The 60,948-nt window shown below is 39.2% G+C and overlaps 2 protein-coding genes across 4 annotated transcripts; one reads left to right on the forward strand and one right to left on the reverse strand.

The window, feature by feature from the left end:
* Positions 1-16,030: 16,030 nt before the first annotated feature.
* Positions 16,031-32,800, reverse strand: MZT1 (mitotic spindle organizing protein 1). 3 transcript variants are annotated; one of them, XM_081215148.1, is made up of 4 exons: positions 32,630-32,800; positions 23,506-23,651; positions 18,864-18,905; positions 16,031-16,222 (listed from the first exon to the last, which is right to left on the reverse strand). In XM_081215148.1, exons 1-3 carry the CDS (start codon positions 32,691-32,693, stop codon positions 18,882-18,884), a joined length of 234 nt encoding a protein of 77 aa, XP_081071274.1. In that variant the 5' UTR covers positions 32,694-32,800; the 3' UTR covers positions 16,031-16,222; positions 18,864-18,881. The 3 variants fall into 3 exon arrangements, with proteins under 3 accessions (XP_081071274.1, XP_081071273.1, XP_081071272.1); XM_081215147.1 differs by having other exon boundaries at positions 16,031-16,227; XM_081215146.1 differs by having other exon boundaries at positions 16,031-18,905; positions 32,630-32,789.
* A 205-nt stretch (positions 32,801-33,005) lies between these two features.
* On the forward strand, positions 33,006-60,311 carry BORA (BORA aurora kinase A activator). The gene is made up of 12 exons (XM_081215145.1): positions 33,006-33,104; positions 34,025-34,192; positions 35,912-36,018; positions 39,101-39,146; positions 42,088-42,169; positions 46,920-46,985; positions 47,754-47,810; positions 48,233-48,459; positions 49,359-49,491; positions 51,320-51,930; positions 58,577-58,708; positions 59,992-60,311. The coding sequence occupies exons 2-12, from the start codon at positions 34,040-34,042 to the stop codon at positions 60,055-60,057; spliced, it is 1,680 nt and encodes a 559-aa protein (XP_081071271.1). The 5' UTR covers positions 33,006-33,104; positions 34,025-34,039; the 3' UTR covers positions 60,058-60,311.
* The last annotated feature ends 637 nt before the right edge of the window (positions 60,312-60,948 follow it).

Below are 60,948 nucleotides of genomic sequence, written 5' to 3' on the forward strand. Positions count from 1 at the left end.
TTGGTCTTCTCATTGCGGTGGCTTCTCTTGTTGCAGAGCACGGGCTCTAGGCATGAGGGCTTCAGTAGCTGCAGCACACGGGCTCAGAAGTTGTGGCTCACAGGCTCTAGAGCGCAGGCTCAGTAGTTGTGGCACACGAGCTTAGTTGCTCCGCAGCATGTGGGATCTTCCCGGACTAGGGATCGAACCTGTGTCCCCTGCATTGGCAGGCTGATTCCTAACCAGTGCATCACCAGGGAAGTCCTACAAGTACTTGTTGAATTAATGAAATTTAATACATAGGCTGGGTGGGTATTTCTGGGCTTTGCACAGTCTTTTAGAAGACCTCGTGAAAGCTTGAGTGGTCGTGAGAAATGGTTGAACAACCATAATATGAAATGCCAAAGGACCCAGAATGAGACTCGAAGTTATGAGGTTTTAGAGCACCAATCTTCACACACCCAGTTGGCTAAGAGGGAAATCTCGGATGATGAACAGGAGGGTGCACAAAAAATGTGGAATCCAAAGCAATGGGCAGTTTTCCACATCATTATAGCAGTATTTTGTAACAATTTCTTTGGCAACTGACAGCAGGCGTTTAAATCAGCTATTTCCTCCTCAGAATTCCTCTCCAAAGAATAATAATGACCTCTGCAACTCTGAAGGAAATGTAGCCCCTACTCGGATACAATCTTATCTGGGAAATTGCCATGGTATTCGTCACAGCTGTCATTGCGTGGAGCCCATTAGAGATGTGCTGAGTGTAGATCTACAGGGTTGTAAGCTCTGAGCTCTCCACAATCTCCCCTGGTTTCAGCAGGAAAACAAAACCACTCAGTGTTTTGGGGACAGAGTCTCCTCAGAGCGGGCTCAGCGTGAGAGAGCCATTCATACAGCTCTAAGCCCATAGAAGTTAGTCTATGGCTTGGGTTGTAGATTTATAGGGACATTTGCAGTGATACCATTGGGAAGGGCAGAACACAGAGTTTATAGAGAAAGCCCAGATTCCTATTTCTTTAATTGGAGAGCACGAGGGGAGCTTAAGACCTAAAAAGCTGGGCTAGCTGTGGTAAGAGGTTGGCACTGGGACCTTGGACCAGAATTCTTTTTGGTTTGTTTCAATGAAACAGTGAGCTGTTACAGTTCTTTTTCTTCTCATGCAGAGAGTGTTAGAGATGAAAGTCTAATGCTGGATGATATATAATTTAAGAAACTGGGGCCCAGATTTCTGTCCAGTGACTGGGCAGAGGCCCACATGCAGGAGGTGGCAGGACCCAGGGTGCCTGGACTTGGACCAGTGGGACTTATTAAAATTTGATTCTGTGAGGGAATTCTCCTGAAAATCTAATGTAAGTTTTCTTCATTAATAACTAAGTACCCCAAATCCAATTCCCTTTTATTTTCAAATAAATTTTGTTTTTAACCCACAGTTGCCTTTACGAAGAAACAGACATAAAAATAGTCTTCTACGCAATAGGATTTAGAAACAATTTATTTTAAAATTACAGGAGAGTTCCCTGGTGGCCTTGTGGTTAGGATTCCGGGCTTTCACTGCCGTGGCCTTGGGTTCAATCCCTGGTCGGGGGACTGAGATCCTGCAAGCCATGCAGCATGGTCAAAAAAAAGTTTTTTTTAATTAAAAAAAATTTTTTTAATAAAATAAAATTACATTGTCCTAGAAACTAACTTACTGCACCATGCAAGTTGCTTATTTCCAGAAAGTTGTTTACCCACCTTGACTCAAAACAAGATCTTTGCCCACACACAACACAGCACAGGGCTTTCTAAACTAGAGACTCTAAAACTGGGTATCACTTACTCTGCACAAATAACATTGAAGATGTGGTTCCTACCTCCACTCCCCTCGTGCCACCAGAAGACCATCCCTAGGTTCCTGAAGATTGTAGGCATTACCAGCATGCCCCAGAGTTTCTCTTTTGTTGTTTTGTTTTTAATTTATTTTACTTATTTTATTTTATTTTTTATTTTTGGCTGTGTTGGGTCTCCATTGATGTGCGCCGGCTTTCTCTAGTTGCAGTGAGCCGGGGCTACTCTTCGTTGTGGTGTGCGGGCTTCTCATTGTCATGGCTTCTCTTGTTGCAGAGCATGGGCTCTAGGTACACGGACTTCAGTAGTTGTGGCACGTGGGCTCAGTAGTTGTGGCTTGCAGGCCCTAGAGCTCAGGCTCAGTAGTTGTGGAGCATGGGCTTAGTTGCTCTGCGGCATGTGGGATCATCCCTGTCCAGGGCTCGAACCCGTGTCCCTTGCATTGGCAGGTGGATTCTTAACCACTGTGCCACCAGGGAAGCCCCTCCCTTTTGTTTTTGTTTGGTTGGGGAAGAGGCAGTCAGCAAATGCTGGGAGAGAGAGCTGAGGTAACTCAACAACACCATGGCAACTCTTATGTAATCTCATCAATTTTTTTTCTTCCCATTTGCTCACCTAACATCTCCCCTCCTCTCTCTATTACTTGCTCTCATTTTGAAAGAAGAAGCCATGTTTCCATCCCCACCCCAGCGCCTGACCGAGAACAAGAACTTCTCAGATGCTCGTGGACCACACCAGTGATTGGACTTCACTCCTTTCCATTACCTCCCATTTTCCATCCTTTCTTGTTTTCTGCTCTTTTTTGACAGTCTAGTCTTCAACTTTTTGAAAACCAGTTGTAAGAAAAACAGTAGTGAAAACAATGACTGAAATAGGGACAAAAGTTTCTTTGAACTAGTTTGCATCTTATAATTTGATATTACATTATCAAATTATGTCTGTATTTCCCAACACATTCTTTTGTGTAACTCGCTTATTTTTGCTCTTTGTAGGTCCATAAAATAATTTTCTCTTTGACGGTAAATGAACCAGAGCAAGGGTACAGCTCTTTGTGAAGCTATTCTCAAGTGCCTAGTAAAGTGCTCTAATGACAAATACCCCTAAATAATTATTGTTGATAAATGTAACATGACACACGAAATCGGGGTAAAAAAATAAAAGCCGCGTTAAAGTTATTAGCATAGAAAGAAAACGATATACCACGTTTAACTTTTGAACTGTATTTACCTAGCTAACATAGTTTTTATTCTCTCTTTGTTAAAAAAAAGTATTTTTAATTTTTTTTTTTTTTTTTTTTTTTTTTTTTTTGAGGTACGCGGGCCTCTCACTGCTGTGGCCTCTCCCGTTGCGGAGCACAGGCTCCGGACGCACAGGCTCAGCGGCCATGGCTCACGGGCCCAGCCGCTCCGTGGCATGTGGGATCTTCCCGGACCGGGGCACGAACCCGTGTCCCCTGCAGCGGCAGGCGGATTCCCAACCACTGCGCCACCAAGGAAGCCCCAGTATTTTGAATTTATAACCATGAATGTAGCATCAATCTTTGTAATAATATTATTATTATCTTCAATATATCATAATTAAGTATAGTTCAATTGTACACCTAATTATATCCATGTGTAACATTTTTAAAGTTTCTGTATAAATTTAAAAGTGTATTTAAATACTACCTTTTATTTTTTAATTTGTATTAAAAGAGAGCATGGCAGTATTCTAAAGTCAATGAAATTCCATCACGTATATATCAAATGAGATGGGTGCATACATATGTACATATATAAACATAAACTAATTCAAAGTTTTCTCCTTAATTTTAAGCTTAATATGATTAACTTAGTTATAAAATAATCAGTTGTCTTATAATCAGATTCTACTGTTCAAACTAAAATGAAATATACCTCCCTTTATTAAAAAAAAAAGTCTGGGGAACTGATTAAAGAGATGACACTGTAATTTCCATTACAAGTGCTTTTTCTGCCATCTAGTGGAAAAATGAAATCTATGAGGATTCATAATTTACATTTTTAATTCTATTGTCTCAAATTACTTAGCAAGGGCTTATTTGAAATATCAAGAAAAGAAAACAAATAATGTGTTCTCTCCCTGGTTCTGGTTTGATCTGCAGGTGGACCAAATTGGGGTAAGCCTGAACATTCCCCATGTTGCCAAAGGGACTACAAACAGAATAATGCAGGGGATGCTTCAGGCTTTCTATAATAATCACAGAGGCCGTCGACTCCAAACAAGGTACTAGCGCCCACTGTTTTATGTAACGACAGTGATCGTCGTTCACTGTCAAAGTGATGAAAGATGCCTCTTTCCCCTACATCCCTTTTTGTTCCTGTTTCACTGCTGCAATCCTATAAACTGGAGGAGAGGGTTTAGACTAGAGAGATGTTTTGTTGAGCACTGTCTAGATCAATGGCTTTCAAACTTTTTAAACTGCAACTCACACTAAGACGTGTATTTGACATTGCGACCCAGTGTATGTACATAAAACAGAAGACAAATTTCCACAAGTAGCAACCTTTATATAAGTGATCACTACGATATTTCACATTCTGTTCTGCTTTATTCTATTTCAATTTTTGGTATTATTTTATAACTTTTAAATTGATTTCATGATCCACTAATAGTCCTGAAGATTGAAAAATCACTGGTAAGAGTTTCCTGAGAAGTCCTAAGTGTTTACTTCCTCTGCTTTAAAAATAAAAATGACAAAAAGTTAAATGAAAAAAGATGATAGAGATTGGTTAGTTAGTACAAAGACCTTTGAGATCTTCTCAAAGATTTTTTATTTGGTGAATGTTCACTATTATATATCACTAACATCATCTTCTCTGTCGCCAAGAATAGAAGGCTTGGATTCATCTTCATAGCCACCTCTCTCATTGAATCAATCATCAAATTCTGTGGATTCTATCATCACAACGTGTCTCATATCTTTGTTCCTCTTTTCATCTGGTTTAGACCCTTCCCATTTCTCCCTGGATGGTCACAGAAGCTTCCACACTGCTCTCCCCACCTCCATCTTTCAACCCTCTGGGCCAACCTTCAAACAGCTGCCAAGACTTTCCCTCCTCCTCACGGGTCAATGACATCATTCACTGCATCCCGTGACTAATGAAGAACACCCAAGCACCTTAGGGTGGCATTCAAAACCCTCCCTGCTCAGCGCTTTGTTGGCATTTAATAGTTTAGATTAGATTATTGCTCTCCCCACTAGATTGTGAGCTAGGACTATACCTTTGTCTCTCTTTGAGCATATTATATTTGCCCCAGTAGATGCTTAATAAGTGTCTGTAAAAGTCACTGAACAAAAAACAAAACAAAAGAACCAAAAAACAAAAAGTATCAAAAAAAGGCACTGAACAAAATTTCCTTTCTGACTTTCAATTCTCTCTATAGTCCTGTGTACACCCGCCATTCCAGTTGCTATCTCACAAACAATTCCCTGAACTCTCGTTTATTAGTTAGTTTTTTAAAATTTAATTTTCTTTTTTTAATTGAAGTATTGTTGATGTAAAGTAGTATTATGTTATATGTGTACAATATAGTGATTCACAATTTTTAAAGGTTATACTCCATTTATAGTTATTATAGAATATTGGCTATAGTCCCCGTGTTTTACTATATACCTTTGTAGCTTATTTTATACATAATAGTTTGTACCTCTTAACTCCCTACCCCAATATCGCCCCTCCCCCTTCCCTCTCCCCACTGGTAACCAGTAGTTTGTTCTGTATATCTGTGAGTCTACTTTTTTGTTATATTCAGTAGTTTGTTGTAATTTTTAGATTCCACATGTAAGTGATATCATACAGTATTTGTCTTTCTCTGTCTGACTTCTTTAATTTAGCATAATGTCCTCTAAGTCCATCTATGTTGCTGCAAATGGCAAAATTTCATTCTTTTTTATGACTGCATATGTAGTATACCACATCTTCTTTTCTTTTTATTGATGTATAGTTGATTTACAATGTTTCAGATGTACAGCAAAGTGATTCTGTTTATATATATATATATATATATATATATATATATATATATATATATATATATATATATAACTGAAAACTGAATATATATATATATATATATTCTTTTTCAGATTCTTTTCCATTATAGGTTATTACAAGATATTGAATATAGTTCCCTGTGCTATACAGTAGGTCTTTGTTGTTTGCCAATTTTAGATATAGGAGTATGTAACTGTTAATCCCAAATTCCCAATTCATCCCTCTCCCCTTTCCCCTTTGGTAACCATATGTTTGTTTTCTATGTCTGTGAGTCTATTTCTGTTTTATAAGTTCATTGTATCATTTTTTTAGATTCCACATATAAGTAATATCACATGATACTTGTCTTTGTCTGACCTCCTTCACTTAGTATGATAATTTCTAGGTCCATCCATGTTGCTGCAAATGGCTTTATTTCATTCTTTTTTATGGCTGAGTAGTATTCCATTGTGTATATATACCACATCTTCTTTATCCATTCATCTGGCAATGGACATTTAGGTTGCTTCCATGTCTTGGATATTGTAAATAGTGCTGCTATGAACATTAGGATGCATGTATCTTTTCAACTTAGAGTTTTCAACTTTTCTGGATATATGCCCAGGAGTGGGATTTGCTGGATCTTATGGTAACTCTATTTTTAGTTTTTAAGGAACCTCTATACTGTTCTCCATAGTGGCCACACCAATTTACATTCCTACCAACAGTGTAGGAGGGTTTCCTTTTCTCCACACCCTCTCCAGCATTTATTAGTTGTAGACTTTTTGATGTTGTTTATTTTAAAGAATGTGCCTATGTTCAAGTTTTTTCCTGGCTGCCTTACTTTCTGTTTCCTGCCTGTGGAAATCCTTTTCCCCTTTAAATTCCAGCTCAGATGCCATCCCTTGCAAGAAAGTCTCTTGGTCCCCAGCAGACTGAATCCCCACAGTCTAATAGTAACTTCAGTATCTATTCAGTGCTTACGCCATTGTGCCCAGTTTAAGATCATGTTTCTCTGTGTCTGTCTCACTTGACTGTGACCATCTCGAGGGCAGGGAACATGCCTTGTGCATTTTTCTAGCCTTTGGGGCTATTCCAGGTGTTGAATGTATGTTCATTTACTTGAACACACTGGTTACATGTATCTTTTTAAATACATAATGATGTATTATCATCTGATAATGATGTTATCAGATGTGTAGGCCAGCCACATCTTAGATGAGCTATTTTAAGTTTTAAGTTTCAGAGCAGGTATTTGATAAAGATTTTCAGTTTGAATTATCAGTCCACACTCCAACAATTTATTTTAGTATTTCTCAAGCACTATATCCTTCTGAAAATACCGGAAGGTAGAAAAGCTATCAACAAACAGCCCATTGCCATGTTCCCATAATGATCTGTACTTTCCTCTCTCACTGGACTTCCTCCTTGTACTGCATGATCTGGTTCCATGAGATCCTTGAAGGTAGGGAGTCTCTCATTCATTTGTATACTCAGCAACGAACGTACCACCTGCACCTAGCAGATGGTCAATAAATGTCGAATGAGAGAACAAGAGACACAGAGAATTATAATGGATAAAAAAGAAGTATTCAGTACTATGTCCATGATGTCCTACACTTAATAGACATTCAGTCCATTTTAATGAATTACTATTAATGAAATGAGAGCCAATTTCTATGTGCAGGAAAAATGCTAAACACTCCTCAAGAAGTGCAAGTGCTGTCTCTGTCCTCTAGGAGAGCACGATCAAGTGTGAGATAATAAAAAATGTTCACAACACACTACCCAGCAGGTTGGTTTCCTGCCAAATGTGTTTTGGAGATATCACTGTAAGCTGTAATGGTTAGATAAGACTTCCCCAAGGAAGAAGGCCTTTGTCAAGAACTGTGGAAAGTTTGAGATTTTACACTATTTACAAGCTGAAAAGTTAGTCTGCCGCATTTTCATAGATGCTGGCAGAGGTCACAAAACTCCTGGCTCTGAAGCGACGGACTCTATTGCTCTGAGAACAGCAGGCAGCAGGAGCTTTGTGTCCACATTGGCCCCCTTTGTCCTCCACAGCCCACGGGGGCAATAAAGGAGGATGCTGCACACTCTGTGGGTTTGCATAACAGCTGAGGGACACTGAGCTAAGGAAACCCCAGTCCTCTGAAGAGGCGGCTAGCAAACCTGTCCAATCTTTGTCCTGGAGGGAGACATCATCCTTATTATCCTGGTCAGAAAACAAATCTGTTCTCTCCCAAAGGGAGATCCTGTCTGTGTTCCAAGGCTTTCTGCTGTACAAACATCCTTGACAAAATGGCCCATAACAAAAGCTGTCAAGGTCTTTCCTCAGAAGATAGACAGAAACACAAGAGCCCCATGGAGGACGTGTTTTCAACATTTTAAACTTGGTTCTTGAAGGTCGGGTGTGATTTGATCACGTAATAGGAAGAGAAAGAATATTCTAGGAGAAAGAAGAATTTCGTGTGCACATACTTATTTGATGGCAGACCTCTCCAAGCCTCAGTTTCTTTACCTCTGTGATTGAAATAATACCTACTTCACAAGGTTGCTGTAAAAAGTGACATAAGGTAATGTATGTATGGCATCCAGCCTGGTTTTTGACACATAGGAGGTGCCAAACTGTTAGTTCTTTTCCCCAGAATGTATAGATTGAGATTCTGTACACTGCCCTGGCATTAAGAAAGGGAGAAAGAAAGGCCTTTAGTAGTAAATTTGCAAAAATTTTTATTGAGCATCTACTATGTTTCAGGCACCAGGCTAGACATGGTGTCCGTCCTTTTTTTTTTTAAAGAATGTTTTCTGTTGTTGTAGGGTGTGGTATTTTTTATTTAATTTATTATTATTATTATTTTAAATTTATTTATTTTAATTTATTTATTTTTGGCCGTATTGGGTCTTCGTTGCTGTGTGCAGCCTTTCTCTAGTTGTGGTGAGCGGGAGCTACTCTTTGTTGTGGTGCGTGGGCTTCTCATTGCAGTGGCTTCTCTTGTTGAGGATCACGGGCTCTAGGTGTGTGGGCTTCAGTAGTTGTGGCATGTGGGCTTCAGTAGTTGTGGCACAAGGGCTTAGTTGCTCCGCGGCATGTGGGTCTTCCCAGACCAGGGCTCGAACCCATGTCCCCTGCATTGGCAGGCAGATTCTTAATCACTGCACCACCAGGGAAGCCCCCATGCCTGTCCTCTTAAAGCTTACATTCTGCTTCATGGGGAAACTAGAGAATAGAATTATGTTGCTTCCATCAACTAAACTTGTTGAAGGTATACTTTCAACAAGGTTTTATGGCTATGCCATCTGACCAGGAAGCCAGGGAATTATTGAGACAGAGAAGGAGCATAAACCTAAAATAAGAACAGAGAAATGTCAGAGTTCAGTGACAACATACACCAGTCAACAATGGCTTTTCAGGATTATGTTGAAAGAAGGATACTAATAATCACAGAATGAAGATTTCATGTGAACTTTATCAACAACTACGTATGATTGTTAAATCATTAATTTGATAAATATTTATTGAACATTCACTCCATGTTACGTTTTGTAATAGGTGCTAGAATTCCAGGACCAAGAGCAGCAATTCCACTGAGGGTGAGATGGCCCCCAGGAAACAAGGGATTAATGTTTCACAAGCTGGTATCAATGTTCATCTACATATGGATGGAGAGAGAAGTGTGAGAATCTTGGAGATACTATGATAATGTATTTCATGCAAGGATGATTAGATTATTGAATCATTGGACAATCTTAAATTAGAACTTGAATTAGGAGAAAAGGGAGCTGTTAACATTTCTGTCTTTATCTATGGAAAGGGCAAAAAATTATTTGTCATATCATAGACCATATTTATGCCTGAAAGATTTAATAGTAATAAAACAATAATTTTTGAGAGAAAAGAGAGTGTTATAAAGACCATCCCTATTTGGGGGTGGAATGGGTCTTGATAATTTAGCCACTATGTTAAGTCTGCTTGGTGCATTAGAATAGTATATGAAAAAGCATCTCCAGCTGGTTTTTCTGGAAGAATAATGTTAACAGTACTTTCTTCCTATCTTGCTTCCAGTACAATGCAGACTAGATTTCAGTTATTTGTCAAGAAGCTACCCAAGGGGCTAGATTGTGAGAAATGGCACATGATGTTTGACAGCTGAGTGATGGGGGCTACCTAGGAGAAGTGAATTACATTTGAAATGAGAAGCTGAGATCAAGGGTATGCAAGCAAAGCCAGAGGGAGCAGCACCCCATCTTTAGCTTCCATTACTCATGGATCATGAGATGGGCTTCAGCTGATGCTGAGTTGGTCTTCCATTGGATGCCTTCAGGTAGTGTTGTGTCCAGCAGTCAAATGATTCAAAAGACCTTGAAAACTCTCCACCCTCCAATCTCATCCCCTCCCCTACTGCCCTGTGCTTCTAGCTGGCTGCATTCCTTCAAGTTGAGTGGTGCTTCTAGGACTTGGCTTTCCCCAGAAAGGGGAGATGCATTAACAGTAAATCCTAGTTTGGATTCCTTTGCTCCGATCTGAGTTTGTGAGGAAAAACAAGAAATCTTGGCACAAAATGCTGAAAGGGAGAACAGAAAGGAGCTGAGAAATCCCAGGGGTGAAAGCATCTTCTCTCTTCCACACGTCATTTTCCCCAGGGGCTCCCTTGTTAACCAGATTTAGAGCTACATCCCAACATACGGTCCAAAACCTCTCCTAACTGATGAAAGTGACAGTGCAGGAGTCATAATAATCCATCACAACGGCTCTCTTCCTTTCTAAGTCATGCTGGTGGCTGCTACCTTGAAAGGTCAAGTCCACACGTTTTTCCTAAGACCACAGGGCCCCCAAGGTCTTTGTGCAGTAGCATTTCAATGTAAGAACAGCTCAGGATACAGAGTGCCATTTCTGTGAAATTGAAGCACTTCTGTCTTTGTTCCACACAAAATGCTTTTGTGTCTTTCTTTCTCTCTGAACTTGGCCCTTTACATTTCTATTAGGTAAAGATGGGTAAAAGCAGGAATGGTGTTTATCCAGGGCTAAAATGAAACCTTACAGATCTCTCTCTCCCAGGCTACCCCTTCTCTCCCACAATTTTCTATTAGTAGATTTCCAAGGAAGCTCCTGTTTAGCCAGCTATTTGCTCCTATTTTACATGACGATTTTCAGTGTTCAACAGGAACAAAGATCACTGATATTCCCACTGGGCTTATCAGAAGCAACTGAACAACAAGCTCTTTTATGTTGAAAATAGAGATTTAAACATTATTCATAATCCTTACTTCTCCCAACACATGCTCATCCTCACGGGCTCCTTTCACTAATTAGCTATGCAAGGCTTTACACTAAATTTTAGCTACATATTAATCTTTTGGTTTTATTGCTAGTATGTCTTGATTTTCCTTGCTATACAAACACAGTATATGCTTACGTTTAAATACATTTTGTCTATGTTTCCAAAAAGAGTATAAAAGCAGGAGTTTATGAAAACATCAGGTCTGATTCCACTGGTGAGAAGAGTGTATTTTGAATTTGTGTAATCAGAACCATTGAACCACTGTAATACAGAGGAACAAATCTGACTCCATATTAGATCCGTTTATTTTACTTTAACCTTTGTATTCTATTGCTTTTGATTAGAGTTATGAATGTTGCCTGTAGCCTGAAATATACAGGATAGCCCATTTTCAAGGCTCTGACCTTTAAGTGTATAACACTTTTCTATTCATATAGAGATAAAAAGTTGCAGAAGAGAATAACATGTGTCTTGTTGGAGGTTTGCAGGGACATCATGACCTCAGACCAAGAAGTTTGCAACAAACAGCCACACCCCCTCCCCTTTGAGTATAAAAGAAGCCTAAATTCTACCTCGGGTAAGATGGTTCTCTAGGACCTTAGTCCACCATCTTCTCAATCTGCTGGCTTTTTGAATAAAGTCACTATTCCTTGCCCCAATATCTCATCTCTCGATTTATTGGCCTGTCGTGTGGCAAGTAGGCCTTGGTAACAGCTCCTGAAATTAGGTTGCTAGATAAGTCCAATTAATGTAAAATATAAAATGAAAATTAATATTTATGAAGCCTCTACTATGTGCCAGGTGGTAAGTTATGGATTTTACATATCTCCACTTAATCTTTGTAACACTGTGAACTATATATTATTATCCTCATCCTACAGATAAAGAAATTGAGGCTTGGATAGGGCATATGGAATCCATGCCCAAAGCTTGAGCTTTCTGCTAAACTATATGATTAGAGCCAAAATGAATCTTGGGGATTACCTAGGGTAGTGGCTTTCCAAAATGTAGGATGGGTGTCAAAGGGGGTGGTACATGGGACAGTACATTTCAAATGCAATAAATGCCATAGTGAAGAAGTTCATTCTTTTCAACTCTTTTCATCTTTTTGATAACTCAATTCTCTCTAAAAGTTGTTCATCTTCTTTTCTATCACAGAAAGAGCCAGTCTCAGTATCACAGCTTCTGAAGACAATACCTAACTAAGATGTAAGTCTATGTTTATTTTTCATTGTAATTATTTTTATAGCTACTTTCTAGCTAGGGCAAATGATGCTGGTTTTCCTTTTTAGTAGTCATGCAAATTTTTATTTTAAAAATCAACATATTTAGATTATTTTAAGCTGGCCTATTTAAAGAAAAATGGTTATAAATAATAGTTCAGTGGTATACACACATGGTAAAAATCATGAAGACGCCCTAAGAAATCTAGACTTTGGGGGCAAGGCTTTGGAGAGTCTAGGCTAAAACTCACATGAAACAATTGAAGAAGCTCACATGATACAACTGAAGAAATTCAGGAGGCCTAGAGAGATGTAATTAAATGTCCATGACATATATTTTACTGAATTGCTGAAACATGATTTACCTTTTTTTTTAAATTGAAGTATAGTTAATTTACAATATTTCAGGAACAGCAAAGTGGTTCAGTTACATATATATATTTTTTCACATTCGTTTCCATTATAGGTTATTACAAGATATTGAATATAGTTCCCTGTGCTATACAGTTGGTCCTTGTTGGATCATTTACCTTTTAAAACATACAGTGATCGCCCCACAAGCAGGTCAGTTTCCACTGCTGTTTTCCTGGTGGGGCTTCAGACATCTTTTGACTACACATACAAACTAGAATGAGAGAAAACAAAAATTCTGTCTCCTTCTGGAGCAGTCACATAGTTTCAGTTTTCTCCAGTGCTAAAAGGCGTGAAATTGAAGTGGGTGGTATGTTAGATTAGTTTGACAGACTGGGACTTTCAGCTTAAGTCAGAAGTAGATATTTTATATTTGTTTTTATAAAATTTACATTATTTAGATACCTCAACATATAGCAATAAGCACATTCAAGTATAAGCTGTAGCTGTTACAGTAAAAAGACCCTTTACTTGTAGGAGAGCAGGTAGACTGTCTAAAAAATTCAACATGTGACATAATTTTCCAAAATTACCTCTTGAAAGTAAAATTATCAGAACCACCTCTTCAAAGGCTTTTGATGTAACTTTTCAAGTGTGCATCTGGCAATCTACTGCTTTCCGTAGCTAGAGGTGAAAATGTGGACTGCTTCTGATATAACATGCCTGCATTTCCATTCAGCTCCTGGGGACCCACAAGATACCCCAGTATTCTGCTCTATTCTAATGGGCAAAGAAGCATTATCACTTAAGAGGTAGAATTCCTGAGGCTATTTAGGGCTGTCAGATGTACCACCGTTTTTTTTTTTACAACACTTAAAATACCTGGTGTATATGAGTTCAATAGTGAATTTCATAAAACAAGAGATTTTTGTTGTTGTTGTTAAAACTGGGCTCACCAAGTACAGTACTTCTGGAGAATGAATGGTTTTAACCTGTTATTAAAATGCGATAATATAGATCCACAGAGACGTCACAAAAATTCACAAGCCCACCAACATCAGCAATAGCATTCTGGTTAGGAAAAGCACCCTGGAGAAGCCAAGCATCTATCATTAGTCTTTTGTTATATTCTCAGCTTCTGCTTCCAGTTTCAGCTACTACGGTTGGGAATCTGATTCCCAGTCTCTTTCAGCCCCTCCCATCTTGCCTCTTCACCCCATGAGATTGTGACATAAAGTGAGAGGCACATGATGTGTGTGGGCTCTAGAGTCAGTTCACCTGGGTTGGAATCCTGCCTCTGCCACTTTCGTGATTAAGCCATTTCTTTACCACTCTGTGCCTCAGTTTAAAGCACCAAACAATGCCTTGCATGGAACAAGTTCTCAATATGTGTTAGTTATTATTTTTCAACTGCATGGTGGATATTGTTTCTTGGGTGCTGAGTTTACCCATGCTTTCAGCTAACATATCTATTGAGCACTTATTACATGCCAGTTCAACATGCTTGAGACACACCAATGAACAAAACCCCCCAAAATCCCTGCCCTTGTGGAGCTTCTTCAGGTAGAAGGAGACAGACAATAGTCAGCAAATATCACAACTAAGTAAACTGTATTAGAGAGTGATAAATCCTACAGGAAAAAAGAATAGATTTGGGTAAGGGGACCGGGAGGTAGGCAAGGGTGAGATTTCATATATATGTTCAATATGATATTCCTAAGATGCATTTTTCCAGAAAAATTAGATTCCCTTGATTTCCATTTACTGATAAATCATTCTCTTTGCTACCCAGGTTAAAAACTCAAGTCACTTTAGTTTTTCTATTTTCCCCCTAACGTGCCATTAAATCTCATGCGTTTTTCTTTACTGCTCCTTGAATCTACCGATTTGAACCTTAGGCCTGTGTTACCGTCTCCTGTCACAGCCTCCTAACCAGTCCCTGCTTCTGGTCTCATCCTGCACTTCACTTGCAAAGCAAATTCCATAACAGGGTTTACCCCATCTCTTCCTTTCTCTGATGCCTGTGAAATTAAAGTTGAACTCATTCAGGGATGTTGATAATCTGGCTTCATCCTGTCTTTTCAGCCCTCTCCTACCTCCCCCTAAATATAACTTCACATTTCAGCCAGAATAATCTACTTCTATGGATTCCCCCTCTGTACCTACACAACACACTAGGTTCTTTTCTAACACTCTATTGCTTAGTGTTTGCTTTCTTTGCACAAGTGTTAGAAATTTCATTAAATTTAATATTCCATATGGAATTTTGTATAATTTGACTTATTAAAGTATCCCAGGTAACACATCCTCATGAGGGAAGTGGTGTGGACCTGATCTCAGCAAGGTGGACATGCTGATGGAAGGGCCCACTGTTTTCTGGAGAATTCGCAAACATCTAAAACTGTTTTGATGCCTTTACTCAGTTTACTCAAGGACAGATTACCAGCTAACTAGTTTACCGCCAAAACTGTGCAAACAAGATCTACTTTTTCTAGACTGTTTGCCTTCTCCCCTAACATATAAATCCTGTTCTCTCCTGTTACCTCAATGATTTCCCTCTGAGAGCAATTTCTGTAAAAATAACTTAATATCTGCTTTAGAAATAGACATAGAAACATTTGTTGTTTACACTGAAAAATGTTTCAATGATTCAAGTGATTAAGTCTTCAGAAAAGCAAACCCATCTTCTATTTTTGTTATGTAAAAAACTCCAACCGTTCATTTAATGTAGTTTGTGTAAAAACACCCTTGCCACTGGTGAATATCAAAGCACTTTTATATTAATCTGCTTTCTTCTGTGACATCCTAATCCACAGTGGGCTACCATCTTGATTTCTCAGCAATACCATCCACTTGAGACTCTTCAGGCTGCTTGAATGTAAGTGATTCAACCGATTTCTATTACTTTATATAGGTTTCAATACTAGTGAAATACACATTTCTGCCACATAAAATGCAGACTTTCCCAAAGATTCTTTTTAATTTAAATGGTAACCTTCAATTGTGCCAGTCTTCAAAACTACAGGGATCTTGTACCTCGAAAATAAGAAATCTATTATTTCAGAACTATCACCAGCCAAAATTATTCTTATTTCAGATTCAGGTTTCCCAAGTGGCTGGCTGGTCTCTGGGCTATTTTCAGCTGAGTTCTTAAGTAGGACTAAACACAGGGTGCCTCTTCACCAACATGGGGTAAGGCAGCCATCAAGGCTGTGTTACAAAAAAAGCCTATTTCATCTTCCCAATTTGTTTATTAGCTTTTGCTTACTATCCAGAGTAGACCGACTACAATGGTTTGCTGATAATAGGCACTTTATAAATATTTGTTCCTTTATTAGTTTGTTACAGTTGCCATCACAAACTACAGACTGGGTGGCTTAAACAACAGACATTTATTTTCTCACAGTTCTGGAGGCTGAAGTCCCAGATCAGGTTCCTGGGCAGCTTGTTTTCTTCTGAAGCCCCTCTCCTCGGGTTGTAGATGGCCGTCTTCTTGATGTGTCCTCACATGGTTTCTTCTGGGTGCATGCACTCCCCCCTTGTGTCTCTCTGTGTGTCCAATTTCCTGTTCTTGTAAGGGTTGTAGTCAGCTTGGATTAGTTCTCACCCTAAAAACCTATTTTTAACCTAATCACCTCTTTAAAGGCCCTACCTCCAAATACGTCACACTCTGAAGTATGGAGGTTAGGGTTTCAACGTACAGATTTGGGGAAACAATTCAGCCCAAAGTTTCCTAACAGAGATCCCAACTGTCACTTAAACCATGTCTAAAAAGATTTTGGCTCTATTGTTGAGGAAGGTGTTAAAGTGAATGTTCTTAATGTCACTGAACTGTACAATTTAAAATGGTCAAAATGGAAAAATTTATGTTGTGTATATTGTACTACAATAAAAAAGTGGTTAGTGTGAGAAACTAAACTTTTAATTTTAATTAATTTAAATAGAAGTTTAAAAATATATAGCATGTTTGAAACATGTATGTAAATTTCATAATGTCCACTATGTAAAGTTCTTATTTGAAATATAGAAAAATATAATCTCACATATTTGAAATGCCAACTTTGTTTTCAAGTCTGGGGAAATGTTATAGCTATATGCTTTCATTACCAGGGGAAAAGTACTCCATTTTACCACCTCAAGTCTAATTTTAAATTATAAATTATAAAGCCTACCTTTAAACAGTCTTCAATCACACATAACAAATAAGCATCTAAATATTTACCAAATACCTATAGAAACACAAGTTGAATTCATAGAAGCGTATTTTAAATCAGAAGTACATGCCGATACCACCAAAATGGTTTTATTTCTGACACTGCCAACATGGACAACAATGCATTACTTTGGTTTCCTTAAACATTACTTAAGTACGCATTAGAAATATATGTTTACATTTAAGAAATGTAACACATTAAGAAAGTCCTCTAGAAACATAACTCCTTCTCAATATATTTTCCTGCTTTGTTTCACACATAAATAACATAATCTACAAAGTCATAAATAAAACTATTAACTCTTATGACCTAAAAGTATATACAAATTTTGGAACTTGACAAGAATGTCCCTTTCCTGATTGCATATAAATAACAACATGCAGTATTGGCAATGCTTTTTAATTAAATGAATGACTTACAATCAAAACTTTTATTGTCTCCCAACCAGTTCTCCCTATAATAGACCTTCAGTGCACTTGGTAAAGATGTCATGTATTTAAAAAGTCAAAGTGGTCAAAAGACTAGATTTTTAAAATAGAACAGAAGGTTGCCATTAAATATTATTAAGCCTTATTAAAATCACTTTGGTTTGCCTGAAGAACAAAAAATGCTACCAAAGAGTATATGCTTGTACTATCATTTTTAAAAAAAAAATTTTGGCTGCACCCCGTAGCATGTATCGGGATCTTAGTTCCCTGACCAGGGATCAAACTCGCACCCCCTACATTGGAAGGTGGAGTCTTAACCACTGGACCGGATTTCCAGGGAAGACCCTATACTATCATTTAAATGGAAGCTAACAAAGTCTTAAAAAATCAGATTAAATCTGTATTAGTCTTGGGAAAAACATTCCACTGAGATTCTGTTATAGGAACAGAATCCATGCTATCCTAAGTTTTCTAAAATTTATTTTGAACCATCACTTCAATTAGTTAAAACTTTCAGGGTAAAAATAATGACACATAAAAATGATCTTAGAAAGGCATATTTAGAATTCCTGATACAGAACACTTGATTATTTAGTTTTTGTTTAATGACTAGAAACCTTTATTCCTTCAGAAAATAATTAACACTATTTGTTGAGTGACACCATCTATTTAGTGATTAACTAGATAACCACTCAAGGTATATTAAGTAAGCACTCAAATTATTTTTATGTAACCAAAGTAAAAAAGACTTTTCATGTCGGAATTGTTTCATTATGCATTATTATTTTTAAGGCTGTGATTTACAGAGTATAAAAATTAGAAAGAAAAACATTCTCTATTAATATTCTCACTAAATTTAATTGATTCAAATGATAATAGTAAGCTAAGCACTGTCAGTACTTTTAAAATCTAAGTTTCTAAGTTTCATTTTTGAATCAATACAAATATGATCTGCTTCACAATATTAACTGCCAGTCAAACTTTATGTTTTAAAAAACTAAATATTCTTTGTTAAAGAGCAGTTTACAACAAATGTTTTTCCACGCTCTTATAAAAAACAAGATTCTGATATGCATAATGAATCTAAGTCAAAATCCACAACTGGTAGCCGAAATTGTCAACTTCCAGCCTAATACAACATAAATCCAGTTATTTTGCATAAACAATTCAAAATTAAAGTTTATAATGGAAATGTCAACAAGTCGTAACTACAACATTACTACTGAAGGGTTCCACTATACTTCAACCAGGCACAGCAGATGTGCACATCTGATAGACAGACTGCTTAGAAAATTAAAGCTATCAGAGCTATAAATAAGGAATACATAAATATGAACACAGTGGTGCCAAAGCATTAGAACTGTTAAAAAAAAAAAAAAAGATGTGGTGTAAACACAACTGATAGTTTTCTCCGTAAGCCACTTTCCACTGATTTATAAAGCTATGGTTTTATAATTCTTTTAAAAAGGACAATGTTTCCACATTGCTACATGCAGTGATTTCATTCTGCATTCTTAACTACAATGCAATCTTCAATCCTCTTGCAGAGCTTGACATATCTCACTAGGATTTCTTCAGAAAGTCAGCTTGTCATATTTTCAGCAGCCTAGAACAACAAAGTATGATTCATTATAATAAAACCATGGAAAAAGAGACACCATGGAAATAAATCTGTCAATACTGCACTGTTATTAACAAACAACTCCTCCCCCACATATACCAAAGAACTTTTATCAGGATAATGCATTGGTTTTCACTTTTTGCAGTACATTCTTAGAACTACCTTTTGAACTGATTGCTAGGCTAACAGTAGCATTCAAATTGCATTACATACAAAAATCTCTTCCTGGGCTTCCCTGGTGGCACAGTGGTTGAGAGTCCACCTGCCTATGCAGGGGACGCGGGTTCGTGCCCTGGCCCGGGAGGATCCCACATGCCGCGGAGCGGCTGGGCCCGTGAGCCATGGCCGCTGGGCCTGCATGTCCAGAGCCTGTACTCCGCAACAGGAGAGGCTACAACAGTGAGAGGCCCGCATACCGCAAAAAAAAAAAACAAAAAACAAAAAAAAACAACTCTTCCTATGCTGCCTCCTTATTCTCTTTCAAACTCCAGCATAGGTGAACAAAAATTCTTATAGTTGTGGAAGATGTATATTAAATAAATCCTCTTCCACTGGAATTTCAGAAATGTACTGATGAAAGGGTATGATACCTTTTATTTTTATCAACTGGCTTATGAGACAACACTAAGCCAGGGAATGTTCCCAGGCTATAGTCCACTGACCCAGTTCTAATCACCATTTTCATCCTTTCTTAAATAGCAGGCTCAGATATTTTTTAGAACTTACTGTAGGGAGAAACTTAACAGGTAACAACTCTCATGTCAGAGTGTCTGAGTTCAACTCCCAACTCAACCACTTGTAAGTCCTGAGAGAAGTAAGTTAGTCACCATAGCTTCAGGTTCCTTAGCAGTAAACTACTACTAGCTGTAATACACATCCCTGTTGTCATTATAGAGGAAACAATGCAAGGAAAGCCTTTAGTGCACTGAGTTTGGCAAAAGAAAAAGTACTCATAAATATTAGCTATTCTTATTGTATTATTCAGTTATTCTTTTGTCATATGAAAGCAACAGTTGTGAATTAAAAAACAGAAAATCTGAATAGCTTTTATAATTATTTAAAATTTTCGATTAAAAAACCAGAAACCTGACATGTATATCTGACAAAAGGTATATTTCCAAAATATTTAAAGAAAGACTACCCACAAAGAAAAGGACAGACAACCCAGAAAAATGGGCAAGCTACACAAAAAGATATCTCACAAAAGAAAATGGCCAAAAAACATGTGAAAACGCATTCAATCTCACTGGTACTCAGAGAAATGCCAATAAAATGACAAATTCATAAACACCTACCAGAACAACTAAAATTAAAAAGACTCACAATAATAAGTGTTGGCAAAGTGAAGCAAGGGAAATTCATATGCTGCTGGTGGGGATATAAATTCATACAACTACTTTAGTAAAGTCTGACATTACCTCTTCAAGTGGAAGATACACATAAGCTATGATCCAGCAATTTTACTTCTAGATACTCACCCAACAGAAATGCTCACATACATGCATTAGGAGACATGGAGAACTAAGCTAACAGCAGCACATTTGTAATGGTTCCTGACTGGAAGCAACCTAATATCCATTCATAGTAGGAAGGATAAATAAGTTATAGTATATTTGTACAATGAAACATGGTTCTTACAGTGAAAAGGAATGCACTCCAGCTATACTCAACAGAAATGAACCTCATAAACATAATGTCAAATGAAATAGCCCAGTAAAAAAACTGTGCTGGCGTTGTTTATAATAGCCAAAAAGTGGGAACAACCCAAATGCCAATCAACTGATGAATGCATAAAATGTGGTATATCCATACAATGGAATATTATTTGACAATAAAAAGAAATAAAGTACTGATACATGCTATGACATGGAGGGATCTTGAAAACATTATGCTAAGTGAGAGAAGCCAGAGACAAAAGGTCACAAGTTATATGAAATGTGTGGAACAAAACCATAGAGACAAAGTGGATTAATGCTTCCTAGGGGCTGAGAGAAAGGGAGAATGGAGATGACTGCTAATGGGTGTAAGGTTTCTTTTGGGGGTGATTAAAATGTTCTACAGTTAATTGTGATGGCTGTACAACTTTGTGAATACACTAAAATCTATATAAATTTTACACTTAAAAAAAAACTGTGCTGCAAGATTCCATTTATATCAAGTTCAAAAATTTTACAAAATGAAACTGGTGTTTAGAGATCCATGCTTAGTCAGTAAAATTGTTAAAAGAAAGTATCTGCCATAAAAATCAGGACAGTAGTTACTGGAGTGGGTAGTGGGAAAGAGAGGTTAGTGATGGGGGAGCATAAGGGAACTTCTAGGGTGCTGGCAATGAGAATTGCATAAGTATTCTCTTTATGATAAATTTTTGCTCTGTAAATGTGTCTTGTTTACCTTTTTGTGCCAGATTTAATACTGAAAAAGTTTTTAAAAGCACAAAACCAATGACCCAAATTATTGGAACTTATTGGAGAGTAACTTAATCTAAGATGGGTAAGCTACAGGTTTTATACGCGCCTACATCCTCAAAGGAAAGAAGGAAGGGTAGAGAGAAGCCATTTTGTCCTTGGACAAGGTTTAAGAGGGACTGACTTGAAGTTTCAGTATTCATGGTTAGTGAGTGCTACATAAACACGGAAATAAAAATCGTGAGATATTAAAATCAGAGTGTGTGCAAGCAAGAGAGGGAACACAATGCTTTTCCTGTTTCCAGTCTCAGCAATTAAAAGGTGGGGAATGTGGGGCTTTCCTGGTGGCGCAGTGGTTGAGAATCTGCCTGCCGATGCAGGGGACATGGGTTCGTGCCCCGGTCTGGGAAGAGCCCACATGCTGCAGAGCGGCTGGGCCCGTGAGCCATGGCCGCTGAGCCTGCGTGTCCGGAGCCTGTTCTCCGCAATGGGAGAGGCCACAACAGTGAGAGGCCCGCGTACTGCAAAAAAAAAAAAAGTAAAAAAAGGTGGTGAATGTGAATTTGAAAAACAGTGGTCCTCTGGGTCCATGTTGGCAGTCCAGCCCACAGGCCTCAGCAGTTCCTGGCCTCTGAGCCACTCTCCCCTCTTCTTGAAGGATGAGCATACATTCACAGCCAGGTAGCTCCAGAAGCCAGTTTCCTGCCTGTGCAATCCCAGAAGTCTGGCAGCTTTCCTTCATTTCATCCTGTACTGGCTCCTTTCAGTCCAAGCTGGCATGGTTTTGTGCTGAGATGGTGGACTGAATGGACATCTCGTGCTGAGATGGTGGATGGTGGACATCTGAGTCACACAGCCTAATCTCTTCACCAAAAGGTTGTCCAGCCATACTCTCGGCCTTCTGTCTAGAGCATGCTACCTGGGTAAGCTGAGAACTTCCCAAAGCAAGTGCCGGTTCCTTTTTGCTTATCAGTTCCTTCCTCAATTTCTCATTTATCCTACATTTTACTGTAAGCAGCAAGGAGAAATAAGGCTGCACTTTGCACACTTTGGAAATTTCCTCAGCAAACATCCAAGTCATTGCTTACAAGTTTTGTTTTCCTTTCAACAGCAGAATATAATTCAGCCAAGTGCTCTTTATACCGAGGATGGCCTTCCCCTCCAGTGTCCAATAACTAATGTTCCTCATTTCCATCTGAGACCTCACCAGAAGCACCTTTCATGCTCATATTCTAGCAAGATTCTGTTCATAGTGATGTATGTATTCTCTGAATGACTGAAGTTCTTCTCTCTGCTTTCTGAGCTCTCACCAGAACCACCTATAACACCTACAGTCACCTACAACAGGGTCTTCAAGGCAATCTAGGCTTTTTCTATCATGCATCTTAAAACTTGCCAATCTCTATCCATTACCCAATTCCAAAGCCACTTCCACATTTTTAGCTATTTCTTACAGCAGCACCCCACTCCCCAGTAGTGAATCTGTATTAGATTTTTTGGGCTGCCGTAACAAAGTACCACCAACTGGGTGGCTTAAAACAACAGAAAAGTATTCTCTCATAGTTCTGGAGGCAGAAGTCCAAAATCAAGGTGTCAGCACGGCCATTCTCTCTCTGAAGGCTCTAGCAGAGCACCCTTCCTTGCCTCTAAGCTTCAGGTGGCTGCCAACAATCCTTGGCCTCCTTTGGCTTGTAGACGCCATCACTCCAATCTCTGCCTCTGTTATCACCTGGCATTCTCCCCTGCGTCTGTGTCTTCACATGGTGTGCACTTTGTATATATGTGTCCAAATTTCCCTTGTCTTTATAAGAACACTGGTCTTTAATCCATTACGATCTCATCTCAATCTGATTATAGCTACAGATACACTGTTTCCAAATAAGGTCATAGTCACAGGTGGTGGACTTAAGCATATCTTTTTGGGGGCAGACACACTATTACCCACAATACAAGGAGAATTCTCAACACAACTGGAAACTTCTAAGAAAATGCAACATGGTCCAGATAGCAGCAAATTTTGTGATCTGAACATATGCTACAAAGCCCCTGGCCGTCAGAATTTCTCCTGATGATGATAGATGCTCGCTGAATCATGTTTAGAATCTTTCACATAACTTCATCATTAATCATTTTCTAAACAACAGCATCTTTACTTAGAGAGTTAATATACAAATTTCTACCTTTAATGCTTCAGCGGCCTTGCGAAGTTCCTTAATAACCGATGATAAAGCTTCTGGGTTAATTCCTTGTTCACAGAGCCGTACACATATAGACAGAGTTTCCATATCTAATCCAGTATTCAAAATTCTTGAAATCTCAAGCAGAACTGTAAAAAGACAGAAACTTTTAAAAACAGAATCTTATAACATTTTAAAACATGCACATTAATACTTGTTTTTAATTCATGTAATACTGCATAATACAAGAGAACTAGCATGCATCCCTAGATTTGGAAACTGGCATGTAATACTGTCTTCCCCTTACCTATAGCTCTAGAAACTTAAAAATAAATTGACATCCTCCCTCCACAAAACTGCTTTCTACATCTTGGTTTACATTCTACCACTCATTTAATATCTATCTAAAATTCATATATCATAGTCAAGACTATTTTGAACATTTGTTCACTTTTTAGTATTCTTTTACAATGTAATTTAATTAGTCATGTTACATTCCACTTTATGGAAACATTATACATTACTTAACCACTCTGCTGTTTTGTTAGATGGGTCTCATGTTTCCCCCATAAAATAATATTGTAATAAGTATCTGCACATAGTAACTTAATTTTATCAGAATAAATTCCTAGAAGTGGAACTGCTCAGTCAGTAACATACCATTTGGATTCTGATTTGAATTGTATGAAAACACCACATTATTTTGGGATGAATGAACAAGTTAACAATATTAAGTCATCCATTAACTTAAGTCTAAGTCCTTCTGAAAACTTTTACAATATTCATGATGTTCATGATACGGGCCATTTCCCACTTTTTCATACCTTACATTCATTTTCATCTCTAGTTCAATTTGAGTCTTTTAAAAAGCCTTTATCTTCCATTCCTCTACTTAACTTTTTGAACACATGGAGTACCGTTCTAATGTCTTCATCTGCTCATCCTAACATCAGTGTCAACTGTGGGTCTGTTTCAACAGATTAAAATTTCCTCCTCATCATGGGTCATATTCTTCTGTTTTGCACACCTAATAATTTTTGATTGGATGCCGGACATTGTGAATTTTACCTTGTTGGGTGCTGGATACTTCTGTATTTCTATACATATTCTCAAGCTTTGTAATGAGATACGGTTATAAACAGTTTGATCCTTTGGGATCTTCTAAGATTCATTAGTTAGGACCAGAGTCCCATTTAGCATAGGGCTAATTAATACCACACAATGTCTTGTGAATTATGAAGTTTTCCACTCTGGCTGGCAGACACAGGCTCTATTGCCAGTTCTGTGTGAGCATAATGTACTGTTCCCTTTAATCCTTTCAAATGGCTCTTTCCCCAGCTTTCTGGGTACTTTCCTTGCACATGCGATCAATGCTATGCTGAACACTTGAGGGAGACCCCTCTGCGGATCTCCAGAATTCTCTCTGGGCGCAGGCTCTTTCCTCTCAGGTACTCTGTCCTGAAAACTCTACCTGCCTTGGTCTCCCTGAACCCTAAGCTGCTGCTCAACTCAGGGTGCCCCCTGGGTTCTGCCTGAGTTACTCCCCTCCCCCCCACTGCAGTGTGGCCTGGAAACTCTGAAGGTAGGAAGCTGGGGCAGCTATCTGGCTCACTTCGTTTGTTTTCTGCCTCTCAGGAATCATGGACCTTCCTTGCCTGATGTCCAATGTCTTGAAAACCATTGTTCTGCATGTTTTGCCTGGATTCTGTTGGTTGTTTCAGGTAGGAATGTAAATCCAGTCCCTGTTACTCTATCTTGGCTGGAAGCTGACAGTGCTGTTTTCATTTCTTCAGATTTTATTTTTTTTTTTTTGCGGTACGCGGGCCTCTCACCGCTGTGACCTCCCCCGTTGCGGAGCACAGGCTCTGGACGCACAGACTCAGCGGCCATGGCTCACGGGCCCAGGGCTCCACGGCATGTGGGATCCGCCCGGACCAGGGCACGAACCCGTGTCCCCTGCATCAGCAGGCGGACTCTCAACCACTGCGCCACCAGGGAAGCCCATTTCTTCAGTTTTGATATTCCAACATACTTTGCTTTTCAGTTGTATTCATGTTATCTGCTGAATTTATTTCAATAAATCTATTTTAAGATTTCTAATTTCCCCCCCATAATCACGTTCTGGTTTCACAGCTAAACGCTTATTTATAACCACTCCTTATTTTGTGGCTGTTGTTTCTGCCTTTACCTACTGGAGGCTATATGTTCTTATCTTTAGCCATTTTTAAGATTTCTGTTTTCTGCTTCACATATAAACAAGCAGCAAAAGAGAGTGGTTAAGAGTGTGCTCTCCAGAGGCAGATGACCTGGGTTCATTTTCCACTTTCATTACTTACTAGGCAAGGTAACTGCTCTGTGCCTTTCTTTCATTATTCTACAAAATGGGGATAACAATAGTACTTACTCATAGGATGGTGGTGAGGATTGAAGGACGCACTTAGAATGGTGTTTGGCATATGACAGTGCTCAATAAAAGGGTCAGCTGTTACTTTCTCTCTCCCTTTTTTTTCATTTTCATGTTAGTTGTTTATTTATGTTTTTCATCTACCTTAGGTGCTCTGTGACTTTTGGCGGAAAGCTCATCTTCCACAGGAGGTTTTTTTCTTGGACATCCTTGGATGTTCTTGGATGGGTGGTCTCACACTGGCTTCAGCCCTCTGGAAGCATCCTGACTCCAGACCCATAAGATACATGGATGATGCTTCTCAATCCCTGGCCTGGCAGATGGCACAATTTGGGCCCCCGGCTTCACTCAGGCAGGGCGGCATCCTTCCCCAGGTTTCATTTCCAACCCCCTGCTATGGTTCCCATCTGCGCCGTTCTTTGGGGGGAACCTCTCTCTTTCTAATCAGTGGAGACTTCCTTTTCTAGTTTTTGAACATGGTTACGCTGACCATTGTATTTCAATGTTATTTCCTGTCATTTTTATATGCTTGGAACAGGAAGTTGCAGCAAGTGCTCAATCATCATTGATTTTGATAGTGAATGATCAATTTCTTTAACTTTTTGTTTGGATTGTTTCCATAAATGGATTTCCACCTCACTCGTGCATATTCTGAGTGGTTAGTGCCAATACTCTAGGACATTACTTATTTTTATTTTGTAGCCAGCCACCTTAACAAATCTACTGAAGCTTCTAACAGTTTTTCTGTTGATTCTCTTTTGTTTGCTACTCAGATAATCATTTGACCTACAAATAACAGTTTCATGTCCTTTTTTTTTTGCAGTACGTGGGCCTCTCACTGTTGTGGCCTCTCCCGTTGTGGAGCACAGGCTCCGGACGTGCAGGCTCAGCGGCCATGGCTCACGGGCCCAGCCGCTCCATGGCATGTGGGATCCTCCCGGACCGGGGCACAAACCCATGTCCCCTGCATCGGCAGGCAGACTCTCAACCACTGCGCCACCAGGGAAGCCCCTCATGTCCTTTTTGATAGTCTTTTTTCCCCTATCCTGTGCTATTTGCAAATCTTTCATATCAATATTTTAAAAAGGTACTGAAAGCAGGTATTTTCAATTTTATTTAAAATGCACGTAACATTAATGTTAAGGATGGTGCTGGTTTCGTGCAGCTATACTTCAGCATGTTAAAAATGTACAGTTTTCTCTGGCTAAGACTTTAAAATCAGAAAAAAAAAAATTTTGAGTCTTATTGATAACTTTTCATCAAACACTGAAATGACCAGGCAGCTTTTCTCCTCTGACCTTGTGAGGGAATACATTATTATTGACAGACCACATTCACAGCTGAAGAACACTGAGCTTGGGGAATCCCAACTTTTACAATCAGCCCGCAGCAAGTCTGCTTCTTATCTGGAGGTAGACGTTACTTCATCCCTCATGGCTACTCACTGTCACCACAACCGGAGAAACAGCAGGAGGAAAGAGCAGTCAGGGCCTTGCATTCTCGGCAAACAGAGCTCAGGGCTCATGGAAGACGGCATTCCCTAGAGTGACACTGCACGACTTCGGAGGCTGGGTTAAAAAGGCAACAGAGCTCTCTCCAGGCTCTCTCTTGAGACGCTCCTCCTTGGAACCAGCCTCCAAGTGTGAAGAAACCCACGTGTTCCAGGCAGCAACCCCTGCTGAGGGCCCAGCTAACACGAGCATCAACCAGCAGGTATGTGAGTAAGCTCTGAGATGACTCCAGACTCAGCACTGTCTGATGGCAATGTACAAGACACTCTCGGGGAGAACTACCTAGAGCAGCGGTCCCCAACCTTTTTGGAACCAGGGGCCGGTTTTGTGGAAGACGATTTTTCCACTGGGGGGTGGCGGGATGGTCAGGCGTTAAAGCGAGCAATGGGGAGTGGCAGGTGGAGCTTCACTTGCTTGCCTGCCGCTCCCCTGCTGCTGTGCGGCCCGGTTCCTAACAGGCCGCGGACAGGTAGCGGTCCACGGCCCGGGGGTTGGGGACTCCTGATCTAGATGAGTTTGGGCAACACCCAGGACTGTGAGAGAAAAGTAACTGTTGTGGTTTTAGGCCCCCAAGTTTGGGGTGGTTTGTTACAGGGCAACAGACAACTACAACCCACATTCTGACCCTATTCCAACTGTGTCATCATCTCTCCAGTTCTCTCTCAAATTCTCCTCTCTCTCCAGTTTTCTCCTCATGGTAGACCCTCATCTATAAATGCTATAGTTTTATTTATGTTTTTATAAATATTTTATACTTTATTTATATTTTTATTACTCCTGACTTCATGCCTTTGTTCATGCTTTTCTCTTCCCTGCATACAACTCCACGTTGTCTTTCAGGGCCATCTCAGTACTAGTATTTCTTCCGTTAAGTTTTCTTTTAAAAGTCACTTTGATCATTATGTCCTGACTTCACATACTGTCTGCCATCAGTCAATAAATATTTCTGTAGTGTCTACTGTATAACTGGCACCTGTATGTATTTTGTGCCTCCTATGCTACTGCTGGAAATGTAGTTGTGGACAAGACAGATATGGTCCCAGTCCTCATGGACAGTACAGTCTAAAAGAGACATATGTTAAAACAACCACTGATTCCAGTTATGATAAGTAAAATGACGGAAAAGGACAGCATACTTCCAAAACAAATTACAAGGCATCTTACTTAGCTGTGAAGGACACAACTTAGGAGAGACTTGTCTGAAGAAGTGACAATTAAGCTTAGACTTCGAGGGTGACTAGAAATCAACCTGACTAATGCAGAGGCAGGAGGAAGGGCAAAGACTGGGAGCCAAGAAAACAGATTGTGCACGAGGTCTTACGCTGGGGAGACTTTGGTAAATTCACAGATTGAAAGCCTCATGTGAAGGCTGTGTAATTAAGGGGGCTGAATACGTATAAAATATGAGATGAGGCAGACATGAAAATCCACTAAGGCCCTATTAAAGATTTGAGAACTTTGGGAGGCTATTAGAAGATATAAAACAGGAGTGTGACAAGATCAGATTTTCATTTTTTAAAGATTTTGGCTACAAAACATAGAATGGATCCTAGAAGGGGGTAGAACACGTGTGGAGAGGGAGTCCAGCTAAGTTATTGCAATTATGGAGAAAAGACTGGTGGGCGGCATGGACGGGAGAGTTTAAGACAAGTGGTCAAATCTAAGATGAGTGAAGAATTGAAAAAGATTAGTGAAGAGGAGGAGGAGGAAGGGGAGGTCTCACAGGAGCAATGGGATTGATGGTGGAAGCATGAGCTATACGTTTGCTTCACTGACACTGCCCTGTACACCGTGGACTCTCTTCACTCCTTTTCCTAGTTTACTATCTGATACATAAAGTAGAACAGATGGCCTTCCGTATCCATGGGTTCCACACTGCATTCAAGCAACTGTGGATTGAAAATATTTGGGGAAAAATATTCCAGAAAGTTCCCAAAAGCAAACCTTGAATTTGCCATGAATGTGCAGGCAACTGTTTTCATAGCATTCACATTTATTAGGAATTATAAATAACTGAGAGAGGATTTAAAGTATACAAGAGGATGTACAGAGGTTATATGCAAATATTCTGCCATTTTATATGATGGACTTGAGCATCCACAGATTATGGTATTAGGTGTGTGGGTGGGGTCCTGGAACAAATTCCCCTGCAAATACTGAGGAACAATTGTATTACATCGAAGCCCCTAGCAGGGAAGAGGTACATTTGAATCACAGTTGCCAAAAAACGTAATTACTAGTAGTAAAAAATTAGAGGCATAAGGAAAACTCTAGAACTTTAAGAAAATAAGAATTAAAGTATGAAGCTATCAACAAAGAGTATCTAAAATTTCAAAACGTTGAAAAGCAAAAGGAGCAATTAAGTACATTGGAGGAGGGAGAAAAGTAATTGAAAGAGGCTGATATTTTAAAAAGGAAATGCAGGAAGAGAATGTTGAGGATCTAAGAGAGAGTGGAGGCCCTTATGCAATAGACCCTATACTAAATCAGGGCCAGGATCAATCAGTTTCCTTTCAGAGTGATCTGTGCAGATAAATAAAGTCCACCGCTTTCCTGTCTAAAGTACCTTTATCAAAATCCTTTCATTTCACAATAAAATTACAAATATTCATAGCTGAATTCTACAACCACTGCAAATCATCTGACATCAATTAAAATATTAAATCACTTAGCTGACTCTAATACTGATGGGAAGCAGGTAGAAGAGGATGAGGAGAAATATACTAGATCTTGAAGGAGGGCAGTCAGACCCAAAAAGTTTTGAACACTTCAGACTGGCTCTCACAGATAGATCTGAATACAGGGAAACCCCACATTAACAGAATTTCAAATAATAATGGTTTTTGAGTAGGTCAGCCCAGTTCATTGGGCAATTTAAAGCTCTATTTCTGAGAACGAGCGTGGAGGAAGGTGGGTTTATGAAATGACTGCATTTAGGACTTTTTCAGTTCAGTGTATGGTCAATTATTGATAGCACGTGCACTATGTTTCCCACTGTGCCTCAATTGTTACAGGCAGCATGGAAAATATTTTCATTAACTTTTCAATAATTAAACTTCACATTTTTATGTGAATGATTGTTTTGGACCCAATTATGGCATGATAGCAGTGATTTTCTGTAAGTCTGGAGTTCCAATGGACACGACAGGATCTAACTGCCACATTTAACAGATGAGAGCCACTGCCAACCTGGGGCCTTTCTTTTTTACCTTCTGGTTTGTGGGCAAAGTGCATGTAGAGGAGCAGTGTTCTTTAATTCACATTCTCTCCGTCAATGTTGGTTTAAAAAAAAAAACAAAACCTGGTCTTTCTTCACTTTTTCACGTTCTTACACTCTCTATAATCTTCATTTTACACAAAGTTCTTTCAGTGAAAATCTTGATGATGTAACCAATACAAATGATCAGTTCTCATTTCTGTAACAGGAGTTCCACCAGAGAGAAAATGAGAGTTTTCTATTCAAATGGAATCCTGTGGCCATATAATTAAGGAACCTATGCACAGCTAACATAAGAAAACTGACTAGAAATCCGGCCATACATGCTCCTTCCTGTTCAGAAACCACACTGGCTTCCAAGCCACGATAAAAGACAATAATGTTGTACACGTATAGTTTCTATGTACATATATCCACTTACAAAATAAAACTAATAAGCTGTGATACATCTAGAAGGATGGGAAAACAGGCTGAATATGGTATTAACAAAATTCTATTTTTCATAAAAAGGGCAAAGCAGATACTTGGTAAGTAAAATATTAGATGCAAAGGCTCTAATAATAAAAATAATTCTTTGAAAAGGCTTTTTTTCCAGGGCAGAAAAAGCCAGAAGCTTTATCACAAGTCCCCATAAGGGGACTTGCCTGGTGGTCCAGTGGTTAAGGATCCGTCTTGCAATGCAGGGAACGCAGGTTTGATCCCTGGTTGGGGAACTAACATCTCACATGCTGCAGGGCAACTACTGAACCTGCGCGCTCTGGAGCCCGTGAACCACAGCTAGAGAAGCCCGGGCGCTGCAACGAAAGACCGAACACAGCCAAAAATAAATTAATTAAAATCCATAAGGAGGGGCTCTAAAAGGAAGTGGAGCCTACGGTGGAGACAAAGACACGACATGAAGGCTGACACTGCTTAGTGAGAATTCCATGTTTTGACAGAGATAGAGGCCGATGTGGGTATCCCCTGGAAAGTGCAAACACCAATGTTTACCATCTATCAAACACTCATATACAGGTGGATGCAAATAAAATGGGGACAACAAAAGCGTCTGCAAGTGGGATGACGTCTTATACACAAAAATAATACAAGAAGTATCTTTTAATGGTCACCTTCGAGATGTTTTTAGCTGATTATCTTATTTAAATATTTACAACACTGGGAGGTAGTAAACGTGTTTTACAGAATAAAAAGAAGCGGGCTCAAAGGCGTTTAAGTAGCTTGTCCAAGCCCACCACCAGGCGTATAAAGTGGCAGGGCCGGCATAAGAGAGGAGAAAGAGAGAGGATAACTCCAAGACGCTTTTCTTCCTCTACTACTTGCGGGTACGCTTTATCCGCGTGCTCCAAGCTCCGAAACGGATAAATACGCCCACAGCCCCCCGGACACCGGCATCACCTGCTCCAAGACGAAACTGGGGCAATTTTGATGAAGGGACAACTTGCTCCTCCACCGGGTATTTAAAACGCGTCTGCTGAAGTGCAAGAGACAAAGGCCGTGGCGGTGACCAAACACTCGAGGCCACTGTCCGCAAAGGTCCTGCAGTCTGGGGCGCTTTCGAGGCGCCCAGGGCACTGGCTGCGGCGCGGGGTGGCGGGGAGCGCGAGGCCGGTACCAAAGGAGGGACGCGGGGACCCTGCGCGGGAAGGGGGCGTGGAATGAGCGCGCTGGAGGAAGGACGCGGGGAGGTGGGCGTACAGCGGGGAGAGGGCGCGGGATGTGCGCGGCGCGCGGGGTTTGCCGCGGGAGGGACGGAGCGCCCGCGGGGCTGACGCGGGTACGCAACGCCGTACTCGCGACAAACTACTCAGGAGCGAAGAGACGACTCTCAAAGATGGGGCCATCAGCCCTGCGACCCTGGCGGGTCCCTTGGGAGGATTACCAAAGATGCCGATCTAGGCAAGAGGTGGATCAGAAGTCCTTGTGGGCCCACCCCCGCCCGAGGGCCTGGGCTCTGGGGAACCGAGGCAAGGTAAAGGGGGCGACACGGGCACTCACCGTCCATGGTCTCCCTCACCGCATTCAGATTCGCCGCCGCCCCGGCGCCGCCGCTACTCGCCATGGCGGAGGCCGAGAGCGGGGCGAGCGAAAAGCCTGACCCGGAAGTCGAGCGCCTTCCTTTCTCCTGGGCAATCACACTGCGCGTCCCCAGCTCACGCCGGGCAGGCTCCGCCCCTGGCGCTCCTCGCCAGCGTGAGGCTGCGTTGATTTGAATTTGGAGCCTGGTTACTCCGGGAGGAATGCGAGGCGAGGAGTTGTCATTCGAATTTACTACGCGGCCTCGGTGCGATTGGCTGGTTCGCGGACAGCGGTGAGACGCGATTGGCCAGTCGCGCCCAAGGCCCGTGCTCTGGTTGGCTTAAGCGCGGAAGCGGGGAGTTAAAGAGTCTGTGCCTGTCGTGGGAGCTGGACTGGCACCTCGGAAGCGCCCTGGAGTCGCTTTGGGGGGCTTCCTATTTGTACACACCACTAGGTATGTTCTTTGTAGTTCCTGGCCTTTCCTCCTGTCTCGAATTGGAGAGCTCACGTAGCCCGGCTCCGGACCGGCCTGCACGCTCGCCTCGGGATGAGTGGAAGCTGCCCGGGAGTAGGTGCGGAAGAGGGGGCGCCAAGAAAGAGTGATCGAGTAGGGTTGGGGATGACACCGGCGTGAGTGTCCTCTTCTGTTCTTCACCTGAGGAGGCCAGCTGCAACGTCAGCCTTCCAAGGAGTGGGTTCTTTTTCTCTAGTTGTAGCTCCCCTTGACGGGAAATAATGCAGCCTCGCCTTCTATCCTGGGGGGTCTTAGCCTTTCCCTAAGGGTGTTTGAAAAGAGGCAATCCAAAGCGGTTAATTACCTAGCCCTAATTAGTCATTCTTTTCTGACGGGGGCTAATGTGCAAGAAAGGCACCCGTGCACAGAGAGACCAGAGACTTCCTGGTCTCTTGTTTGCTCGCTATTCATAATTGTTTAGTAACTGCAGTTTGCTAAGGAATTGCTGGGCTATCCGAATTATGTTCAAAGTGTATAGAGACTTGAGATAATGAATAAAAAACTGTAGGTATAAATTCTTTAGTGGAAAAAGGTTTTGTGCCTATTGGAACATTTAGTTGTCTCGAAGGCGGACCTGAACTCATTCACCTTTGGTTGACTGCTACTTACAAGCAACTTAACTTCTCTGAACTTGTTAATTCTCCTGCAAAATTATATCACTAATACTTTATCTCTCTAGCTTTCAAAGTTATTTAGAGGATCACATTTGTGTAAACTTATAAAAAAAAAAGCCCAGGAGCCTTAGGTTTTGAGTTAATTCTTTTTGTGAACTGTATGTTTGTTGAATACATTTTAGTTGTCAAAATGAATGTCTGTGGAACTTTGTACTTTTATTATACATACTTCTGATTTCTTTTTAGTTTTCTCTCTGTGCTATGGGAGATGTCAAAGAATCAAAAATGCAAATAACACCTGAAACTCCAGGAAGAATTCCTGTTTTAAATCCTTTTGAAAGTCCTGGTGATTATTCTAATCTCCACGAACAAACTGTCTCCAGTCCTTCTGTTTTTAAATCGACAAAATTACCAGTAAGTTATTCTTGACTAGTGTTTCCGAACAACTTTAAATGTAATTATCTTTCTTTACAAGATAAGTGGGAAATTTATCATGGAACATACATATCTGGAATGTTCTTTTTAATTGTAATGTTCATTATAATGTAGTGGTTGGGCTAAAAATAACTTAGCCAGATTGTTTTTTTTTTTTTTTTAGTTAGCATTTCTTTTTATTTTATTCAATAGATAGCATGTTAGCTTCCTACAGCTGTGGGTGCTACTAGTTACTATGGTTGATGATATGTGTACTAATCCATAGTTGGACTAATCCAACTATGTCATCTAATTATTCTCCCGTCTTCAACAAACATTATTTGAGTGCTATTTGTCAGGTACAGTTCTTAGCTATAGAGGTTACACCTTGAACAAATCAGGGTCATAAAACACAAATTCTCAAAGAGCTTATACTCTCATCCAGGGGTCAGCAAACTTTTTCTGTCAGGGGCCAGATAGTAAATATTTCAGGCTTTGCAACTCATCTGGTTGCTGTTACAACTAGTCACCTCTAACTTGTATTGTAGAAGCGGCCGTTGGTAGTATGTAAACAATAAATGTGACTGTGTTCCAATAAAGCTTTATTTATGGACAGTGAAATTTGAATTTCATTTAATTTTCACATGTCGTAAATTACTAATATTCTTTTGGATTTTTGTCACCCATTCATTCTTAGCTTGCAGATTGTTTAAAAAGAAGTCAACCTCTAACGGGATAGACACAACTAAATTGGCAACTTCAAGAGAATATGTTATGTGCTATAACACAAGGATGATATGGAAGGGAACGTTGCTCTTTAGGAGATTAGGGAAGGCTTCATCTCTTTAGCTTATTTTTACTGTTATTGGCTACAGTGGAGAAGTTCTTTTGAAGTCTGATCTTTTAACTTAGTAAATTATCTAGGAAACTGTAAACTGGGTGGCTGTTGATGCTAGCTACACATTCATATCAGCATGAAGCTAGTTATGCACTAGAGGAAAGTTTTACAATGATACACTTTATATTGAGTCATTATCTGACTTCATGATTTTAAATTGAATAGTATTAAATTTTAGTCTTAATAAAACTAACAGAATGATGCAACTTAATCCTCAAAGCAAGAATGCATGACATCTTGGGTTTTTAGGCCTGATATTTCAAAAATATATTCTGAATTTACAGATTAGGATTTGGATAAGTTTTTTGGTTTATTGGGTAATTGAATATAGAAAAGCAGCACTGGTTACCACTCATAATTATTTTGAGGATCACCTATTTTATGAGCTTTTGCAGGCACTTCTGTAGTTAGGACTTTGTTTAATTTCTGTTTAATTTCAGTTCATTCTTGGTGAAAATAAAGACTTGATAACTCTAAGAGATTTTTAGTTTTACTTGGTCATGTTGCATCACTGATGAGTGTTAATTGTGCAGTTTCTATACCTTTAATACTCTGTGATTTTTCTATTATTATGTAACTTAAACAATCACCCAGAGGAAAGACTTGGATATTTTAAAGAGATACAGTCAAGTCAGTTGACTTAGTGTGATTTGGTTACCATTTGCCATTTAATTTAGTAGTAAAGTCAAATTTTAAAATATGAGCTGTAAGATATTTTTGTATTATAACCACATTAATTTTTGAAGCTGACATTTGAAATTAGCGTTTTGATGAACTATTTTAGTATACTTTTACTCATAAGATCGCTTTCTTTTGTTAAGACTCCAGGGGAATTTAGATGGTCTATTGATCAGCTAGCCGTAATAAATCCTGTAGAAATAGACCCAGAAGACATTCATCGTCAAGCTTTATACTTAAGTCGTTCTCGGTAAGTTTTCCTTTTTGGCACCTAAGGGTAATAACGTACTTTCAACTGAAGAGAGATAGGAAATTCCAAGGTTGAATATTTTTATTTGTAAAGAAATCAGGGAGGAAAAATTATGATACAGATTTATCTTATCTAAATAAAGAGTGAGCTCAAAGAACTACATCCAGCAAGACCCCCTTGCTAACAGTTCCAGATCTGGGTAGGAGTCCTTTTCTTTTAGAGACAATTTCCTCCCTCTGCTACTTATGGGACACCTTTGCTTCCCCAGCACTTGGTAGAAGGCAGGGCATTTTGAAATCTGTATCTTTGTACATGATTGTGACTTCTGCCATTGAATTTTTGTTCTGTTTTCCTTTTTGGTGGTAGGGGATAGAGTAAAATGCTGTTTTATTACCACCTACATTTAGGGAAGCTGAAAGTCCCTTTACCGAGTTAAGACACATTGAATGGAAGAGTATCCATTATCAACAGAGAGAACTTTTCTAGACATCGTCCAGCTTTGACACTTGGGGATCTGATTTACATTATCAGCCTAGTAGTCACAGCAGCCCTAACTAATGCTTTTGTTAATGTGTTGTATGGATTTCCAAGTACTAGTGTGTCTTAGACTCCAGTTACTTAATGATGCCTAATGTAGTGAGACCATACACTTCTTTGGGGGAACACGCATACTTTTTGATTACCAACTGCAGTCATCTGTAATTACAAATTGCAGATAGCAGTAGTCAGTCATAGTTTGAGGGACTCTTTTGTTGATGTCAGTTTTATAGTTTGACTTTTTTTTATATTTGAAACAATCAAATCCTGATATGATCAGCTTTTAATTTTTGGTACTAAGGTACATGTGTTATTGGTCTAAGATAATGAATAATTCTTTTCCCTGTAACTAGAATTTAATCACACAAAGATGTACACATATTGAGATGCTCTTGCAAATATTCATCTGGCTTTTCTACCCCCTTCCTCTTTTGGCTTGGTAGCTTGATGACCATCCCCTCATAATTCATTAATGCACATCCAAAGTGCTGTAGCAAGGGACTAGAATGGGGATGGAGCATGAAAGATTTTCACTTAACACTAGATAATACCTTTGAGAGAGAAGGTGAAAAGAATATCTGAAAGCAGATGTGTCACGAATGAGACGAATTTTTTTGTTTCACGCAAACTATGTGCTGTACTTCGCCTCCTCTCTTCAGTATATTGATCCATGGACAGTCAAGAGAGATGCGTTGAACGCTGTGAGGCACTGAAGCAGTACAGGAGGTTCTTCCCGCCCTGCAGTCAACAAAGTTGTGACACAGCATTTCTTTACTTACTAGTAAATCCTGTATTGTTTGAGCAGGTTTGTGAAAAGAATCTTGGTGTATTTCAGTAGATAGACATGTAATGTAGAAGCGGGGGAAAGACCCTGATTTAATTTAACTTCCTCATGTCATTCAATGAATGGTTATGGCTTCTACCGAGGATAGTGAGTGTACTCTTAAAACATGTTGATTCCTTCTTAGAAATAAGCAAAGGCTTCCAGTGTCTCTTCCTCTCTAACCCAAGTTCCCTATTTCAGTGCTTTCCGCCTTTTTCATGCCATGCTACACATAAAAATGAGAACTGCAAATCATCCTGGTGTAAACAAATGAGTCTGTCCATACAGGAGGTGAACAGTCCTGAAAGCTCCTCCCTGCCTTGGCCACCAAGGGTCCATTCAGGGCATACCTGTAATACTGGACCCTGCATGCATCATGCTGCTCAGGATACCCTGCCCTATGTGACTCCTTAGAACCTTCCATGATCAGGCTCTCCAGTATTTGGCCAAACTGATTTTCACTGCTTCTAGCCATCACTTGAATATTTCAGGTTGTTAAAGTCCTCTGATGAAGCAGCAGAAGGTTTCTGAATGAGGTATTGCTAGATCAGAGCTTACTAATACTGTACGCTGTTATTGTTACGCCCTGTCATTTTGACCTGTTTATGTCCACAATAAGATGAAGAGAACTGAGTTAGTAATCTCAAAATGGCTGTTCAAGCTGAGATACGTGGATTTTCATTGTAGTCTATTTTCTCACAATTCCCTTATTTGAGAGATCCACTTGATTTTAATTTCTAATACACGTACATTATTATAAGCTTTGTTAAGCTGCAAGTTATACATGAAAAAATTTGGAGAGAAAAAAGTATCTTACCAACTTATTGATGGTAAGCAAGTATTCTTTCTGGGAACAGATTAAAGAAGTGGGCCCTGGGAATTCCCTGGTGGTCCAGTGGTTAGTACTCTGCTTTCACTGCTGAGGGCCCAGGTTCAATCCCCGGTCAGGGAACTAAGATCCCACAAACTGCACGGCGGCTTGGCCAAAAAAAAAAAAAAAAAAAAAAGAAGTGGTCCTACAAGGCTAACTGCTGAGTCCTTGGCAAGTACATGCCTTGTGCTTCAGACCCGACAATTTATATTAAATCTTACAGCTGATAAATTTGGGGTGCTATAATTGCATAATGTATCAAAGTGGGGAAAAAAGAATTTGTTTGGACAAAGTTTTATATTTTATATTTCAAATTTTATATTGTTGATATTTCATTTCAGAATTAATAATTTTGCCTGTTTATTTAGAACTGTAAGGATGAGGTTTTTTTCCTTTTATTTCAGAGTAAGAGTTGATTCTAAAGTTACGACTATGATAAACTTGCTATAATTGAAGAAAAAGAATTTGGACAATTTTTAGATTTCTTTGGAGTGACATACTTCTTAATTTGTGGTGATTAAAGGGCAAAGTTTATTCAAATTACTTTCTCTACATTGTTAATAGTAATTTAAAAATTGTATCAATGTCAGCCTTTTAAAAGAAAATATTATTCCATTCCAATTGTGAATGGAAAGGGGGGAGGTAGGCCTAACAAACAGCACAAGGCTGAATGAATATCTAAATACTGTCATTTACGAAATGGATAAGGTCCCAATTTTTCTTTTAAAACGAGCTTAACATTTGCCAGTTTCCAATGGGGAAAGAAACGATTTCTTTGAAAGGTTATTATTTTAAATGTTCAATCTGCTGAAGTAATGGCATGGTTATTTTTCTTCTTTATCTCTGTATAGAATAGATAAAGATGTGGAAGACAAAAGACAAAAAGCCATTGAAGAGGTAACTTAAAACTGTTACTGATCATGAAGCTAGTTAAGCATCGATTCTGCGTGCACAGCACCTCTAAGAGAGGAAGACTTCCTTCAGATCCTTTCCTGTCCCAGCTCCCACACCAGCCTACCCGTCCCCAGTCCCTCTCAGAGCTCCCCTAAGACCAGTGTTTTTGAGCTGTTCCAGCGCCTCTCATTGTAATGACTGGTTGAGTGCTTTTCTCCCCCAGGCTGAATTCTTATTTGGCCAGCATTGTGCTTGTTCATCTTTTCATTCTCACGGCCTAGCACAGTTGGTCTTCCCTGTGCCTTGGATGAGCACAAACCATTGTTTCAAGTTGGAGTTTACATAGAGCAAGTTGAATATTTTCAAGCCTTGAAAGTCTAGATTGGCCTCAGTAACGGTTTTATCTTTTGTTCTTGTTCTTCGAATTTTTAAGACATAGAATATATTTCATGAAATATAATATACTGCTAAATAGAAAAAGTATATCCCAAAGGTAGGTTTTTTTCTTTTTAATAAAACTAATGAGCTTGGTTTTTCACTTTTTGCTTTCTTTGTTTGCTGAACTCTTAGAGTGTAAAGGTTGTCTATCTAGATATTTGCTCAAAAGTCTTCATGTCATGGCAGCATTTTTTGTTTTTCCTTTTTCCCTCACTAGCCCCCTCTGCCCACCTCTATTCCTTAGCTGCACTTGGATCTTCTGCACCCCAAAAGACTTCAGCTATGGCATGTTCAGAGATCCAGTGATGTGCTGGGCCCCATATTTCAGATGTAGCCTATTTCTTAGGAAATCGTTTCATATGCTTTACTCCTGAGAAACGTTATCTACTTCTTAATCTATCTAATAACTTCAAAATTTTAATTCTAATCCAGTCACTTGATTCCTCCCCAGTTGAATATTCTCAGACTCCTTCCCATTTCCCAACATTTTGGGAAGTATGCTTTCTCTTTCGAATTCTCGACTTAATTTTAAAGGGAAATTCAGGAGAAAAGTTAAGAAAATGAATTTGGAGTGAAGATTAGGGCCAATGTAGCAGAAGTTAATGTATCAGCAACAAATTAAATTCATACGTATACATGTGAAATACAATAGATACATGCACATAATAAAAACAAAAACAAACTGCAAAGAAAAAATACAAAATGAAAATGAAGAGCCTTTTGTTCCCTGTCTCACTCCTTAAAAGTAATTACTGTAAAATTTCTTGAGTATACTTTCAGGTTCATGTGATCACATGTGTGATAATAGCACATGCCCTTTAAATATTTGCACATAAGTAGGATCATCATTTTTATACTGTTTTGCCTCTTACTTTTTTGCTTAATAATTTCTTAGAATATTTTTTTGATTATCAGCACGTACCAGTTATTAGTAAATAGCATACATAGTATTCCATTGTATGAATATATCATAACCTAATCCAGCCCCTATTGACAGATGTGTAGGTTGTGTTCAGTGTTTTTTCTATCACAAATAATGCTGCAGTGAACACCCTTGTACATATATCTTTGTGAACTTGCTAAGTCAGAGGGTTTGTGTTTTCAGCTTTTGGTAGATTTTGCCATATTGTCTTCCCAAAAGGTTGTACCAATTTATTCTCCTGGCAACGTTACGATACTGCCTGTTTTCTCATATCTGCAATATTGGCTATTATCAAACTTCTTAATTTGTGCTACTCTTATTACTTTAAAAATTTCATCTTGTTATTTGGATTTGTATCTCTTTCATTCTCAGTGAACTTATACTTTGCTTCATGAGTTTGTGGGTCTTTTATATTCCTTTTTTTCTGGGACTTGTCTGTATCATCTCTATTCCCCCTCCCCCCTCCTTTTTTCAACATCTTTTCTTCATGTTTTCATACGTAGTTTAGTCAAAGAAGTTAGTTCCTTGTCATAGGTATAGCAAAATATGAAGAAAATGTTCTGAGTTACCTCCAAAACATAGAGAGGGGAGGAGAAAATAGTGTATTACTTACTGTATTAGGCTTGATTAATTTTATATCCAGAATGAAAGAGGAAACACATTTATCCAAATGCTGTATCTCCATTTGAGTGTACTGGACAGTGGTGTGCTGGTAAATTAACAACAGGCCCTCTGACTGTGGGAGGAGTATGAGTTTTAGTGATTGCTGCTGTCCATAGTGTGAATACTCCAGCCATGGCCAATTTCAAGTTAGTGATGTGACTTCGCTGAATGGGGAAAGAAATGTAGCAGAACACCATTATATGTAGGCATTCTACCACACAGATACAAAAGACATAATTAACCTCAAGAGCATAGATGTTGGTAAATGTAGTAAAATAATTAGCAGATGATGATTTTGAGTTTTTATTACCTTTATTTTTAATATAGTTTAAGTTTACATAATTTTAATATTGACTTTGTTTGATAACTGACACACAGAATTCCTGAAAATTTTTTTTTATATATTTTTTTTATTAGTTTCTGCTTTATAACAAAGTGAATCAGTCATACATATACATCTGTTCCCACATCCCTTCCCTCATGCATCTCCCTCCCTCCCACCCTCCCCACTGAAATTTTAATAATTAGATCTTGAGAGTCAGGACAAGCCAGCTCCAGCACACTATTGATACCGGCTAACACGTATACATTTATCTCCATTTATTCCTTCCCTCTTCATCCTCCCTTTTGTCAGCCACCCCCTCATCTCCAAAAAAATTGGGGGAGAAATGAAAAATATTTTCTTTATGATTAATAACCTTAGCTTAATTTGCAAATTTAAGTGGTTGATTTGAAGTATTAACATTTTTCTTTATATATACACTTTAAACTTCTTCCATTTTACCTTTGCTCATTTGTGCTTTTAAGTATGAAATTTTAAAATATAACTATAAAGTCAGTATGTAACGTGTTTGATGGTTATTTAACACAGCTGCCTTTTCATGCTTCCTATGCCTAATTTTATGACTTTAATTTTCCTAGTTTTTCACAAAGGATGTCATCGTACCCTCTCCTTGGACTGATCATGAAGGGAAGCAGCTTTCAGAGTGTGATTCCAGTAAATGTGAGTGTGTTAAACATTGTTTGAATAAAAATCATGAAAATAGGGCTTCCCAGGTGGCGCAGTGGTTGGGAGTCCGCCTGCCGATGCAGGGGACGCGGGTTCGTGCTCCGGTCCGGGAAGATCCCACATGCCACGGAGTGGCTAGGCCCGTGAGCCATGGCCACTGAGCCTGCATGTCCGGAGCCTGAGCGTCTGGAGCCTGTACTCCGCAACGGGAAAGGCCACAACAGTGAGAGGCCCGCGTACCGCAAAAAAAAAAAAAAAAAAAAAAAAAATCATGAAAATAAAAAGCAGTGAATGTAAAACAACATATAGTGAGTGTCAGTTTATCTGCTTTGGTAGGAAGCTTGCTCTAAATTAAATTTCTGGATACCGGAGGATTTAACTATTTAAGGGCTAGGATTCAAAACTTGACTAAAATTTACTAAATTCTTTTTTTTCTTGGCCATTCTATTTTGAATTTAACTTTTTCTTCATAATCATTGTGAATATCAGTTATAATGATGGTTATAAAGGATCTGTAGATGCAGAAATAGTTGGTATTGAATATAGAGCTGAACTGTTAATTTTTGCAGTGATTTTGAAGGTTAATTTTTTTTAATGAAATCCTTAAATTGCTTTGCTTTTTGCTAATTTCCTGGTTTCTTATAATAGTAGAGGAAGGATGGGCATGTATAGGACCTCTGGGACAGTGTAATACAGCTGACTATCTGCAAAATTAAAAAGGAAGTTGAAGGGCAAGCCAGTAATCTTTCAAATATTTTTCTACCTGTAGTAAATGGTTATCTTATGTTTGCTCTCACTGCCCTTTGAGTTGTGAGCAATGTTCAAGTATTACTTGTTTATATGCATCCCTCATTTCAGTGGAATTGCCCGCTCTTCTGTATAGCATACATTAATTATGCTCTCAGTATAACAGGGGATATTTGTTCCATTCTTTATCAAAAACACAATATAGAGGGCTTCCGTGGTGGTGCAGCCATGGCCGCTGAGCCTGTGCGTCCAGAGCCTGTGCTCCGCAACGGGAGAGGCCACAACAGTGAGAGGCCTGTGTACCGCAAAAAAAAACAAAACCAAAACAAACACAATATAGAAAAAATGGATTGAGCACTTTTCATGTGTCCAGACAGTGTTAAGTGCTTTCAGTATTCCTTACAACAGCTCATATGAAGTAGGTGCTATTATTGGTCTCATTTTATAAGTGAGAAAATCTAGTTTTAGAAAGGTTAGAGCGCTTGTCCCAGGTTACAGATATGATAAGGTGGCAGAACCTGGATTTAAAAGGAAGCATTTCTCAGTTCAGATTCTGAATCGTTGCAAACTAAAGGTGGCATGCACTAGTGGATGGAGACCTGGGTTGTAGACCTTCTGCATTATAAACCAGAAGGGGTGACCTTGATCAACTTTTTCAATCTCTTTAGGCCTCAGTTTTTCACTTGTAAAATCAAGGGGTTAAACTAGATGGTTGTGTGATAACATCCCTCCCAGCTCTAAAATTCTGTATCCAGGGTGACTTATTCATAGATGGTAGGTTTCTTCCCCCCAATTTTTTAATGTTGGATTTTTGAACAGGTGAATCAGCCTTGTTATGTGATCTTTTTTATAACATCATTTTATATTCGAAGTATCCTGTTTTAGTTAAAGTGAGGCAGATCAGGAAGATGCTAAAAATACTACATATAGGCTCTCTGGTATGCTCATCAAGCCCATGATGACAGAGGGCAGTGGTTAATTGGCAGGGGTGGGAGGGGGTGTGCAGGCCTGTGCCATCTACGATGGTGTTGGGAGATAGTTCAGTTCTCTGTGGGTCTCGCATTTCTATACATCTCATGAAGAGCGGCACGGACAGGTTTTGATCCAGACTGTTTTTTCAAGGCTGTTTGTATTGTGTACATCCTTGGAAAACAGAGACGGAGTATCCCTCTGGAGCAGAGGGTAGGTTTGTTTGGCTGTCTAGTACAATAATGGTAACGTCTCCCTCTGGAGCAGGTTTGCTTGCAGCTTATAAAGAATGGGAGGGCTTCCCTGGTGGCGCAGTGGTTGAGAGTCCGCCTGCTGATGCAGGGGACACGGGTTCGTGCCCCAGTCCGGGAAGATCCCACATGCCGTGGAGCGGCTGGGCCTGTGAGCCATGGCCACTGAGCCTGCGCATCTGGAGCCTGTGCTCCGCAACGGGAGAGACCACAACAGTGAGAGGCCCGCGCACCGCAGGAAAAAAAAAAAAAAACAGAATGGGATTTCCCGTGCTTAGGGTTCCTCAGCTGGGGCACAGACCCTCTGTGTGTGCTGTATCCACCTGGCCTCTTTCATGTCCCTTCCTTGGGACTGAGGGGGCAGAGGGAGCTGACGTGCACATGAAGCTCATGTTGCCTGCTGTGCTGAGAATAATGAAGTCCCTTTGTCTGTGACCCGAAGCCTCCTTTCTTCAGCCAGCATCTATGCAACGTTGACACGCTAACCTGTCAGACCCTTTACAGTTCTTGACCTATGGTAGCCACTAGCCACATGTGGCTATTTACATTTAAATAAATTAAAATTGAAATTTGAGTTTCCTGGTCATACATTCACATTTCAGGTGCTCAGTAGCCACACGCAGTGGTGACCGTATTGTCCTGCACAGATAATGGAACATTTCCATCATCACAGAAAAAGTTCTGGAAAACACTACCTCAAAGTAGAGATTGGCAACCTCTATCTGTAAAGGGCCAAATATTAAATATTTTAGGCTTTGCAGACCATACAGTTTCTGTTGCAACCAGTCTACTCTACTGCTTTACCGCGAAAGTGTATCCCTGATGATACATAATGAACGAGTGTGGGTGTGTTCCAGTAAAACTTTATTTACAAAAATAGGCAACCAGCCCGATTTGTCTCGTGAGCTATCATTTGCTGACCCTCACTCTAGAGTAATGCCGTCTGGGTTTGAGTCGTGCCCATTATAGCTTAGTAGCTGTGTGAACGACTTAGCTTTCCTGTGCCTCACTCTCCTTCCCTATGAAATGATGAAATGAGATAATACTTCGAAGATCATGTACCTAGCACATGGTAAGTGCTCAGTGTTATTTACCCAAAGAATAACAAAGACAATGGTGAGTCAGGGGGAAAAATGATTTTGTTTGTACACATTAGCTTATGCTGTCAATTTTTACTGTCACCAGTATTTATGCAGCAAGGTGCTTCAATGACTGTACTACCTACCCATTGCGTTTTTATTTATGGACTTGAACGAGAATTTCTCTGGGAGCTATACATAGGCTGAGGATTTCTGAGTTATAGGCTACGTGTTTTCTGATTTGACTGTGCGGTGCCAGACTGCTCGCCAGAACGACTGTACAGTCTGCACAGCCACCCGCAGTGCCTAGGGTTCCCATATCCCCACATCCCTGCGGGTACATGGCTTTCACATTTTTGCCTTTCTCGTGGGTTGTTTGACATTCTAAATGATGGTTTTAATTTTCATTTCTCATATATTAACAGCCTTTTTATTTCCTCTCTTGTAAAATGCCTATTTCTAATTCCTTCCTGTTGGAATTGTTGTCTCTTTCTTTTTCCTTTTAATTTCTAAGATACCTTGTAGTTACATTTGTAGTTATCTTAGTTCTAAACATTTCACATGTCATCTCCTGTCACATATGTGCTACTTTTGTTTTGATGTCTTTGGTTGCCTAGAAATTCTTATTTTGGTGTAATCAGATCCATCCATTTTTCCTCATTTAATTGTGGTCTTAAAGTCATCTATGAAGCCCTTTTAGAGGAAACAACCAAGAAAACACTTGCAATACAGTTGAAAAGTGGTGTGAGAATAATCCTGTCTAGATGGAAGACACAGTTTAAGCTGAGACTTGAGTTATCCGGACTCGGGGAATGGGGCAGAAAAGTCAGAGAGGAAAGAATATTAGAAATACCTAGAGGTGAGAGAGAGAACCTGTTTGTTTTTTACAGTATTCAGATAATGTTCGGTTGGAGAACAGCTGTGCTAGAGACAGAGACAAGGTTTTGGAAGGGCTTTATTTACACCATTAAGGTGTTTGGACTCCAGCCTAAAGACCAAGGACATTACAGGGTTTTCGCAGCAGAGTGCCTTGGTTGCATTTGCCTTCTAGAAGGTCACACTGCCTACAGCAGAGAAGGCATTTGAATCTAGAATTCTATTTTTTTATTTTATTTTTTCACCCATTTATTTACTACCTGGTGCTTTTTCAGGTTAAGAAGCTTAATATTAGTCATTAGCTTCAGATTTTTAAAAAAATTATTTGCACCCATATTTTTGACTCCTCTCTTGGGGGAAAAGAAAACTGAACATGGTTTTATTGATCAAATTTCAGTTTCTTTCAGGATGGCCTGGCGCTTTAATTCCGACAATTTATCTATTTCCATTTTGGAAAAGCATCAAGCAACAGAAGATCTGTTTGAGGACATTGACGTTGACTAACATGTGTCCCCAACCTTTTAAGGTTGACGTCATGGAGAGCAACGCTGCTTTCCCTAAAAAGTATCTCTTGGTGCCGCCTTGCTGTGGTAATCCTTAAGTCTTATCCTTATGCTTCCTCAAAGTTGACCATCAATCAATTAATCAATAAAAAAACAAACAAACTTAGCAGAAACATGCCAAGTTATATACTTACATATGCAGACATTTATTTCTTAAATGTAAGAGTTTCCACACTTCATTTTTTTACTCTGGAAAACGTAACCCTAAAGTAAATGAAGAACAGAAAATGTAAGATTTTTCACTTAAAATGTTTTACAGGTATTAACGTCAATAATGAATCTCCAGTTGGAAGAAAGCTGACCATACATTCTGAGACAAGCAATGGTGAGTATGAATGTAAATTGGAAAAGAAGTATGTTCCATATTAAGCAACATTTGATGTTAATTTCAGCACATGTGATAACACTTCACTCTGGAATTGAAGTTGTTTACTTTTTATGAATAAGCTATATGAGAGCTGACCTTGAGAAACAGTTAGAATAGATATATGCAGCCATGTTTGAGAAGTGGCAATCGTGTGTTATTTTGTGGTTCAAATCATGTGAATCGAATTTTGGTTTTGGAAGGCATTCTTTTGAAAATTTGTTAATATTGGGAAATCTATCCCCAAATATATATAGGCCGGCTTCTTTTTTTTTTGTTTTTTGCGGTACGCAGGCCTCTCACTGTTGTGGCCTCTCCCGTTGCGGAGCACAGGCTCCGGACGCGCAGGCTCAGCGGCCACGGCTCACGGGCCCAGCCGCTCCGCGGCATGTGTGGTCTTCCCGGACCGGGGCACGAACCCGTGTCCCCTGCATCGGCAGGCGGATTCTCAACCACTGCGCCACCAGAGAAGCCCAGGCTGGCTTCTTTTTTGATACAAGTGCCAGCAGCACAACCAGAAGTTAACTTTTACCATTAACAGATTTACATCAGTGCTGGAAAGTGTGGGAAACAGGAAGGTGCCATGTTATGGAATGGGATGCGTAAAGTAAATAATTCAGTTTGTCTGGAGCATCATGGGGAGGTGGTTGATGGGGAAGCACATGCTAAACTGCATGGGATACACTTGCATTGATTTAACCATGTTTGTGTTTATCTGCTTGCTTCCAGCTGCTTGCCAGACATTGCTGTCTCTTCCTGTGGATTTTAATTTAGAAAAGGTATTAGGTAAGTACTGTATTTGTTTAAACCTTTAATAACTTAAATAAAAGGTTTTGTCTTAATGGCTTTTTGTAAGTGGGAATCTGTGGCAATGCTTCTTTCTAAAGAAGTGGGGAAGCCGTCCTGAAATTACTCATTTTTCTTTAATATGGCATTAAAGAATTAGCCTTTTTATCATAGTGAACTTAACTGTAGACATAAACTATTCATGAACACATCTTATTGGCACTACCTATACTAATAATGAGGCACAAAAAAAAGAAGGAATCGTTTCAGATTTCAAGCAGCACCTGTGCAGTTAAACTTTGCCCTCTTTTTGGAAAACAATTCAAACATAGAGATTGGTTTTTAAAACATCAGACAACTGAAATATAATTGCTCTTCCAAATGACTAGCTCTGCCTTTTATTCTGTTAATATTAAATATAGGTGACTATTTTAGAGCTGATGAATTTGCAGATCAATCTCCTGGAAACCTCAGTTCTTCATCCCTCAGAAGAAAGCTATTTTTAGATGGCAACGGAAGTATCTCTGACTCCTTACCTCCAGCTTCTCCCAGAAGTCCTCATAGTGGTGCTCAAGCATCACTTGAGGTTTTTTATTCAATAGATTTATCTCCTGTGCAGTGTAGGAGCCCTGTGCAGACCCCGAGTTCGGTAAGAAGTGGGCCAAGTGACTGGTTGGTTGGCTATAGGCATCTTGGACCTAGATGCTCCTATTGCTGTCAAGAGGAATGATTGTCTTTTGGGTTTTATATTTCATGCGGATTAGCCTAGTTCATATTTTGTCATTTAGATATAGGAATGTTTTTGGTCAGACTCTCCAATTTTGTATTTAGAGGTAAATGAGTCTCAAGGAATTTCAGGGTAAGGTACTTACTGAATTACGGAAGATTTTCAGTATAACACAACTAGATTGGTGTTAGTGGACTAACCTAAAATTTTTCATAAGCTGCTACTTGGTTTGTGTAAATACGGTGCATTTATATTTTATCTTCTCTAGTATATTCTATTTCAGAATTTTTGGAATAGTCTTCTTAACTATCCTTGTTACAAGATGCCTTGCCTTTTAGCATGTTTTTTTTGTTGTTGTTGTTTTACCTTTTTTTCTTATTATAGTTTACTTACAGTGTTGTATTAGCTTCAAGTGTACAACAAAGCGATTCAGTTATATATCCGTATATATGTTTTTTTCAGATTCTTATCCCTTATAGGTTATTACAAAATACTGAGTAGAGTTCCCTGTGCTATACAGTAGATCCTTGTTGATTATCTATTTTATATATAGTAGTGTGTATATGTTAATCTCAAACTCCTAATTTATCCCTCCCCACCTTCCCCTTTGGTAACCATAAGTTTGTTTCCTGTGTCTGTGGGCCTGCCTTTTGGTGTCTTGCCTTTTGCCACAAAACAAAGGTGGCATCTTGCTTTCTGGTGAATAACCAAAGTTATACAACCTAGTTTATGAATGTGTTTCAAAAATAAAGGTAAATAGCACTTGGTGTAACAGCTAAGGAAGAGAACCGTGTAATTTTATTTATTTATTTTTATCACAGGGTCAGTTTTCTTCTAGCCCTATTCAGGGTAGTGCAAAAAAATACAGTTTGGGAAGCATAACCAGTCCTTCACCTATTTCTTCACCCACTTTCTCACCAATTGCATTTCAAATAGGAAAGGCACCACTCTCAGGTATGTCTTGTAATACAACCCCCAATTAAAATTTTATATTGTCAATATTTGTAATTAAAGAGTCTCTTTTTAGCTTGTTCTAACTACAGAGCTCCAAGTGACCAGTCACCCTTTTAAAATTTAGAAACTTGGATTTTTTTTTTTTTTTTTTACAAAAGGAACAATTTACTTTCAAAGACTGAAATTCTCAGCAAAGTTCTGCTCTCATGTCAGATACAGGTAATTTGATTAGCAGTATTTATACCAAACATCTTACAAGCAGAATCAAAGAAAGATGGCTGTCGTAGAGATAAGTTGGTTTCGGTATGCCTTCCAGCGTGTAGGTAGGACTTTGGTAATCAGACATTCGTATTGCTATTGTGTAAAGATATATTTGTTTGAGTAAAGGTTTTAGGTAGTGTGTGGGAATTTACATATTTTTCTTTGCAATATGTCAGTTTTTCCTTGAAAAAAATTATAGCACTTCTTGAAAATTATTCACGGTTTACAAAACCTATTCATAGTAAATAAAATTGGAAAACTGAAAACTATTTTTGTTAGTTTTCCTTTTATATATGTACATGTGTATGTGTGTAAGTATCTCCATACATATATGAACACACACACACACACATAGTTCTATATCCTGCTTTTTTCACAAAGCATTCAATTAGGAGTATTCTCGTAGGTCATTCAAGTCATTTATTATTGTTTGAAACCATGATTTTGAATCACTATATGATATTCCATTTCACGGATGTATCTTTTGTTTTCAATCATTGATAAACATTTAAATTATTTCTAATTTTTCCTTGTATGTACAGTGCATTGTGCATATTTATTTCTTTAGGTTAAATTCTCAGAAGTGGAATTATTTGGTGAAAGGGGATGACTGTTTTGAAGGCTCTTGAATTTTATCAAATTTTCTTCATAAGAAGTTGTACCAATTGAAATTTTCATCAGTGGTGTGTGAAATGTCATCTTTTTCCCCATCTAGCAACACTGGTCTTACCATTCTTTTTGATGTTTGTTAATTTGGTACATTACAAAAAGGTCTCTTACTGCTTTAATTTTCTTGTCTTTGGTTATTACAATGTTGAACTTTTTCCAAATGTTTAGGGGTCATTTTTTGGGGGGGATTATTAGTTCAGACTTCAGTGTGTCTGTTCAACAAATGGTCTCTCATTGCTTTAATTTCCATATTTTTTATTATTTGTGTGACCAAACACTTCATATGTTCATTTACCATTGGGAGGATTGTTTGTATGCTTTTGCCCATTTTTTTAAACTTTTGTTTTTCTTAAGCTAACAAAGCTATAAAAATTATTAACTTTTAAGGCATTTTGATCATTTTGTTTTCCATTGTTAAGCTCTTTATTGTTGCAAATATTATTTTGCAGTTTTTTGTTTGCCTTTTAATGTTGCTTATAGTATTTTACGTAAACAGAAATAGATTATTACATATTTCATTTACCAGGTACAGCTGTTAATTTGCAGCTATCAGTTGGTTTGTTCTGTTATCTTGGATGTGAACAGCATTGTTATAGTAGCAATGTGCTTGTGAGGAAATAATTCTCAGGGAATAAAATATTTTGTTTAACTGAAAAAGGGAAAGTGCCAGAGGAATTATTTTTGAAGAGCCTCACCCTATTTATGGATACACATTCATTTGTGCTATTATTTTTAACACCAAAATTTCACTTCAGGAAACAACACTACTGTTAGAGAAATCCAGTTTTTCTGGCATGAAACATGATGATGACCATTTAGTAATGGCTTTCCCGTGTCTATGTTTTCATGATGTGATTTTTCCTTCCCAATCTTTTTTTTTCCACTCCCAATCTTTTAGAGCAAAGGAAGTTAACTCTCCATTCTCCTGATGCTTCGTCTGGAACAAATTCTAATGGAATTACCAATCCGTGTATCAGAAGTCCTAATATAGATGGCTGCTCACCAATTAAAAATTGGTCTCCTATGAAACTTGAGATGTGTACAGGGGGTGCTAAGTATCGGCCCTCACTGATTCGGGTACCTTTTACTCTCGAGGCTCACAGCGAAGATGAAGGAGACAAGGCAGATGTTCCTTCCACAGACGCCTCCTCCCTAGCCACAGGCACGGCTGGAGTCCACCTGCCACAGTTCGATGGTGACACTTGTCCACATGGTGCGCACTTGGTAGTGACCGCCATGTCTATTGCCCAGAACCAGTCCAGTGCTTCTGAGAAAGAATTGGCACTGCTGCAGGATGTGGAAAGTGAGAAGGAGAATAACACTGTGGATATGGTCGATCCCATAGAGATAGCAGATGAGACCACTTGGATCAAGGAGCCCGTTGATAACAGGAGTTTACCCATGACTGACTTTGTGAGTGGGCTCGCCTTCAGTATTGAAAACTCTCACATGTGCATGTCACCTCTCGCAGAAAGCAGTGTCATTCCCTGTGAAAGCAGTAACATTCAGGTAAGGTATTTGAATATTCTAGAGTCCTTTTCTTGGTCCCTTGGTGTTGTTCATCCTTTCTTTTGTAAGATTATAGTGAGAAAATGAGTTGTATGTGAGACTTATAGCATTACATATGTATTTTTAATCCGTACTGAGTGATATCAAGGGGGTTAATTCTTTTAACTTGGACTGATGATGCATATATTTAATATTCACATTCACTGATATTTATTTGGAGTAGGAAAATAAGAGAGCAGAAAAGAAATCAAGCTGCTCTGTTTTTACAAACTGCTAGAATCCGGCAACTTCTCAGGGTTCACCTCTCTTTCCTGTGGAGCTAGTCCCCAGAGAATTCAGTTTCTGGTGTAGTGTTTGTATTCTAAAAATACAGTAGTTTTGGTTTTTCCTTTATATAAGTTAGGAAAAGCAGTTTAGAGCACTTTTATGTATATTTCTTTTGGACTTTTAAACAAATGTGATTTGTAGCCACCATTTTTCATGTAATCATACATTTCCAATTTTGCAATATCTGGCAACAGGAAAGCATGATTCATTTGACAAATACACGTCACAGCAGCGCTTACTTTCAGAAAGACATTTGTTCCACTAACTGTCATATTCTTTGAGTTGAGAGTTTTGAAAGAACTTTAAACTAGAAAGGCAATTCTACCTGCCATTTCATAGTAACAATATCTAACACTTATGTAGCTCTTACAATATGTCAGGCGTTATTCCAGGTACTTCACACATGTTAATTTGTTTAATCTTCACAACCGTCCTGTGAAATTAGGTATACTGTCATCCACATTTTACAGATGAGGAAACCGAAGGTCAGAGAGGTTTGGTCAATTGCCTGCATAGCTAGCAAGTGGTGGAGTCAAAAGATTCAAATCCTGGCAGTCTGGGTTCCATGTTCTTTAATCCAAGTTTATACTGACCCATAGTAATAGTTAATACTACACTGTCTTCCAGTGTACCAGACACTCTTCTAACCTCTTTATAGATACTAATTCATCTGATTCTCACAACAACTCTATAATGCTTTAGTGCTGTCAGTTTTTTTTTTCTTTTGCTTATTTTTATTAGGTTGCTTTCTTTTTTTTTCTGCTTTATAACAAATTTAATCAGTTATACATATACATATGTTCCCATATCCCCTCCCTTTTGCGTCTCCCTCCCACCCTCCCTATCCCACCCCTCCAGGCGGTCACAAAGCACCGAGCTGATCTCCCTGTGCTCTGCGGCTGCTTCCCACTATCTATCTACCTTAGGTTTGGTAGTGTATATATGTCCATGCCTCTCTTTCGCTTTGTCACAGCTTACCCTTCCCCCTCCCCATATCCTCAAGTCCATTCTCTAGTAGGTCTGTGTCTTTATTCCTGTCTTACCCCTATGTTCTTCATGACATTTTTTTTCTTAAATTCCATATATATGTGTCAGCATACAGTATTTGTCTTTCTCTTTCTGACTTACTTCACTCTGTATGACAGACTCTAGGTCCATCCACCTCATTACAAATAGCTCAGTTTCGTTTCTTTTTATGGCTGAGTAATATTCCATTGTATATATGTGCCACATCTTCTTTATCCATTCATCCGATGATGGACACTTAGGTTGTTTCCAGCTCCGGGCTATTGTGAATAGGGCTGCTATGAACATTTTGGTACATGACTCTTTTTGAATTATGGTTTTCTCAGGGTATATGCCCAGTAGTGGGATTGCTGGGTCATATGGTAGTTCTATTTGTAGTTTTTTAAGGAACCTCCATACTGTTCTCCATAGTGGCTGTACCAATTCACATTCCCACCAGCAGTGCAAGAGTGTTCCCTTTTCTCCACACCCTCTCCAGCATTTATTGTTTCTAGATTTTTTGATGATGGCCATTCTGACTGGTGTGAGATGATATCTCATTGTAGTTTTTTTTTTTTTTTTTTTTTTTTTTTTTTTTTTTTTTTGCGGTAGGCGGGCCTCTCACTGTTGTGGCCTCTCCCCTTGCAGAGCACAGGCTCCGGATGCGCAGGCTCAGCAGCCATGGCTCACGGGCCTAGCCGCTCTGCGGCATGTGGGATCTTCCCAGACCGGGGCACGAACCCGTGTCCCCTGCATCGGCAGGCGGACTCTCAACCACTGCGCCACCAGGGAAGCCCATCTCATTGTAGTTTTGATTTGCATTTCTCTAATGAGTAAAGATGTTGAGCATCCTTTCATGTGTTTGTTGGCAGTCTGTATATCTTCTGTGGAGAAATGTCTATTTAGGTCTTCTGCCCATTTTTGGATTGGGTTGTTTGTTTTTTTGTTATTGAGCTGCATGAGCTGCTTCTAAATTTTGGAGATTAATCCTTTGTCAGTTGCTTCATTTGCAAATATTTTCTCCCATTCTGAGGGTTGTCTTTTGGTCTTGTTTATGGTTTCCTTTGCTGTGCAAAAGCTTTGAAGTTTCATTAGGTCCCATGTGTTTATTTTTGTCTTTATTTCCATTTCTCTAGGAGGTGGGTCAAAAAGGATCTTGCTGTGATTTATGTCATAGAGTGTTCTGCCTATGTTTTCCTCTAAGAGTTTGATAGTGTCTGGCCTTACATTTAGGTCTTTAATCCATTTTGAGTTTATTTTTGAGTATGGTGTTAGGGAGTGATCTAATCTCATACTTTTACATGTCCCTGTCCAGTTTTCCCAGCACCACTTATTGAAGAGACTGTCCTTTCTCCACTGTACATTCCTGCCTCCTTTATCAAAGATAAGGTGACCATATGTGCGTGGGTTTATCTCTGGGCTTTCTATCCTGTTCCATTGATCTATCTTTCTGTTTTTGTGCCAGTACCATGCTGTCTTGATTACTGTAGCTTTGTAGTATAGTCTGAAGTCAGGGAGCCTGATTCCTCCAGCTCCATTTTTCGTTCTCAAGATTGCTTTGACTATTCGGGGTCTTTTGTGTTTCCATACACATTGTGAAATTTTTTGTTCTAGTTCTGTGAAAAATGCCAGTGGTAGTTTGATAGGGATTGCATTGAATCTGTAGATTGCTTTGGGTAGTAGAGTCATTTTCACAATGTTGATTCTTCCAATCCAAGAACATGGTACATCTCTCCATCTACTTGTATCATCTTTAATTTCTTTCATCAGTGTCTTATAATTTTCTGCGTACAGGTCTTTTGTCTAGTGCTGTCAGTTTTGACATGCTAAAGTGTAAAACTCATGGAGGGATTTCAAATGATCCCAAATTACATATAATCTTTTGCTCATATTTTATGCCTATGTTGTCTATCCTGACTTCTAGGATTGTTGCTCAAAAAAATACACTAGAATCGCTTTTACATATTCCAGCTTCTAAATTTGGTTCCTAAGTAAAGAAGCACATCCAGTCAAACTTAGCCTTAAAGGTATTGTTAACTTTTTTGCTCTCCTTTTTTCTTGCTGCCTCTTTTTTTCAGGGCATCTATAGAAGCATTATAGAATACTTAAATGGAAATACACATTAATCATCCAGTCCGACCACCCCTTGGAAGCCTGTCTCATTATAAATTGCCATCTCTTTCTGCCTGAGTACCTGCAGGGGTATCCCAGCCCACCTTAGAGGACTTCTCTCACCATTTACAAGCCTCTTCCCTAGTGAGCTGAACTATGGTTCTGTCTGTGGTATCTACCAGTCAGTTTCAGTTTTATCCTTTGGGTCACATCATAATAATGTGTACTGTTTGCAGGACATTTTATAGTTTAAAAATGTTTTCTATACATTCTTTCCTACCACAGGGGTAGCTCCAAACATTCGAAGACAGTCACATTTTCCCAGGGCCTTTTGACTTGCTTTACTGTGACGGGTTGGCCTCCAAGCATTGTACACAGCTGTATTCCTGGAATATCCCTTCATCATCCTGAGAATTCCCTTAACCTCTCGCATGTTCTGTACCCCGTTCTTCTGTTTCCTGGTTTACTTCTCACTTGACTGGAACACATTTTCCAGTAGCTTTCTGAGGAAGAGTACCTTTTTCAAGATACTGCACGTCTGATCACATGTTCTTTATTCTCTCACATTTGAGTTGGAAATAATTTTCCTTCAGACTTTGTTTCGTTGATTCTGTTTTCAGTGTTGCTGGTGAGAGATCTGAAACCATTTTAATACTTAATCTTTTGCATATGGTCTCTTTTTATCCCTTTCTGGAGTAAAGGATCCTGAAATTTCAGTGATTCTTTGGTGTGGGTTCCTTTACATCAGTTGTACTGGGCACTCAGAGGGCCCTTATGATCTGTAAACTCATGCCCTTCACTTCTTGGATCTTTTCTTTTTTTTTTTTTAAGAAGATGTTGGGGGTAGGAGTTTATTAATTAATTTATTTATTTTTGCCGTGTTGGGTCTTCGTTTCTGTGCGAGGGCTTTCTCTAGTTGTGGCAAGTGGGGGCCACTCTTCATCGTGGTGCGCGGGCCTCTCACTATCGCGGCCTCTCTTACTGCGGAGCACAGGCTCCAGACGCGCAGGCTCAGTAGTTGTGGCTCACAGGCCTAGTTGCTCCGCGGCATGTGGGATCCTCTCAGCCCAGGGCTCAAACCCGTGTCCCCTGCATTTGCAGTTGGATTCTCAACCACTGCGCCACCAGGGAAGCCCTCTTGGATCTTTTCTTGAATAATATCTTAGATTTCTCTATCGTTTTCACCATTCTTTGGAACTCCTTTTGATTCTCCAATTTAAAAAAATCTTTTCACAGTTTTTTTTAACTCCCTTTTGTTCTAATTTTTGGGAAATTTGCTCAACTTCATACAATAACCCTTCCATTGAGTTTTTATTTCCGCATCTTAATCTTAAATTTGTAAGCTTTTTTGTTTGTTTTGCTTTTGGTATTAATTTAAAAATCTGTAGAGTGGCTGGCAAAGCGTTGCATGGTCTGGTCTTCCCCTTACTCTCCAGCCTCATTTTGTTTCCCTTCCTTCTCCGTTTCAGTCACATTGGCTTTCCAGAGTTTGGAATACCATGTTGTCTCCCTTGACGCCTGTGGCGGGTAACGAGATGACCTGAGTTGTCTGGTTGGCACATAGTAGGCACTGACATTAGTAGTGGTCTGGATGGGAGCCAGTGTGGTAAGCCACCATGTTATGTTAGGGGCACCCATGATCCTTCTCTTCCTAGAGAGTAGGACAGACTCCCTGTGTACTGTACTCCCTGCACCACAAGGGTTTTGTTCAAATGGAACATCACTCCCAGGAGTAAACAAATATGCATCCATTCCCGAAAACTGGAAACATTTTTCTTAAGATGATGATAGAATGCACTTTCTAGGCTATTCTTATGTTTGTGTTGGGGGCAAATGTAGTCTTTCCTTCGCTGATCATAATTTGCATAAAAGGGCGTAAGTGCAAGATGACTGCGTTGTGGGTTGTGTTGTTTGGTGTTCGTCACTGTGCACGTAAGTGTGGAGCGTGCAGCGAGTGGACTGGGGCAGTGGGGCCTCAGCTCTTCGTCATCTCATTCCGACACTGTGAAAGTTACGCTTTCTGAGCCTTAGCCTCATTTGTGAAGTTAATAGGGTGCTGCAAGGAGAAAATAAGAATATTACATGGAGTGCCATACAGGGCTGGTGCTTTTTTAGGCCCTCATGAAATAAATATTTGTCATATTTGTACCCAAACTGAAGTTTGCTAGTCCCTTTTTTCTTTTGCTCTTTTGGGCTGTAACGGTGTGTTGTAGAGTGCTGTAATTTTAATTAAAATGAAAAGCTGAGCTAACATCTAGAACCATTTATATACGTGGTATTATTATGAAGGTAAGATTTTTATTTCAACGATGGGTATGAGTATAATGTAAGCCACCTTTTAAAAAATGTGTATTGTTTTGAATCCTCTTAAAGGTAGCTTGCCATTTAGGTAAATTTTACTTAGAGATACAAGTAAGCCATTTAAGACAAGCTTGGTAAATGAGTTGGAAGTAAGCCACCTTTTAAAAACTGTGTATTGTTTTGAATCCTCTTAAAGGTAGCTTGCCATTTAGGTAAATTTTATTTAGAGATGCAAGTAAGCCATTTAAGACAAGCTTGGTAAATGAGTTGGAAGAAGTTGATCGTAATCTTCATTTTCATCTACTGGGTGTGAGCACAAAGTAACAGGGAAGTATGTTCTTAGTGGCTTGTACACTGACTTTCAAGAAAATTACAGGGACTTCCCTGGTGGTCCAGTGGTTAAGACTCTGCGCTTCCACTGTAGGGGGTGGGTTGGATCCCTGGTCAGGGAACTAAGATCCCATATGCTGCGTGGCGCAGCCAAAAAATAAATAAAATAAAATAGCCTAGAATTTTTAAAAAATAAAGAAAATTACAAGATATGTTTTATTAGAAGGAATTGTAGTAACTACTTTGAAGAAGAAGCAATTTTGTTTATTACTTTTAAAATTCATTCAGGATGATCAATATTAAATTGTATTGTTAATACAATATTAAATTGTATCATTCAGTTGTGAATGATAGTATATAGTGATTCATTTAAATGTTTTAAAATATTGTCTTTATATATAATTACATAAGCCATATCTTACATATATATATTTTATATAAATATTTTAAAATAAATTTACTTATTTAAACATAAAAGTTCCTCAAAATAAATTTTGTGGTCAAGTGAATTACACTTTGCAATGTTACCTGTGGTGGTTTTTTTTCTCTCTCTCCTTCTCATTCCTGTCAGATGGATAGTGGCTATAATACACAGAATTGTGGAAGCAATATTATGGATATGGTTGGAGCAGAAAGTTACTGCAAAGAAAGTGATGCACAAACCTTGGAAGTCGAGAATAAATCTCAAGTTTTTAATATAAAGGTATGGAAAAAACAGAGAAAGCTTGATATGGTTGTAGTTCTTTAAGTATTTACTAAATGTGACTATTTTCAGCCTATTTTTTTCCCGTTTTGTGTAAAATTTCGTTAATTATTATCTGTTGATGCCTCATCCTGTCTTCAGTTCATTTAATAGCAGGAGAAAGTGCTTCAAAATTTTATTTCCCTACCTCTTCTGCTATGAGGGAGCATAAGAGAAGAGGTGGGGGAAGGAGAGCTAGCGCTGCTCTGGAAATGAGGCTTGAAATCAGTTCCTTTAAGCGAAAAGGGGAACAGGAGAGGGTGCCCAATAGGAGGTGGAGGGTTTTGCCTCTAATATTGGCTCAAAACTAAACAAAAAAAAAGCATCTTGATTACTAGAGAGGGAAATAGTACAACTGAGAGATTACACATCAGTTACGAGCACTCAAAGGTAAGGGTTCTTTTCTTAAAATCCAAGCCTTTAGAGATAACACATGTGTATCTAAAAAACTGAGTATTTATACAAAAGTATACTGTTGAAGTGAACACTTACTGAACCTCCAGATAGGATGGTTATGTCTGTATATGGTTGGCGAGTTCCACATCCATGGATTCAACCAACCTCAGATCAAAAATATTCAGGGCAAAAAAACCCACAAAATCCAGAGTTCCAAAAGCAAAACTTGAATTTGCCATGTGCCGGCAACTATTTACATAGAACTTATGTTGTATTTGCAACTATTTACATAGTATTTACACTGTATTGGGTATTATAAGTAATCTAGAGATGATTTAAAATATATGTAAATACTACGCCATTTCATCTGAGGGACTTGAGTATCCATGGATTTGGGTATCCTTGGAGGTCCTAGAACCAATCCCCCATGGATACTGAAGGACAACTGTATTCAGATTTGAAGAATCCCATCATAATTTTAGGCACTGATCAGGAGAATTTTTTATTTTTATATGCCAGTTTGTTAATAAACAATAAACATCAAGTGTGCAACTAAACATAACTCTCCAAACGAATATTCAAGTTTAATATGGAGGCCACGTTATTTTACCTTTCCTCCGTTTTGTCATGAGGTGGGATTGTCCTTGTCTATTTAAAAGCAAGGAAGCATTAAGATACAGGAAGTACTTTTATGATACAGAATACTGATTTGTAACAAAATGTATCTTCACTGTCCCTTTAGAGTGCATAAGGAAGTTTGCATCTCGGTTTTTAAAACAGTTCACATAATTGTTGTATCCTTGAATGGTCCTATTTAAACTGAAAATAAGGTATCTTCTTTTTCACAGCAAGACCACTCAATGCAAAGGTGTTGGATGAAAATTGCAAATCGCCCTCAATGCAGCAGCCCGTAGAGTACCTCTCTCAGAACCAAAGACTCTAACTGGACAGCTCCTCACATATTTTTCATGCATGGGATCCATAATGTGATCATGATGGGGAAGAAACTGCTTCAACTAACATGCTGAGCTTCTTTTCTTTCCCTCCTTAATGTGAAAAATCAAGGGCTTAAATTTAGTGACAACAGAAAAGCTCCTGGAACTTTCAAGAAGTTACTGAAGTTCAGTTTTTATCAATAAATATTTTTGTACTGACCTTGAGTGATGTGTTTGTTTAACAAAAAACTTGAGCGATAACTTTGCTCCTGCCCTACAGGGTCAATGAACTGCTTCTTAGTGAGACTTACTGATAGCACTGAATTTAGCAGAAGTTCTGGGAACATGTGGAACTGTGAAGGTGCTATGTTTTATTTTACTTAAAAGTATGTGAATATACAAATGAATTCAAATTTATAACCTTTGTGAAAGAAATAAATTTGAGTTAGAAAGGAAAATCGAAGAGGCAGAAAGGAGGTTAAGCAGGTTTCCAACATTTTTCATGCTTGAGCTATTTATTTCAGTGTAGAAGTTCTTAGTTCCAGTGATAACTGGTCTAAAAAATGTAGATCTTCGGGCTTCCCTGGTGGCGCAGTGGTTGAGAGTCCGCCTGCCGATACAGGCGACACGTGTTCGTGCCCTAGTCCGGGAAGATCCCACATGCTGCGGAGCGGCTGGGCCCGTGAGCCATGGCCGCTGAGCCTGCACGTCCGGAGCCTGTGCTCCACAACGGGAGAGGCCACAACAGTGAGAGGCCCGCGTACAGCAAAAAAAAAAAAAAAAAAAAAAAAAATGTGGCCCTTCATGTATTGTTATTAGTGAGGTTAACGTGGGATGCCCAGAATGTATCTCCATTCCTAGGGTAGGGAA

This window comes from Mesoplodon bidens (assembly GCF_964165515.1).
Source record: "Mesoplodon bidens genome assembly, chromosome: 17".
Classification (NCBI taxonomy): Eukaryota; Metazoa; Chordata; class Mammalia; order Artiodactyla; family Ziphiidae; genus Mesoplodon; species Mesoplodon bidens.

Coding starts and splice junctions, on each gene's coding strand:
- MZT1 (XM_081215148.1), bottom strand. CDS start 32,693: ATGGCGAGTAGCGGCGGCGCCGGGGCGGCGGCGAATCTGAATGCGGTG. Junction 23,652..32,629: donor GGTGAGGGAGACCATGGACG/GTGAGTGCCCGT, acceptor GTCTTTTTACAG/TTCTGCTTGAGATTTCAAGA. Junction 18,906..23,505: donor AGGCCGCTGAAGCATTAAAG/GTAGAAATTTGT, acceptor TTGTTGTTCTAG/GCTGCTGAAAATATGACAAG.
- BORA (XM_081215145.1), top strand. CDS start 34,040: ATGGGAGATGTCAAAGAATCAAAAATGCAAATAACACCTGAAACTCCA. Junction 39,147..42,087: donor GACAAAAAGCCATTGAAGAG/GTAACTTAAAAC, acceptor TAATTTTCCTAG/TTTTTCACAAAGGATGTCAT. Junction 51,931..58,576: donor GTGAAAGCAGTAACATTCAG/GTAAGGTATTTG, acceptor CATTCCTGTCAG/ATGGATAGTGGCTATAATAC.